A 72,089-nucleotide genomic window follows, 5' to 3' on the forward strand; every position below is an offset into this window, starting at 1 on the left:
GCCCGCACTATCTACAACGCTCTCTTCCTAAATACTCTCCCTCTAGAGTCCTCCGCTCATCCGCCTCCAACTCTCTGCGGGTGAGCCGCTTTCACAAACAGAGATTTGGGGGTAGAGCTCTATCCTCTGCAGGTTCCTCCCTCTGGAACAGCCTCCCTGCCTCTCTCTGTCTTGAGCTGGAGCAACTTAAGTTTGGAAACTCCTCAAGACCTTCCGCTTCTCTTCCTCCTTCTCTCTCCCTCTCCCCTGCTAACCTACGTTCTTTTTCTCTCCACCCTCCTTCTTCTCCCTAACTCTGTTCAGTTTTTGCTGATTGGTTGCCTGGTTCACCTCCAGAGCCTTACAGGTCCTTGGCTCCCCGCCAGTCTTTTGCACTTGCCTCCAGGCCACTGCACTATGTTCACCGTTACTGCACTTTCAGCTTACGCTCCATGAGTGGGGCAACCACTCTGCACTTAACCCAGGGCCCTCCTGGACTAGACTTGTTTGTTCCCCCCAGACCCCTTTCCTCCCAACTTCATCTGTACGCATGATTGACCTAAATGTGCTAGGACTAATTAGTTCGTCTGTCCTGTCCCCCTCCCTTATTTTTGTCTGCCCTACCTAGCTTAGTCGCTCCTGTAACACGTCATGCCCTTGCACTGGGAGAAATGCTGTCAGGCCTAGTATGTTAGTTTTCTGTCAGATCATTTGGAAACTTCAAGGCCTTAGAATGTTTACTGCAGTCCCTTGCTCCCTTCCGGCCGTTAAGCGCTTTGAAGCACTCCACCTGTGTATAAGCACTGTATTAATAAACAATAAATAAAATAAATACATGAAATATAAACAACATGGGGCTTCGACCACCATGTCCAGCCCCAGTATATGTTTTATGAAAAAAATAATACAAGATTCATCACCAAACAGAGGTCATGATAAGCATTTTAAATGTTTTCCATAAATGCACTGGTTTCACAGCCACACTCTAGCCTCACACATAGCACCCCACAAACAGCATGGTAACTGAAGAAAGGGGACTGCGTTTTCCTTTAAATCTCAGCCTAAATGAGCTTAGGGTGCCAAGCATCTGCTGTTTCTACTTTTTTTTATTTACTTCGGCCAGGACAGAAAAGTGATATGATTTGATAGGTTATTTATAACCTGATTAATACCTAGAGGTTTTTTAAGCGCAGACCTGGGGATCGAACTTGTGGTGCTCAGTGACGACTTGCTTCCAATGCGAGCATGTTGCCCCTGAGCTATGCTCCCTAGATGCTAAAAAGCGGATATCAGAAGAAAGCAAAGTTACCATGTCAGCAGGATTATTAGGCTATCCAATCCGCGTGTATAGCCCACAATGCCAGGTTTCAATAATGTCCTTTCTAATCCTGCAATGTTCCATCAGGCAAGGCTATTAACATGCCCAGACATCTCAGGGCTGGCTAAACCTGGCCCTGGTGTTGCAACTGAATACCCTTTTCATCACATTGTTGGAGCGGTTGACATTTTTTAAATTTTTTTTTTATTTTTTATTCTTGGCTTAACCAAAAAATGTTTTTTACAAGATGAGTCGAACAGTTTTGCTTAGGTCTGTGTTTCATTTTGGTTTTCTTTGTCGGTCATCATAGTTGTTAAAATCAGGTCCATGATTCTGGCCGTGGCCGTCACCCATGGTGTTTTTTCAACCCCAATCAGTCTTGTCCACCAAGTGTCTTCTTTGTAGATGTGGGCTGAGGCTAGGATGTTTCCTATGTAGGGTTTACATGTTTTCGACCCCTAGGCATGATAGTAAGAGATGTCTCGTTGTTTCGACCTCTTTCTGGTTTTTGCAGAATCTGCATTTATTAGATGGAGACAGGCCTCTGATTGCTAGGATTTCATTTGTGTGGAGTAGATTCAGACAGGCTCTCAAAAATGTGTTTCTGAGCTTTCTATTTCGATATTTTCCCACAAAAGGTTATGGTTCATGGAGTTTTCGTGCTTGTGGCGGCAGATGGGAGACCAGTTTGTATGTTGCGGCCGAGTTGCACGTTGAGATCCAGTCCAATTCATTCATTTTCTTTTGGATCTTTGTTGGATTCTCGAACAATTCTTTTTTCGAACTTTTGATCTCACAAAGTTTTGACTCCTGTTCTTTTTCCCACTGGTTTAGAAGGTTGCAGCATCTGCACGTTAGCTCCGCGTGTATAGCCTCAAGTAACTTTGGGTGGTTTTCCAGCAGAATTTTCCTATATAACATCATGGCATTTCAGTCCACCACTGCCTCCAGCGACAGCTGGCTAGTTTGCGTCTTATCAAAACCATTGGTGTTGAATTTGGCAGGTTGAGAACCTTTCTCCAGAAGTAGCTTTCGAATGATTTCCAGATCCTTTTGGGCAAGGGTGGCATGGCTTCCGCGCCGTATCAGATCGATGGGATGACTTTGGCTTTATAGAAGTTTATGACAGGCAATAGTGAGAACCGCCATACTTTTTGTTAACTGCTTGTGCCTGAGAAATTAAGCTTCTCATTTGTTCTTATAAGGTGTTTTGCATAGCCATTTCTTGCTGTGAGCTGTCCAGCATGACTCCAAGGTATTTCAATTCTGGTACCTTTTCAATTGTTAAGCCGTGAAGCTGTCAATTGAATTTTTCTGGTCTTACTTTCCCCTTTCCTAGAGACAAGATTTTAATCTTGCTCTTGTTGATTTCCAGGTGGTTAGTGGCAATATATTGTGCAAAGTTGGTCAGCTCTCTCTGGAGACCAATAGCCATCTGGTCAAGAAGTATGACATTGTCCGCGTATAGTAGTCTAGATATTTTTTCTTGCCCAAGTTGAGGAGGGAACGTTCTGACTCTTGCTTCTACATCCTTGTAGTCTCCCATGTAAGACAGGAAAAGTGCTGGGGTCAGCGGGCAGCCCTGGTTTACTCCTCGGTTTGTTGGTATTTCTTCCGATAACATGCCTTGATGATTTAGATGGACCTGCATTCTAGTTTTGTTGTCTAGGGCTAAAATCGGTTGGAGGAGTTCCGCTGTGCATTTCCACGCTTGTAGTTTCTCCCACAGTCTTGGTCTATCGACTTGGTCAAACTCTTGGCCTAAGTCAATGAAAGCCAGGAATATTCGGGCTCCTCCTGCCAGTGATTTGCTTTTGAGGATGCTCAGGGTCAAGATGTTAATGATGGTGCCGACGTTCTTCTTGAAACCCGACTGGAAGGGATTGGCACATTCTGCTCCTCTTGACCAGGTTTGGAAGCGGCATAGTAGGAGCGACCCGTAGACTTTTCCGATCACGTACAGTAAGGCAATAGGACAAAAGTTTCTTGGGTGGTCTCTGCTGCCTTTATTGAAAATTGGGACTACTACCGAAGAGGTTTAAGATTCTGGTAGTTCCTTAGCTTTAGTCCACCTTTCAAACAATAGGCTGATGAAGGCCGCCCATTTCTCCGGATTTTTTTTCGGATCAATGTTTGTTAGGCCTGGCGCTCTTGAATTTTTGAGATTTCGAAGGACTCCTAAAATGTCAGCTCTGTCATGCAACTCCATCGAGAGTGTTTCATCTGTTTCATTAATGGCATGTTTTGCCGAAGATGGTGCGTAGAACAGGTTTTTGTAATGTGTCACCCAAACGTCCTCGCCTGTGCCAGTTGTTAGTGCATCACTCATCTAGCGCTCTGTAGATCTGATCAAGGACCAACATTTGGGTGAAATTTTCCCACAAACCTGCCTCAGCATTTCCTCAGAGTCATTTTGGTATAGCCTGAGACGACAGTTCTTCATCCATGCCTTGTAGTCCTTGGATGCCACCAGTAGAGCTTTTCTGTTTGACTATGTGTTGTTTCGGTTGCCACTCTTTTTAATCTCCTTAGCGATCTTCTTTTTAGGACAAGGGTTTTGTTGAACTTATGGTTGTTTTTTTTCTGTTCCCACTCCGAGGTTTGATTTAGGTTTCTTGTAGGGAATGAGTAGGGGGCGGTAGTCCAGTTGTATCTGTGTCGAGCCGCAGTCTTCAAACTGGATATAGTTGTTGGTTAGCTTGGTGATGTTTCTTGTACTTAGCTTAAGGCGGTACCCTTTGGTGTTAGCTTCCAGTTCTGTTTTAGGCATCTGCTTTTACATGTATGACGATATCCACATAGTGCTCAAGAGATTGTGGTCACTTGCAGTTTTCTTTATGATGTCAAATGAAGTCATGATGGCGAGTAGCGAGCGTGAGACAAAAATATGGTAAATTGTTGCCAAAGATTTCTCACCTTCCCCCGAAGGCGTGCGATTGTTGGCAACGTATGTGCTGTCAAGGCTGACTGGTTCTCTTGAAGTCATCAGGTTTAGCCAGTTTCATCCTCGCTCTTCCTGCCATTGTACGGAGCAAGGACGGGTGCTTCTTAGTGTAGATTGCGTTTAAGTCTCTGCAGATAAAAAGATGTGAGGCCTGGTGTTTTGTGTATACGCAATCAATTTCTGTTTCGAGCATTCTAAGGAAGCTGCTGTTGGACATGGCGTTGACATTTGCCACACTACTCAGCACCCTGTGCAATGCAGATGGGTTTAACTGTATTATATGAGAAGATACAGCAGAGATTATGTTACTCATGTTACTATGAGTACTCAGGTTAGGGTCAGCCTAAGAATATGCCACCATGCGGTTTTCAGCAATCATGCACATTTCTGGCATGTACCAGCCATTGTGTAAGTGACAATGTTTCACACATATGTCCAAGAAAACGTCTACTCTCACATCGGGTGACAACTCTCGTTCATTCCAGTCCTGGTCACGAATTGTATAGTCCACGATGGAGAATCTAAGGTGCACCCCCGCAGTGTAGACCGTCCGATAAAATCCGCAGTCGTTCTCAGAGGAGTTTTGATAGAAATCTCTGATATGCACTTCTGTTGCTATGGAAAGAAACGTCGAAGATCGTGATCAAGTTTTTTTTTTCTTAAGACTTCTATTGCCTTTACACTCGAGATCATCCTGAGTAACAGGTTACTCCAGTGATGTCCTAGGCGGCAGCTCAGCTGGTTGCTGATAGTTGCACACTAGGTGTGAACAGTGCAGAAGAATCTGCAGACTGTGCTGAGCCAGCGCAGAGAAGCAACTGATCACTTGAAAGCTGAAATCAGTCATCAGGTTGGGGTGATGTCTACCTCACCAAACGCTTTGGAAGAACTGAGGGTATGACGTGGATGGATCCTGAGCAATGTTTACTCTTCAGAATCAAATTATTATGAGAATAGATCTGAAATACGAGACCACGGATAATTGAAGATGCTTGTGAATCTTCTTACTTATGGAAGGTAGGTGACCATACGAGTAAGTCCCTTTAATGAGATCTCTACACTCACACATTGCCGGTGTAACACACCTCTCAAATCAGTACTTTCAAGATGCTTCATCTCTTTCACAGAGGATCTCTCCTTATTAGTCCATTCTAGGGATCATTGTCCCCACACTCAGCAGTCCCCAGGCCCCCAATGAGGGAAGAAGCAGAAGACAGGAAGGATGTCATAGATTGGGAGGCAGTAAGCACTGCCCCGAGAAGCAATCCGCACCAGTTCAGCAGTGCCTCCACACTGCACATACGCTCTAGCCTCTTCCGCATCCTCTTCACTACAGCTAACTCTACACTCTTCTGCATCCTCTTCGCTACGGCTAACTCTACGCTCTTCTGCATCCTCTTTGCTAAGGCTGACTCTAGCCTCTTCCGCATCTTCTCTGCCACAGCTGACTCTAGCCTCTTCCACATCCTCGTCACTACGGTGGACTCTAGCCTCTTCTGCATCCTCTTCAATAAGGCTGACTCTAGCCTCTTCCACATTCTCATTGCTACGGCTGACTCTAGCCTCTTCCACATCCTCGTCACTATGGCTTCTTCTGCATCCTCTTTGCTAAAGCCTCCTGCACATCCTCATCGCTATGGCTGGCTCTAGCCTCTTTTGCATCCTCTCTGTTACGGCTGACTCTAGCCTCTTCCGCATCCTCTTCGCTACGGCTAACTCTATTCTCTTCTGCATCCTATTTGCTAAAGCCTCTTGCACATCCTCATCGCTATGGCTGGCTCTAGCCTCTTTTGCATCCTCTCTGTTACGGCTGACTCTATCCTCTTCCGCATCCTCTTCGCTACGGCTAACTCTATGCTCTTCTGCATCCTATTTGCTACAGTTGACTCTAGCCTCTTCCACATCCTCGTTGCCATGGCTGACTCTAGCCTCTTCCACATCCTCTTAGCTATGGCTGACTCTAGCCTCTTCCGCATCCTCTTCACTACAGCTAACTCTACACTCTTCTGCATCCTCTTCGCTACGGCTAACTCTATGCTCTTCCACATCCTCGTCACTACGGCTGACTCTAGCCTCTTCTGCATCCTCTCTGTTATGGCTGACTCTAGCCTCTTCCACATCCTCTTAGCTATGGCTGACTCTAGCCTCTTCCACATCCTCGTCACTACGGCTGACTCTAGCCTCTTCTGCATCCTCTTCACTACAGATGACTCCAGCCTCTTCCACATCCTCTTCACTACGGGTGTCTCAGCAGAGTATGCCATTTCCTAGTTGAGCGTCTGTGTTTGTGTACAAGAGTAAACGGGCGTAATACCTATTATACCTATTAACTCCAAGTGCTATGCAGTGAGTGAAGGTCGCTTGCAGAGTGAATTGTTTTTCTGTTTTCTGTGTATGTTCACGAGTGTAAAGCAGTGTGCCTTATGTATTTTTATCCATGCACCTGTCTGTTTGTGGGTTCATGCAAACATTCTTGTGAATGTGTATTTGCTAATGAATGTGTGAGAATTTGAAAATGTATATGCATGTGTGTGTGTCTGTGTGTTTCTTTTTTTCAGTACTTGGATACAAAATAGACCTGGGCACAAAACAAGAGTATGGCTCTGTGATGAAATGACTATTTCTCTGCAGGAGCAGAGTGACGCCTCGTGGATAAAGGGCCTACTGAGCACCACACTACAACTACGCCAGTAGGGATTCCAATTGTAAAGATGACACAGGCACAGCCTGACCAATCTACCTCCTTCACCTCCTTTGGCAACAGAGGACCGAGGGCAGGCTATATTCTTCAGGAGGGATGTGAGCTGGAACAGACAATAGTTTAGTGGTAGCAAAATAAAGGCATGCCCAACCAATGCTCCATAAAACATGCATCTGTAATCAAACTAACTAAAGTGCACAACTGATATAAACATGACTGGGCCATCCCAGTAAGGGAAAACACAGGGAAAGCAGACTTGAAAATCAAGGGGCACTCTAGGCGTGAAGATGGGTGCTCATTCAGGGATTTCAGCAGCAAACGATATTGAATATGTCTTTCAAAAGGTAGAGAAGTGAGTTTAAAAGTTACATAGGGTCATTTAGGGCGAACCTGGTGGGCAAGGCAACATCACACACCTTTGAATACTTTTCTTTCAAGTTTTTTGTCATCGAAGAAGGCGTCTCTGCACTTCCAATGCCAAGCCGGGGTCGATTCAGGGAGTGCCTTAACAGGATTGAACGATGTGGTGCGGTTCAGATGCAGCAATGGCTTGAGGGTGAGAAATAATGGGAAATGTTACTTTGCAGTAATTTACATTGTTACACTTACTTATAATTACTTTGAATTGTATATTTATATATTTAAGGGATACAGGGTAAAAGGGAGAAGTTTGGGGGTTGAGGTAGGAGTGTTAGTGATGGGGGATGGGAGGGCAATGGGGGAACACCCCATAAACAAATGAAACTAAATAAGTCGAAGTAATCGCAACAAAGCCAATTACCACAGAGTAATTTACTTAGTTGTAAGAACGTAGAAGAAACGTTCTGTTTCACTATGTTTTGAAATGATGTGTGCCTAGAGACAGAAGGCCTCATTACAAGTCTGGTGGTAACCGTGCCAGTGCAAGTGGCGGGTTGCCGCCAGACTTGCAAGATTTACCGGCGCCTGGCTTGCCGGTAACACTGGAGTATTACAACCCCAGCTTTCCAGGAAGTCAGGCTCTGGTAAAGTGTAAATCCGGTACCAGTGCTTCCGTGTAACTCTGCGAGCGGGTGTCATTCTGTCCACCACGTCTGACCTTGGCGGGTGGGATGGCACCCGCCCATAGGCTCGTAGTGTGCTGGTCCGGTAACAACGGTGCTGGTCCGGTAACAACGGTGCTGGTAGGCTTACCAGACTGCCACGCTTGTAATGAGGCACCAAGACTGTTCCTATGTATGATAAAGACACCTCTGTGTGTGTGTGAAGGAATCAAAACATATGTGGACTGTGGCTTGTGAGCAATGGAATGGAGAGCGTCAGTTCTCTGATCTCTGGGAACAAAGAACAGATGGAACGAGAAAAGCAAATGCTCTTTCCACAGCCCAGTTCCATCCACTGGCACGTGCAAAGAGCTCCTTCCCTGCTGCAGAGTTTTAGGCTTTCTTCCAGCAGGTATTTTCTTATGAATATAATGACTGCACTCTGTTCAGAAGCCTAAGTGCTGCTCCCCTCGGCAGCAATATACTGGGCTATGAGGGGCCTGCTCGCAAGCCGCGTGGTAGCAATGCCTGACGCTCACGAGTATGTAATCAGGGCTCATTATTGCCTGCTGCTGGGGGCCAGTGGCGGCAAATACATCCACACACCTGGGAGGGGGCTCGCGCGCTTGCCTCAGCCAGCTGCACTCAAGCACAATGCATGCTTTGTGTTCCTGTTTAAATGGCAACTTAATGGAAAGTGCTTGGCGTATAAATAGTGCGGCATGGCCGTGGAAGGCATGAAAAAGAGACAGCCAGGTTATGATAGAATACTGTTTGAAGACTCTGTTTCTAGCTGTCAAAAGCTATCACCACAGAGAGTTCAGAAAATATTCCGCTCCTCAGTTGCCGTGGCAAGGAGGGAGACGGGGTTTTCAAAGCACCCTGCTTCTCCTTGGCAGCTGAGGTTATTATGACACTGTGACACCTGCCCCACTCCACTTCAGTTTTTGAAGCTGTTCTGTTACTCGACAATTAACACAAGCAGCAGAGTGATGTCTATGGCATGCATTTACAGGGGCATGGGTTTTGTTGAGGAGTATTGGTAGGATACTTAGCGTGGTACTGAAACCAATGATCCCAAAATCCCCAGTACTGTACCCAGGGGTGTTGCTAGGTCTGGAAAAGATCTGGGGCTATACTAATGTCAGGACTGTCGGAACTCACTCGGGTCTAGCTAGCCTTTTGGTTGTAGCCCCTGAGCTTTTATCCACGGCTACAACAAAAAAAACCCTGGCTAAAGCCCCCTCGGCCCCCCTTAGCTACGGACCTGACTGTACTTACCCCCCTCCTTAACCATCAATCTCACTCCCTACATTGCCTTTCTGGAGGCCCGTTGGGTCAATCTCACTTTTCCTTTTTGTATTCCTCCATAGCATTTTTGGGGGTCCACCCAATCCGAATCCTGTTTCCTGTCCACTGCCCAATTCCTTCCCAAACCCGTCTTCTCCTTACCCTTGCTTTTTGCCCCATCAGCCATGCCGGGACACCATTTCGCCAAAATTCCAGGGGTAGCAGAAGTGACATCACATGACCCTTGGGCTCTAATGACATCACATGAAGTGATGTCATTTGACCCCACCCCACAGTGACATCATGGGAAGCAATCAAACATGAACTTCCACCCCTTTAATGAGTCTAGCAATTATTGTATAGAATTTCTTTCTTATTTAGGGTCACTGCTCAAAGTCTCACACTTGTGGAAACCCCTGTTTTTTTAAAGAGTTCTCAACATAAATTCCAGCGAATCCAGAAACACAGAGACACATTGCACTGGCCACAGCCCGGGAGCGTCAAATAAAAAAAAACACATGGGGTCCTGCGAGCAGACCAGGATTAGTCATGGTCTATTCAACTGACTTAACACCACTCCATCAGTCAATCTGCACACTCCTAATGTGCGTTTAAACTCATTGGGCCTCATTACGAGGAAGGAGGTAGAGGGTTAACGGCGCCGGTAGAGCTGCCGGTGCCGTTAACCCTCTACCGCCTCAATACGAGGTCTGCTCGCGGGTCCCGCTAAGGACGTCACTGTCACACGTTCCGGTCCTTGGAGTTTGTGGAACAGATGGTGCCTTATCCACCATTGAAGCACCTGTCACACTTTTCCCGCAACATCCCTCAGCGATCTACTCTTTTCCATTATGGTTGCCGCCAGCGTTACTTAGTAGAGCCTTTCCAGTCGCTCTGCGCGTTTCAACCTTCGTGAGTTTTCTCTTTTGGTTCCAACGCTCCCATGTATTTTCCTCTTGGCTCTGATGAGCCCCCCCTTTCTTCCTGCCTTCTGCTTTCCCTCAGAACTTTCTCTCTGTTTATTTCCCTGCTCGCCCCTTCGCCTCCAGCCCCTGTCTCCTCCTGGTGCTCTCTCTGCTCCGAGCCTTCTGCTCCACTCGATCCGCTGTCGGCGGTTCCTCTTCTCACTTACCTGGTTTCTCCTTCCGTGCTTTCCTACGCTGTTGGACCTTACCTGCATTAGAGTCCTTGGATTGCTTTGGAAATTCCCGTCCGCCGCAACATACCAAGGGTTTTTTTCTGCCGGAACGGCTTTTGCCCCTTGTTGGTGTTCCCGGGAGTCCTTTCACTGGACTACTTGTTACGTGAGTGATCACAGTGGCGGCCTCCCGTGATCGACCGTATTTGCATCACAAGAAGGATCACAGAAGGAAGAAGACCCCGTTTTTCAGTTCACCGAAATCAGGTGAGGAGTGGGAGGATCTATTGTCAGGAGAAGAGCTAGACTGTGATGAGATATCATAAGGGAATCCTGACAGTCTGGTAAAGCCAGGCGTCCTTAGCGGGACCCGCTAGCAGACAAGGATGCTAACAACGGGCCCGTCATTAACAGGTCCGTTGTTAGCATCCTCCCCATTCCTATTGAGCCCTATGAGGGCTCAAATGGGAAGGAAGATGTACCGGGTCAGGGTCCCAGGAAAGGGAATTACTGGGCTCTCCAAGGTCGGAATAGCCCGGTAGGTCCTCATTCCTGGAACCCGGACCCAGTACGAGGTATGGGGGTAGCCATGCCGCTAAAAGCGGCATGGTGACCTCCATACTCGTAATGAGGCCCATTATCTCCTCACTCATTTGAAGTGAGCTGAGGGCAGGACATTTCATGTCTGCCATTTCCTCTCCTTTCACGTTATCATGCCCTTACATCCCCATTGTTCCTACCCCCACCCACCAATCAGACAAACCATTTCCACCCTCCACCCCCTTCGAACTGCTAGCCCACTTATCTTCATCGTGCGCTGCTCACCTGCATCGCACTGACTCCAACAACATGGCTGCCATTCATTGACGACAGTACCTCCGACATCCCTGATGACAGCCACCCTTGCCTCCTGCTGCTCCTCAACTTCTCAGCCATGTTCAACATAGTAGGCCACTAAACACTCACTGATATTGTACATCACTGTTCAGTGTAAGGACAGAATGATATCAAATAGTAAGCCAGACATAGGTGATCACAGTTCAAGCGTGTTTATTGAACTTCAATCGGGTTTGACAAGCACCTATCTAATCCTAAATCTAAAGATGGGAGCAAGCTACGCCCATCAAATAATAATAACACAGCCCTAGTCAGGTCTGTCAAAATAAAAGGGCCTATGCTAATAAACCTATTTCCAATCCTTACTTCTAAATACAACCAGTGTGGGAAATAGTGTTATGCAAAAGAAAAGTGTTCAAGAAATGATATGTCAAGATATTCAACCCGTTGGTTTCCCTTCCCCACATTTTCATCACAGGACAAGGCGGCATATTCGAACTTAGCACACTCGCTGGCTTCTCTAGCATGAGGGTGCAGTTCCAAACTTCCACATCAATGTCTTCTGTGTCAAAGTATCTTTACAATTCAAAGTCTCTTATTTTAGAGGGCCTGATGTAACACGACAACACGTTAAAGTTCCTTTCTTCTCAGGATTTTCACTTATACAACTTCTTGGATGATTTACTGTTCACCCCAGGTCCCCCTCTTCTGGGCTCATACCCACTTTAACACAAAATCTTCAATTGGTCTCCTTCTACCGGTGCTCTGACCAAACTCATGTACTTTACCAAACTTTCTCTACTTCATCAAAATTGAAGACTTTCGACTGTGAGTGGGATTTCTCTTGACCCGTCACAGGACCACTTCAAATCACATGTATTTGTTCTCTTTCAAATGATCACCGTCCACCGGGCTTGGACCAAATGTATTTAATGTTGTCACTTCTCAGCTGGGTACCTTACAGAGACCTTCGATTGAGCACCCACACGGTGCCGGACTACTCTGCCAAAGGTGTGGTGGCTTGTTTTAAAGTTCAATCACTCATCAGCAGTTCAACTTCACTTGTGCATCTTATCACACACGTTTTATCAATGTTCGTTCCAGCACTTGCCATACAATGTTGCTGCTTGCCACCTTGTCTTCAATACAGACCGGTCTTGTATCGGTCTCCACAACTCACTGACTGTGTTAATTTCACTGACGCTGCTTTGTTCTTGGAGCCAAGGTCGGAACCATGGCAACTGGTGATTCTCCCCACCTTGTTTATTGATGCGAGAGGGCCCCGGGTATCTCCAACACACAATGCATGATTCTTCAGCCTGGTTTCCTGGTCTTACGCTTTCTATTATCGAGGTCCCTGGACAGTAATGGTTCCTTGTCAAAAAGGTGAAGGGAATTTCCCTCCTTGCGATTCTCTTCGGTTTTGTCATCTTTCCTCTCTTGCTCAGCTGCTGTCTCGAAGCTGCTGTTTCCTCATGTGCTTTGCCTCACTCAGAGTGTGCTCTCGTGCTCCGCCTTTTATCCATGTGGGTAAGTGTAATGGAAGTCAGGTGTATGTGATAGTCAGTAATTGCCTGACCTCACCTGACCATTGTATTGGGACACGTCAGGTATACTGTTCGGGTCTTAGTCTTTTTTCTCTCATAACTGACTGTCTGTGAGAAAGTGTTTGTTTTGTAAAAGGGGGGGGTAGAGTTCCTTAATATCCTACCTGGTAGGAGGGGGTAAAGGTGGTACCACGTCTCACCATCCGGTGTCCCACTCCCACTTCCCGAAGACCCCTCACCCAGGTGATACTCCGGCACTGGTCCACCACAAGGAACTGGATCCAAAAGCGATAACCTTGTCTTGGCCACCTGGATGACAGATCCCCAGGCACTAGTGAGTGAGACATCTTCCAGACACACACAACATCCACATTCGCCAATATGCAGATGACATGCAGCTCTACCTCAATATCTCCTCCATTAAAGACACCCAGGAGCTCAAGGCCTGCCTCACATTGATCCAGTCTTTAATGCCCAGTGCTTACCTGAAACTAAACTCCTCGAAGACCGAATTCCTACTGCTGACAGGCAGCACCGAAACACCCTATCATCTAGCACTCGCTCTTCACTATGAATCTCAATGGCTTCCACCCCTCTCGCCCAGGGTGGTGCCAATGCCTTCCTGGAAGCCCTTCTGGCAAACCCTGCACCCCTTAGATGTGCACTACATGCTGGAGAATGGCTCATTAAAGGGCTCTCCAAAGTCGACCACACCACCCAGATCATCATCAACCTGAACTGGCTTCTGCTGCAAGCATGTAGCATCTAAAAATCCTGAGGCCTCATCTAAAAGGCTGTCAGCCTCACATCACCCAGCTACCCGACTGAAAAGTTTCACATTTGCAGAGGCCTAGGGTCCACCACAATCCAGGTCTTGTGCAGCCTTGAACTCCGCTGGTGGAAGAAATAAAGAACCAGAAGAGAGGCATTATCTGTATTTGCCCCTCACAATCACATTTCAGGTAGAGCTCAAGATCCTCCTCTTTAAGGAATGACTCCTCCTAAAAACCTAGATCCACACCTCTTTCACTCATGACTTAACCTGAGAATGGGTGATCTGCTGCCCCAGTTTCCTCCCAAGGTTGATTGCTGAACCGTGGCGGCCAAATTCCCTGCCCTCCCCTCCCCAGATGTACCTCCTTTCTCTGCATTGAACCCTACTAATCTACTTTCGCAACCGTGTTCTTCCCCCTATGATTTGTAAAGTGCTGTGCATTGCCCTGATCTTCTCCACTCTGGCTTATGTTGCTGTTGCTTCTCTATCTGACCTGTCTCCCCAGGCCTACTCTCTAAGAGCCCTCTACAGCACAGCTGGGATTCTTCATTTCTCCCCTTACTCTGGCATAAGAGTGTAAATCATACCCTCATAGAGGTTACACCTAAAAATGTCTTCTCCCCCTCTTTTCCTCAGCCAGAATGGAAATTCGAGGTGCATGGTCGATCATGTCAAAGGAAGATGTCCTCCACCATCCTGCATTCGCCAACACTCAACAAAGGATGGGTCTAAACATTTTCTGTCTGGAGTGGGTGGCTTTATTCCCATAGTGCCAGTATATTAAACACATCTTGGACATCTTAGATATCCTCAGAACACACATATTTGGTGGTAGATTGATTTTAAAGGCCAAATAATCAATTGTGTTATTCCCTAGATAGTTCAGCGAGTTAAGAGTTCACTGCAAACATCTGTGTCCAGCTTGAGGGATACAGGTTTGAATGCCAGCAACGCCCTCTCAGCCCTTTGTCATTTCGAGATCAATACTTTGAGTTACATTAAAATGGGTAGTGATAACGCCTAGTTTTAAAGTGCTTAAAATGTTGAGTCATCTGGCATGAAGTGCTTTTTAAAACACGGCATGATTTGATATTTTTAATAATTCTCTTTTGTAGATTGAAGCAAAAATAATTTCCTGGCCAGCTTAACTTTAATTGCATTGCAAGGTTATGCAGAGAAATGTATCTGGATGACATTCATTCCCCTCCATTCTCCAGCTTCAGTAGAAGGGATCCACCTTTCTGAAGCAATGACCATTTATGGGATCTTTGCTTGCCCTGGCCACCTGACCATTGTTCTTCCCCAATGTTCACTTCCAACGCTTGTAGTCTTCTACAGCAGTCACCTGGTCCAGCCACCTTAAAGGTGGCCAAGCAGGCCTGGCACACAGGATATTGATTTTCCACCTGTTCCTGTCCTCCATATATCTTCTACTGTCAACTGCATTCAACATTTGCACAGTCAATCCGTGAATCCGCCCTCGCTGGCAGCTGGGTTTGGAAACTTCAAGATTCAACACCTGGCCTTTGTCTTAGGAGGGAAATCTTGGCAAGCAATCCTTCCTGCATCCAGGGAACGCTGGAGCTTTCTGCAGCCCTTCATGCAGACACACACTAACTCCAAGTATTATCCTGATTCTCTACAATCTTCCACTCTACAGGGGCCCATCGGTTACAGCAAACAGCTGGACAGATCCACATCCCCTCCTACACTGATTACACTTGATGGTTCGATGTTTCTTACCAAAGCTCCTCTTACCCAGTCAAGTCCTGATCCTGTCATCTGTGGTTGTTAGGATTGGCAGCAGTCCCACAGTTATTATTGAGGGGTTGTATTGAGACAGAAAACCATTACCCTGTTAAAACAGCCCTCCACATTTCAAGAGCACTATTGGGCACATCTCAATACTATCACACAGTCACGCACTATTAGTAGTACTATAGTTTGAGTACTATCAAACTGCTCAAACGGAATACTGCCTCCATAACAGAAGCCATAGAATCGTCCGTAAAATCTGCATTCCTTTGATCTAGTGACATGAGGTGCCAGACATCCAAACTATCAGAAAACACCACCCTCTGCCTTGTCCTGTCTTCCCTCTCTCCCACCACCCCATATTTGTCTAAACCCGAACCTGCTTTTTTCTTTGATCTCCTTCCTTTGGATGTCATTCATAATTTATTTCAGCATTTATGTCATAAAAATACGGACACCATGGGTCATAAACATAACCATATTATTTTCAGAAAACAAAAGAGGATTTGACGACAAATTAAAATACTATTATAAGGCCTAAAACAAAAATAGATAAAGCCATGTGAAAAAACCTATAATCTGCACTAAATACATTTAAGCAAATAAAGTACACAATCAGATATAAAAATATAAAATTAAATTCAAAGTAGTAAAAACACGATAAAAAATACACAAATTTTATTCTCAGTGAATAATTATAGATTAGCATTAACATAATCAGGTCTGAAAAACGCCTTCTTAAGGACCAAGTGCTAACTATTAATTTCACTGGCACAAATGCTGAAGGCATGGTACAGACACCTGCCTGATTCCCTGCCTATTCCTTCCTTGTTCACACTCCTCCTCAGACCACAGTCAGGATACCCAGGGCTGGGGGCACAACAGGCTTTGACAGACATGCCGCAGCACTCTCAGACCACCACAGTGACGTTCTGATGCTCTTTTCGTCTAGTGCATGATTGTGCAAAAGATGGTGTTTTGTCGTGTGTGCAAACCCCACTCTGCATTCACAAAAGGTATGCATTCTGAAGTATGAAAAAGCACTGCCATTCCCTTACAACTGTTTAAAAAGGTACAACTGAATGTACAATGCACTTAAGAGACATGTCTAACCCTTCTATGCATTTCCTGAGCTCGGGATAGTGGCTGCATAAACGGCTCATATCCCAAATACATTTACCTGATTCATGGAACATTTTCCTATGGGATTGCACCTTTATAAAACACTTCCATGAATCATGCACACAATAGAAAAGAACCCTGTGTATGTGTGCAATTCATTGGAAGGGAGCCATACCCACTGGTTTGGTTAATAACATATGCTGGGAAAATATCTGTGACTTTAAGCTGGGAAGAAGCTGAGCAACTCAGGTGAAGGGAAGCCCCCCTCCTGAGGATTGTGTAATGTTGTGGAACTTTGATAAATGTTTTGTTTGTACATTGTTTTTGGAACTTTGTGGTGGAACATTGGAAAACCTACAAGACTTTATTCCTTTGCACATTATTTGAGTTTAGCTTGTAAGGATCAGGATATCATTTTGGACACTGGACTGAAAACTCTTTATTTTTGGACATTCTGACACTGGCATCCTTTTGTTTCTTTCAGGCAGGAAAAGCACTCATAGTGATAGGGTGAGATAGGTCATCAACCTTTCTTTTACTTTAATAAAAGTCTATAGCTATCATCGCAATGCCTCTGTGTCCTAGTCATGATTCATTGCAGTATCTCGGGCTGCTACCCCTGGCAAGCTCCTTGGTATCCCTGGCACAGCCGCTATGATCCATGCCCTAATGGTCCATCCACTTATCAGTCAATGAGTCATGTATTGCTGAGTGGAAAAACAAGGTTTGCCTGAAATACATCACTTTGCTGTTGGCACTCTGTGTTTTTTCCCACTCACCTGGTCAAACCTGAGGCTGCTTGAAGGGTGCAAGCCACTGCCATGAGCAATTCCTGAAAGAGAGCATGCTTTGTCCATTAGCATAATGAAACATATATAACAATAGCATTTGCCAGAATTATTATTGCCTAGGGTGCTGTATTCGTTTGTATACATGGTGTGTGTGTGTGGGGGTGTTTGTCTGTGTTTTGTAACCTCTGTTTCTGCAGTTTGCCTAAGTGTGACATTTGTATCTCTTAAGTGTGATAGTTCATTGAAATCTGTGGAAAGCACTTATCTCTGTTTACGTTTGTCCATTAAGGAAATTATCTATTTTATTCAGTATTGTAGAAATGTATGGAGATAATACTGTGAATAAAGTGCTTGTCGCTAGTATCTGTTTGTATCCTGCATCACATCACAAAAAATCATACTTCATTTACCCAACATGCCACAATAAAGATTTATTTTATAATTTCAGAATGATTTAGAATGTGGTTTGGTGCTTATCATATCCGCTGTATTTAACACAAAACATTGTTTCATCACAGAAAAGAAGACAATGCAGAGATCCTATTATGTTGCTGTTGGTATGTTGGTGTATAAGTAGAGATGGCATGGTACGAGATGTGCTCTGCTGAGTAAATCGGGAATATAGTAAAATAGGTCACCTTGGCACAAATCCAGGATTCTCCACTTGAACAACATGTGTGATCTTTTGAAAATGACTTTATCTTTCGGGCCTTTTTTTTCTTTGACTTTTCAAATTGAGATCCCCTAGAAGTGGTACTTATCAGTTTGCACCTTGAAAGTGCAAACAAGCTGAACCATGTATCTAGTCATAAGATGACATAAAATGAAAGCACTTGGGAGATTGTGGCCGCACTTGACATATGAGCAGAGCTGTTAGGAATACGAGGCTGCAGCTCACGTTTACCATGCGAGTCTTATGAGGCTAAATTTTGCATCCGATGGCACTAGTTGGGTAGTGTGAGACAGGCATGGTGTCAAGAGAGATGACACAGACAACATATATATTTCTAAACAAAGCTTTATTAATGATCAGAATGGTTCAATGCCTAACTAACCCTGTACTTTGCTGAGATTTTTCCTGCCTTAGGAAATCTAAGGAAATTCTGCATCCACAAGTCCAAACCAAAAGTCTGTCTGTGTCAAAACCTATGCTTGACCTCACAAGTACAACAAAATCTAATGGAGAAATATTCTCCACCAAATATAAGCGTGCAAGATAAATACAGTTCCAATGTAACTTTGTTTCAAAGAGGTTTGATCATGCTCTGAAGTTACCTTCTCTGGGTTCACTGCAATCACAGTTTGCATCAAAAAAAGCTCTTGGCTTTCCAATACCAGAGTTCAAATGAAATCAAGGTCATACAACACTGTGATCTTGGGACTCCCTTACCCAAGATAAACAGTCTGCAGTTCCTTAGTTCTCAGGGTTCCCTTCCCCAAGATGTATACTGAACCGTTGACTTGCTTCCTCTGTTCACCAGTTCACAAGAGAATATATGGTCTGTTTGACCCGTTGTTACTCACCACTCTGAAATAGGCCAAAGATGCAGAGGAAATGACCTTAGAGATGTTGGTGGTATAAGATTCAAAATTCAGTCTTCCATCCCAGCTCCCCTGAGTACAAGACTCAGGCTTCCTCAAAGAGGGGCTCTTTTCCACAATGTACCTCTCTACTGTTTGAGTTGGGACAGACCGAAGTGTCAATTGAATAAAAGAGCGGGGAGAACACACACCGCCAATATCAATGCTGCAAAGGAATACAAAGATACTAGACAGTGTTGAGATTATGCAAGTGATTAGAACAGTTGAAAATAATTGGGCAACTACCTAGATAGATATCGGAGTGGAGTTTCCCCGGGATGATCTACAAAGAATAACACAAATGAGTGGAAATGATCTAAATCAGTATCGGTTCCAACTATAGCTATAGGATTGATAACAACTGACCTGAATAAAGATAAATGGAGGAAGAAGAGTCCAGGATTCTGAAGACAATGACAGGAGAAAATAACAAACAGGTAAGTTAGTATAGGGAAGTAACCCCGAACGGCACGAGGGACGCACTAGTGCCGGGTTGGTGCAGTTCAGGAAAGCTTTTATATGCACGTAAGAGCAATCTCACAGGAAAGTCACTCAATGTCCCAGAATCCAACAGAGGACAAATATCCAAACTAGTCGTGGAGGTAATAATTAGCAAAGATGAGGAATGTCAATCAAGTATGTACCTGAGTACACGAGTATAGTTGAGTAGCCGTTGAGATGATCCGGATAGTAGACAGCAATGTGGTGTGCAGAGCGGCAACCAGGAATAAGAACCGCAAGGCACAGAAGAGAACCGGATCCAGTAGTGTTCCGAGTCCAACAACCAGACGAGCACGACATAAACAAAGGAGGAGATGAGGCAATCCAAAAGTCAGGCAAAGGTCAAAACCAGGAGTTCAGATGAGGAATCGTGTAGAGACACGAAGAGGAAACGGACGAAACCGCGTGTAGCTGGTAACGCTAATTAGCAGCAACGAGCCCCTTGGAAGACGGTGGTTTTATAGTCGTAAGAGGGGCGTGGCTTGCTGTATGTCTTCCACATACAAGATGTGTCAGGTGACCCGGAGTGCATCGACGTTTGTACAGACGCCATGGTAGCTTGTACCTGGACCACAGAGGAGCCTGCAAAGAAGTCGTATTCTGCAAGGAGGCCCACGGGGAAGCCTGAAGTGTAACACCGTCCTTTGGTTAGCTTCACCAAGGGCACACACTCCTTTTCTGCTTTTCCAATATGTAGCTGTGTCTGGTATAGACGCAGTTGTCAAACCACACAGTCCACCCATCACAGCTCACTTAACCGTACGTTTCCCCAAAGCCTTTGTTCAATAATATTCAAGACAACTTTTCAATTTCACATTATTCTGAAGGTGCTTTTCTGGTACTGGGTTACTTGCTATATTTGATTGTCCCAGAATGTTCATGCAGTCTTTAGCACTTCATAGTCTGATTAAGTAACAGCTTTCTTTCTATTCAGTATTCCATAGATGTAAAATTTACTTGGTTTCACTCAAACCATGACTTTCCTGCTGCTCAGATTCGTTAAATGTACTATTGTGTCGAATTCATCAGGATAGCACCTTTTATTCAGTCTGGCTTTCAATAAACGTAACTTTAAGTTGTCCCAACTTGAATAGCACGTTTTATGAAGTTCAGTATTCAATAAATTCAGTTTTCACTTATGTGGGTTTAAGCAATACCTTTCATGCAGTTCGGTATTTCATAAATGCAGTTTTCACTACTTGTGTGGACTGTCACCAATTCCAAGGTCCCTTGGCATTCAAAGTGTCTCACAACACTTATCAGGTCTCTGTAGCTACGTTAAGCGGTTCTCCCCAAGCAGGAAAACAAACTTGCTAGTTTGCAGGGTGCTCCATTCTGCACACACTGGGCTCTGTGCTTGGCTCTGCCTCTGCTACCTGGCAGCACCTGCTATACATACAACTTTGAGAGACTAGAGGGAATATTTTTCTGGACCTCTTTAAGACAACCCTCAACACATAGAAAGACTAGAATATACCACACTAATGCTTAAAGGGTCCCATGCTTCTCTGGTACCTTTTTCTGACTCAGTAGTGCATGTTGTTTAGTTCATTATATCACAACATACTTTTTCCAAACAGTTTTTTTTATCAAAATATCAATTTATTTACTCTCAATAAAAAACATCACTAAAAAAACATTCATACATTTCTCTAATACAAAATAGTGCACTTTTGTCTAAGATCAGTTATTGCACATTTATCTCCATTTTTGGCATCATTGACCACGAAAAAAGACCTACATAGCAATCTGTTATCTAATACCTGTTTTTGCTGTCAAATCATTCATCAGTAGAGGACAAACATTTCAGTTCTTAATTTGTTTTTTATGTCCTCTCATATCTTCACTCGGTGCTCAAAAATCCCCAAATTTGATGTTCTATTCATTCACACTCATGTCATCCATACATCCTCTCATTCTACAATCCACACTACCCAACATGTTTCTTTCCTATATTGATTTACACAATTCAAGGAAATTCTTCAGGGGTTAATTTTTGTATAGCAACAGTCTATTATGTAGCGACCATTTGATCTTCTTATGTTCTTTAGACTTCTTGGTCAGGACTCATGTGTTCGACTGACATCTGTTTCATGTCTGAGCCAGGATTCCACAAGAAGGTATCTGTACTCCAAGAACACGTTCAGCTCTGGACCCCACAGCTCATATCTGTATAGGAGATTGGTTTTTGTTCAACCCAACAGCTGTGCAGATCTTGATTTATTTTAATCCGTTGCCAGTATTGCAGAAATCTAGGTGAGAAGATGAGGACACTCACAGGGCTGCTGGCATGACACAGGCTCCTTACACTGCTCGGCCTCCTCAGAAGACGTTCCCTGGGCTGGAGACACTTACATCCTGTGGGTCAGATCCACAGGCAGCTGTACACCTTCCCTCAGAGGGGCTCCCAGTCCTGCACAGTCACCTCGGCAAGACTCTCAAGATCTTTGGTGGCATGTCGGCGTCTTGGCTTTTCACTTCTCAGCACAGCAATTCCTCAGTTCTCTTTTCTTTCTGCAACTGCACCTCTCCTGTGCTTCTGGATTCCACCTTTTATAGTCTCCTTTATTATTTAAAGGCTACAGGTGAAATGAGGTGTATGCAATTGCCTGACTTTCCTTGAGTCTATTAGTGTGACTTGCCTGATCTTCATGGCCATGTGCCTTCAGACCACTCTTCTTTGTCCCAGTACCAGAGTGGTGTTTATAATAGGAAATCTGCATTACTCCTAATTGCATCTTCTTCTTCTCAGTACTTAAGGGAAAACTATAGGGGAAGATGGGATGAAATTGGCATTAGTCCATAAAAGCTGAGGGAGGAGAGGGTAAGTCAATATCAGAAAAGGGAGGTACCATGTCTCACCTTCAGGCACCCTCTCTCCTATCCCCAAGGATCCGCCACACAGGTGATCCTCCCTCGCTTTTCCACTCCCAGTGTTCGGCTCTAAAAGACATGGCCATTACGTGGCCACCTGAACAAAAGATCCCTGGGGAGTAGTTGTGAGAGTACCTTCAGGTTTCTGACAGTATATATTAAACCTTCTTCCATTTCTCCCTTTGTCTCGGACCTACAATTCTAGACCTCCACCTTCACACCTAATGCATCTTCCACTAACACTGCCTTCTCCGGATTTCAATCCCTACTATATGACTCCTCCTCTCATTCCCCACTGCTAACTTTCACCCCTAAGTCTCAGCATCCTCAACCACAGGTCACCCCATTCATACGCTCTCTCCGCACAGACATGCATTGGCTGCTGCACAAATGGAGGTGTGCCCACTGGTAATAGGACCTGAAACTCTACCTTTCTACCTTTCTACTGCACCCTCATTGACTCTCACTCCTGCCATCCTCGCCAGTTACAGGGCACCCTAAACTCACAAATCACTCCCCTCACACCTATGACTATCAATTACACTCTCACAGCTAATGACCCAGTAGAATACATCGATGTCAACATTTCCAAACTGAGAGACTCTCTCCTGACTTCTTCATACTCCCTCTTCCAACATTAAACACTCTGACTACTCTAACATCATCCTCTGCCTCTATCTCCCACTTTAGTCACACTAATACTGAATAAGTCCTTTGTCTTCTGATGAACAGGGCTAACCCCTCTCTTGCCCTATCATCCTTCTGCTCCTCAGCTAGTCAAGCATATTGCCCTTTTAGTGGCCGCTAATCTTCCTGAACTCTTCAACTTGTCCTTAGACTCTTCTTGCTTTCCTTCTATTTTCGAAAACAGCCACAGTGGTCCTTCTCCTAAAAAACCAAGCAACTGAACTGAATCTACAGGCAAACTCTCACCCTATGGCCCTCATTACAACACCAGCGCTAAACCATGGCGCAATTAGCACCATGGTTGGTGCCGGTGTTGTAACAGGTCTGCCATGGTTCAATGGGGAATTACCACCCCATTCCAAGGTTGGCGGGGCGGAAATTCCCCATTGAACCATGGCACTTCCCCATTCCCATTTTCGCCCCATAGGGCTCTATGGGAATGGGGAAGGCGCTAAGTACGGTACCGCAAATTGCGGTACCGTACTTAGCACCAAGGTCCCTTTGCGGGTCCCTACTTTAACGGCTGGTGTAGACCAGCCGTTAAGGTCGGGTCCGGCAAAGAGACCTCGTAATCAGGCACTAATGGGTTAACGGCGCCACAGCCTTTTACCGCGCCGTTAACCCATTAGTGCCAGGGTCGTAATGAGGCCCTATATCTCTCCTTCCACACTACTTTAAAGTGCTTGAATGGGTTGTGTTCAACCGTCTTAAACATTCACAACAATAGAGGCCCCCTACAAGCAGGGTTCAGCTCCTGTCACTCCACAGAAATTGCTCTCATGAATGTCTCCAATTTCATCTCCTCTCCTAAGCACTCCAACGCATCCTCTATCGTAATTCTCCTTCAACTGTCAACTGCCTTTGTCAACGCTTATCATTCTGCTCTCCTAAAAACTGTCTTTCATCTTGAGATTCATGATCGAGCCCTTGCCTATATTGAATCCCACCTGGTACCTCACCAAGTCTCTGTCACCTGGAGCACCAACACCTCTCAACTCACTCCTCTAACTGTTGGTGTTCCACATGGCTCTGTATTGGGTCCTCTCCCCTTTACACTCTACACCTCTGCCCTTGGGGCACTAATCTCCTCCTTTGGATTCTCATACAAACTCTTTGGGATGACACCCAAATCTTATTCTCGTTTCCGGAACTCTCCTCTCATTTCTCTATCAAAATTTCAAACTGTCTCTCTGCCATTAAATATTGGATGGCTTTGCACTCTCTGATGTTAAGCTCAACCAAAACAGAGGTGCTCTTCTTCTCTGCCAAATACTCTCTCTCATCTCTTCCCCTGATTATCCAGTTTCCACCGGACACTCTCCACTACTCTTCTTCAGCTAGAAACTTCGGTGTCATCTATGACCCTTCTCACACCTTCTACGTTCATCTCCAAAAATGCAACAGTGGCTCACCTCAACCTCCTATATTTTAGGAAAATTTGGCACCTCATTCCTTTCAACATCGCCAAGCATCTCTTAATCACTGTTGTATGCTCTAAACTGAACTACTGGGACCGCATCCTCTTTGGTCTCCCCAGCTATGCTTTCTGTCCTCTCGAGAAAATCATTAGCTCTGCTACCAGGAGTCTCTTTGAACTCCCTCACTTCACATCTACTACATCATACCGTCACCAGGCTGGATGGCTGACAATGGTAAATTTCTTCTCCTGGTTTACAAATATATTCACGGAAAGGTACCACGATATTTATCCACATCTATCCAACTCTACAAGCCTTCTCGTAATCTCCACTCTGCCTCCTTGACTACTCTTGTGGCACTTCGTCCTCCCTGCGCTTCCTCTTTCTTCTCATTCTCTCTTCTTTCTCCACTTGCATGGAATTCTCTTCCCCCTGGACATCCGAGAAACAGTCCACACCGATTTGTTCAAGACCAAATTAAAAGCCTACCTCCTTACCTCAGAGTTATCCTCTTAACCTACATCACATCTGCCTTCTAGCTAATGTTTCCCCCACCTCTACCCTGCCTCTGTCCCACGCTTTCTATACCTCCACTCTAGCATTTCATCAATCATGGTCATGTTCCAAGCACAGCTGGCCGTACCACCTACCTGCAGTTAAAAATGTCCAATGTTGGTTGTAATCTATGTATGTCCACCCATCTATTGTCGCCAGTGACTGTTCTATTTACTCCCCTCTGCAACCTGGTCAGAATGTCCCACAAACTCAACCCATTGTAAGAAGCTCACTATTTCCCGTCAAATCTCATTTCTCATCTCTTTTACAATCTTTTACGATCAAAAGAGCATTGTCCATCCCTGCATAAATACATCAATAAATAAATAAATAAATAAGAGGCTGCAGTTAGTATAATATAGCAAGTCCTAGATATGATATGATATGATATGGCATTAATAACACACCTATACACAAGTGTTTCAAAGCGTGACAAGGCAAGGGCGGGAGCACAGAGGGAAGACAGAGACAGCAATCTTACCAGGCAATGGGCATTGAGATGGTGCAAGTGCAGCGGAGGGGGGGAAGAGAAAGTGCAGGTAGGGGCAGAGGGCAGTGAAATACATAGTATCAACAGTAAAATATAAATAGAATAAATAAAAACAGTAGGTAAAAGTGCGGCAGCTAGTGGCATGTGCAGGGGTAATTGCAACCATCAAGTGTCAAGAGCTGGTGAGGACTGTAGGGATCCGGAAAAAGACCCAAGTGCAGGGGTTGCCAGGGAGGCAATGCAGGTGTGAACCTGGCAGGGGAGGGACCTGGGCCGAGATAAGATGGTAGCCAGGTGACCAGTGTAGTTTCAGTCAGGAGTTCAGCAGGGGAGAGGAGGAGAGAACGCAGAAGCAAAGTGGAAGATCTTGAGGTGCTTCCGGAACCGGAGAGGTTTCTACTCAAGTTTCAGGGAGGCAGGGAGGCGGTTCCAGAGGGAGGCCCCAGCCAAGGAAAAAGATCTACCACTAACTTGTTGCTTGGAGAAGCGACTGACCCTGAGGGAATTGGAGACGGATGAGCAAACAGCTCAATAAGGAAGATATTTAGGAAGAAAGAGTTGGAGGTATTGAGGCCCCAGAAGGCCTTGTGGACAATGCAGAGTATTTTGAACTTAATTCTCACAGCCACTGGGAGCCAGTGAAGAGATTTCAGTCCTGGAGAGATACGATCCCTGGGCTTGACGCCAACGCCAAGTCTTGCAGTGCTGTTCTGGATGAGTTGCAGAGGGCGGAGAGTAGAAGCAGGCACATTTAAAAAGAGGCTGTTGCAGTAGTCCAGCCTAGAGAGAACCAGAGCTCTGGGGGAAGGAGAGGAAAGGAAGAATACCTCTGAGGAGGTGCAGCTGGTAGTGTGACTTCTTAGAGACATCAGAGTTGTGAGTAGAGAAGGAAAGAGTGGAGTCGAAGATGACCCCAAGGTTTTTAGCCTCACAGGTGGGAGAAGGAAGATGGCCAAGAGAGGTCGGCCAGAGAGCGACAGGAAAGGAAGGATCAGATGTGCCAATGAGAACAATCTCAGTCTTACTGGCATTAAGGCAGAGATCATTGGCAGCACACCACTCCTGGATAGCGGACACACCGTCAGAGATGAGAGAAGGAGAAGAGGTAGCGGGAGGGAGCCTGAAAATGAGCTGAGTGTCGTCCACTTAACACTGAAAGTTGGGGCAGAGAGCAGCAATGCGGTGGGCAGGAAGTGCTATGGATTGGTTGAACAGCCACGGAGAGAGGTTAGACCCATGGGGAACACCACAACTACAGATAGAGATAGAGATAGAGAAGAGGAAGGACCCAAATCTGTCCTGGGAAGGTTGATCGGAGAGGAAAGAGTTCAGCCAATCCAGGGCCTGATCGGTGATACCCAGGTTATCACGGAGACAGTTGAGCAGGATGGCATGGTTGACTGTGTCAAAGGCAGAAAAGAGATCAAGTAAGATGAGGACACAGGGGGTATTGGAGTCAAGGTTGGAGAGCAGGTCTTCACGTAGGTTCAAAAGAGAAGTTTCCATGCTTCTGGCAGCTCTGAAGCCAGACTGATGGTCATGGAGACAACAACCAATTCAGTGTGAAGATTAAGTTGGGAGATGGACAGCTTTTCCAGGAGCTTGCCCAGGAAAGCGGTGATGGAGATTGGGCGGTAGTTACCAGGGAAGGAGGGGTCAGCTGAGGGTTTCTTAAGACCAGGGTGCACAAGGGAGTGATTCAGGGGGGAAGGGAAGACTCCAGTGGCAAAGGAGTGGTTGCAGAAGTCAGCCAAAGCAGGAGCCTGGGTGTCAATGTGGTCCTTGATGGTTTTAGAGGAACAGTGGAGAACCTATTTCGATGAGACTTTAGATCGGACTAACAACCTTGTCTGAGGAGAACAGAGGTAAGGGAGAGAAGGAGGGAGGAGAGGTGGCCACAGAAGGGCCAGATGAAGAGAGGGGAGTAGAGGTAGGAGGAGAGGAAGAGAGAGAGGACAGGATATCCTGAGTTTTAGAAATTAAATGAGAACCCAATTCCATGCAGAGGGCCTGGTAGGGGACAGGTGAGGTAGACGCAGGCTTGGATGAGGGCTCTCTTATTGTTGCAGACAGAGAGCCGGTATTGCCTTTGGAGCAGGCGGCAGGCCAGTTTTTCAGAGTATGTACCGGAAGCACGTCATTTCCTCTCAGCCACCCTGAACTTGCGTTTAAGGGTGATGAGGTCTGAGTTGTACCAGGAAATGCACCTGGCTTTGGGCTAAAAGCAGATCCTCATGACATGGGCAAGAACATCCAAAGTATTATATGCAGCAAAGTGGAGCATAGATAGAGCTCTGTCAGCGTCTGAGTCAGCTGAAGGGCGATGGGGGGTGAGAAAGTGGCGGCAAAAGCCTCAACTGACACACGCTTCTTGGGACAGATAAACAAGAAGGTTGGTGGCAGTGCTGGAGTTGGTTTAGCCTGAGGGATGGAGGGAGTGAGCTTAGAGGAAAGGAGAAAATGATCACTCCAGGAGAGAGGAGTGGTCATAGAGATAGAAAGGGGAAGGTCTGTAGAGATCAGAATATCCAGAGTGTGCCCTGTAGAGTGAGTCGCCAGAGGGGAGGATAGAGAGTTAGAGAGAGTTGCAGAGGTCGCGAAAGAGTCCATAAGAAGGACATGAACCATCCAGGTGGCTGTTAAAATCTCCAAGAAGGAGGAGTTCAGTGGTCGAGACCAGGAGTGAAGAGGAGAGGTCCGCCCACTCAGAGAGGAAGGAGGAGATTTGACCAGGTGGCCGATAGATGGAAGGCACAGTAAGGGAATGGCTAGGAGAGAGAGAGAGCCTGCAGACGAAGCTTTCAAAAGAGGAGTAGGCCTGCATAGGAACGACAGAGGCAGGAATCCACTCAGGGTAGATCAGGGCTACAACCCCTCAGGAACGATTGGACCTGGGCACAGAGAGGATCATATAGCTGTCTGGGGGGAGAGTATCAAAGCGTGTGACAGAGCTGGCTGTTAACCATGTCTCAGTGAGACTGAGGACATCGAGGTCAAGTTCTTTGAGGAGGCGGCAGATGTCAGAGGAGTGTTTGACAGCAGAGCGAGAGTTTAGAGAAGCAATATGGAGAATGTTGCCGTCCTTGAAAGACTTCCGGGGAGGGGCACAAATTAGAGGTACGCCCTGTGGAGGTGTAGAAGAAGCCCGAGTGTGGGGGGGGGGCAGAAGAGGAAGAGGGCAAGGTAGCCAAGGAAGAGACAGCATGGGAGGCACTATTTAGTATATTTAAAAAAAATTCCCATCACTGCCCGTATAAACCTGCAGTGGCATAAGAGCATAAGAGGTGTGCCTCCCTTATGATGGTTCTGCTGGGTGTGTACCTAGCCTATCATATATGTACCCTTAACATGTCAAGGGAGCATCATAATTATCATCTGGTTGACAACTAAAATAGCCTTTTGTCCACTTCAGTAGTATTTGTTCTGTTATTATTCATGCACATCGTGATTTAAAAAGATATTTGGTGACATCACTTCCCGTGTTGTCATCAGGGTCAAAGTTGATGTGATGTCACTTTCTGTAATGTCATCGGGTACATGGCATCACTTTCACTTCCCCTGGCATTTTGGTGATTGACTTCCCTGGCATGCGGTTGGTTGATGACTAGCCTAATGTCTGGAGAGGGTCCTTACGCTTTGCTATAAATGGGCCGGGCTGCGCCTCCACAAAGCAGTTAATCAGCGCAATTGTCCATATTGTGTTTTCAATGAAGTGCATCATTTGTGACTTATAGGGATGTCCAGTATTTTATGAATATCGTCATGTGTATCCTGCAGATAAATGGCCCCGACCACTAAATGACAATATGGGGAGAATGCACTGGTATCTGTTTTTTTTTTTTTAGGTCATTTTTCAAAGCATGGAGACGAACATTTGCTCTGGGCTTTTTGCCACCTTAAAAATAACTGCGTTTGAAATGTTTGCTCACTGCTAAACTCTGCAGACTACCTGATTCACCATTATTTTAATTTCGATAATAGACAAGACTATAAATGCCTGCCTCTTGCGAATTTTTCAAATTGAACCATTAGGGCCTGCTTTGCCTCATCTCCTGAAATTTCGATTTGAATTCTCGCAGAAAGTGGGCCACACATTTGCTAACATTCATCATTTATATTTGTTTTTGCAATGCATATGATTACACAGGCCCTCGTATGCTTGCAGTAAACTGGCTGGTGGCAACATTGCCCCTCTTTCCTTTACAGCAGATACCCCATCAGAGCACCCTTCGCGAATGACGGCGTTGTCCATTTCACTGTTGGATATAATATGCTTGCATATTCATCTAATGCTGTTATTTTTGGTTGAGTAACGTTTTTAGCTCAACCTTATCCTACATTCTGTAATTTACATAAGACTTTACATAGGGTGAACGTGTGCCTCGTCTGATATTATTTTCCAATATATTTTTTATGTATGTATAAGAATGTCATTTTTCGTAATACACATACTCCTGGCTGACAGTATTTGAAGGGGTGGTTGTTGGATTACATGTTGACTTGTGGCATTTGATTGAGAGTCAGGGGCCGATTCATGGAACAAACCTGTGGCGAAAATCTCTGCGCAAGCTGGCGCAAGGTGGCGCGAGCGTGAAAAAGCAAGCGCACGCGCACGTGTGCGGTTCACAGAAGGGCCTGCGCGTGATTTCCACTGGTTGTGCGCCAAATCCGTGAGTGGCGCACATGTCATTGCAACAAACCGAATGCTGTGCGCGATGCGCACAGGGAAAGCGTACAACGTCGGCGAACACACCAAAAAGGGGGCGGGACACGGGGTGTAACACGCGGCATGGGGAACAACGTGTGAAAAAGAAGGCGTAACTGGGGAAGTACTGTAGGGAAATACACGGAACGGACACACGCACGCAAACAACTCGTATTCATGGATTCGAATACGGGAAACAAGCGCACACTAAAAGACGTGCACAGGCGTCAACATGGCCGCCACAGGAAGGCAAGCGTAAGCGTACCTGCGCACAGTATAAAAGTGCACGCAAACAACAAACACGTATATACAGCTATGATGAATGCCCCATTTGTCGCAGCACTGATTGTGGGACACCGCAGGAGGAGGAGAATAGCCAGGGCCCGCATTTTTCCCCCCAGACTAGCTTTTTTGGGATGCCTGATGACCAGGTCTACGGCAGGTATAGGTTTCCACCTCATATCATCCTAGACCTGGTCAGCGAGTGGGAAGATGACCTTACATCCTCCACCCTCTGCTCCCAAGCATTGAGCCCCTTGGAGAAGGTGCTCAATGTCCTGCATTTTTTGGCCACTGGGTCATTTCAGCGGACTACTGCCATAGTGGGGGGGGGTCTCACAGGCCACGCAGTCACACTGCCTACACCAGGTGTTGGCAATCATGACTGCGCGCCCCTCAGTCCGCAGGCACATATTTATGCCCAGAACACCCGCAGAAAGGCAGGACGTAGTCCAGGACTTTTACAGGGTGGCACACTTCCCCAAAATGCTTGGTGTCATAGATTGCACCCATATGGCCCTACGTCCACCTAGGGCCACTGAGCACATCTATCGAAACCGCAAGCACTGGCATTCCATCAACATGCAGGTGGTATGTGATGCAAAAGGAATCATCACCTCTGTCTATGCAAACTACCCAGGCCCCACACATGACAGTTTCATATACAGAATGTCCGCCCTGAGCTGGGCCCTGGAAGCTGGGCAGCATGGCGATACATGGCTCCTAGGTGAGTACAAATGCCTGTGCACATGCATGTATGTCACACACAGACAAATACACAAACCCCAATAATCACAACCATTATCACCTCTCCAGGGGACAGTGCCTACCCTCTGAGCAACCACATGATGATGCCAATCCGGAACCCCACCACACCACCCCAGGTAAGATACAATGCTGCCCATATTGCAACCAGGGGCATAGTGGAGCGCACATTCGGAGCGCTAAAGTCACGCTTCTGCTCCCTTGACTGTTCTGGTGGGCAGCTACTCTATGCACCCCCAGTAGTGTGTAGGATAATTGTGGCAGCATGTGTCCTGCACAATGTTGCAACACGGCAAGGTGTACCGGTGGACATGGTGGTGCCCTCACATCCCCAACCACAGGCACAGGCGCTGCCCATGGGAGGGGATAGGGCACGTGGCGAGGCAGCCCAGACCCAGCTTGTGGCTACATTTTTCACCTAAACTCCCACCCCTGCGGAGTGCACACAGGCCTGGCACATACCAGGTGACAATCCATGATGACAAAGAGACAGTCAATTGTCACAACCTTACCACCCTGTGAATGTGGCCATGGAAGTGCTACATTGTGTGCATCCCTAGCTACTAAAACATGAACAATCGTGTGTGACTAAAAGGAACACATGCAAGGTGTGCATCACACACCCCTGCAAAACAGGCCATCACAATCCCTGGTATGTCATTCAAACCCTCCTAAACCACATCACCCTTGTTTGACACACCATGACATGGCATGCAATAGCAAAAGGCCAACACATTACCAATAATATACTAAGTGACATGAGATAAATGTAAATTGGCTTCACACAATGACGCCTGTCATGGAATCTGATGAAATGACTGACCAACAACCTCCCATACAAAACAAGTCGTACACAAATGCATTCCAACAGTTGTAGCATGAACATATCAATCAATGCCTGTTCACATGCACATTGGCCAAGGCAAAATCCCTACTCCTGAATACGTGTGCATGGACATGGAAGGGCGAATGTACATGTGGTGGAGCATAGTGCGACTGTGAGTGTCAGTAGGGACATGCACTCAATACATGCATGTCCAATGAAGTGACCATCAGTGTCCTCTACACATCACATGTGAACATTGTCCATGTGCACACCCCAGCATGTCAAACCACACCAATCCCCTCACACCAGAAAGGTAAACACAACACAGGAACAGGCATTGACCAGCAGAACACATCATGTACAGAGGACACTACAATAACAATGTCAGGGTGCCCATCACACTATAGGACAAGACAACTGTCCAACAACCAAACACCCTCCCTCATTCACATATCACCATGACCTACTGAACAACTGTGTCTGGGGAATGTAGCCTTCTTCCTTGAAGTCTACCTGGCCACAGGATCACCGTAGCCCTTTGTCTCCAACTACCACCTTGCGTGTAAATAGTGTCCAGCAGCCTCAGAAGCCACCTTGACTGGCAAAAATACCAAATCGAAGAGAACTCAAAGAAGCCAAACACACAAGCCAGGCAAAAAGCCTGTAGGCAGCAAAAACACATGAAGAGTCTCCAGTAGATGACTTGAAGTAGCAGTAAATTTCAAAGCACATGTACAAGCACAATGATGGAAACCAATTTAGCACACTTAAACAATGCTACAACGGGATGTGTACCATGTTTGCTACATAATATACAATGATGCAGCACCAACTGATGGGTAGTGTCACTGCTCTGGTGTCCACGCGCAGGTGTGGCACGAACCAACCACCCCCTCCGTGGTCTGGGCGCCTGCAAGGTCAAACTTACACAGGCCTCTGAGACCACGGTGGCGAGGAGGGTCAGGGATATGTTGACTGGACAGGCATTGGTATTCTGGATAGCCGGAAAGAGGGGCAGGAGAGGGGAGTTGGATTGTCAAGGGAAAGTAGGGAAAAGACAAAAATCTACTATTCACAATAACACATACTCAGTCAGATAAACCATGTACATCATGCACATTGTACCAAATGACTCAAATGGAAGTCAAAGAGAGAACTATCTCTGGGGTGAGTGCTGGCCCCCTGCCTGCACACTCTCAGGTCCGGTAACAGGAGCAGTTCAATGCTGCAAAGATAGTAAGAGTTACTGATCTGTGTGTGTCCATAACACACACACACACACACCACCATACAAGCCCCAAAGCAAGTAAATCCTCCACAAACACTCTCGTCTGCTGCTTTGTACCCATACGTAAGACTCCCACCGTGATGGTTCATACACTGTCAATGCAATAAGTCAGGCGCACGTGGCAAATGGAAGACCAATGTGTCAAGATTCACACATCATGCAATGGTCCCTGGGTAAGCAGCTACACGCATATAGCGAGGTACGACTTCGGTACAGGTAGTGTTCTGGCATCCCCCAAATAAAAGAGGTAGTGCATGGGTCAATATGAACATGCAAATGATATGCACTGAACATCAGTCTGTCCCTCACTGGGTGTCCCTGTGCGCAGCTCTATTTTTTCAGGCTTTGAATGCTAATGGGCTAAACATCTGCTTCAATGGAGCATGGTGGACTGGAGGATATGTGCGACAGCCCCTGCATGTGCCCCTGACAACATGGAAAGCAACTTGCCATGTGTCCACCAACTCATTTTAGCTGTACTGTGCGCTTCAACACCAATAACTGTCCAAGCTCACCGTCAGTGGCCCTACTTAGCATGCATGTGCAACAGGCCTAGTGGAAGGTTGGCTGTGGTGTGTGCCCCTTGTGCTGCTCACCTTGCATGGAGTTCCTGAAAACACGTCTGCTTCTGTTGGATGTATGAGCACAAGCCCTGTGGTACTGCTAGCGCACACATGCGCATGTCTGCACCACCGAACGTGGCCAGCTACCAGACGTACACTGGCCCATGTCTGCTGGCAAAGGTGGTATGGAGGCTCATTCTCCTGCAGAAAGGACACAAAACACAAAATGAATGCAGGAAAGTCACCTGTGTGTGTCTCTTCATGCTGGTTGTGACTGGACCATGTCAGAGACGTACATCAGATTCCATCCCACCATTAGTGTGACTTTGACAGGCAAAGGGTGGCGGACACTCTCTACAGCATGAAGTGCATCAAGCACATGTACATTAAAGAAAATAAACATACAACACAATGTATAGCAATTATACATTGTGTTGTATGTTTATTTTCAATTAATGGACACCTGATTCCTGAAACCACCCATTTCTAATGCTGAAATGCTGCCCTACAATCCCCACTAGGGGTGTTAACACAAGTAGTACAGTAGCAGACAGGCCACAGATATGACAGTCCAAAGCCCTTGTGAAATAGACTGTAACACCGAACCATCCTTGTGAGCCCATGGATAAGGGAAGCAGGAGTGGCTTATGTGAGTCAGGACCCCAAGCTGCAAACACATACACGAGACAAGCTTGAAGGGCCCAGCTGGAACAGACAGTGGATGCTTTCAAAAGCCACAAAGCACTACACCATCACATGAAAGCACAATAGACAAGCAATTTTAAACTATATTAACTAATTGCACTAACTATAAAAAACCTACATTACCTAATTAAATTAACTATCAAATTGAATGTTAACTAACTAAACGAAAGAGAAAAATCAAAAATGGCCACATACGACCCAGGGGGGGAGGACCCCAGCAGAGGGAAGGTACAGGGTGCAGCTCAACACCCACATGCGATGATGTTGAGGAAAAAAAAAACCTCCATGGGCTCAATGCCTGCACAGCCCGACCTGTGTGGGAGATACCTCGTCATCCGAGTCTGGCTCATCTTGAAAAGGAGGACGTGGCACAGGAGCCTGACCACGCCTAGCCGCAGCTTACCCCTCATTGGCAGCAAGTCTGCCAGACGGGTGAGCCTGGTTCTGTGCGGCAATGACACGTAGGTCTGCATGCAGAACCTCCCGTGATACGCGTGCTTCTTCTTGCAAGGTAACATGTGTAACACGAAGTTCTTCCTGAAAGGCCTGGCTGGACAAATGATGCACCTCCCGGCAAGCATGTAGCTCAGCTGAGATGGTACGCTCAAGCTGCTCAAACCTCTCCTCGGACCACGCCCTCTGGGACATCAAGAGGGCACCCAGAGTGGATCTGAGGGACTCATACTTAGCGCTCAGGGCCTCCATGTGTGTCTCTGCGTGAGCAGCAATTGCTTGATGCAAAGAGAACATTTCAGCCTGGCGTGCCCTGTCTGAGGCCGCCATGCCCAGCCTGAGCGAGCGGCCGTGGACTGTGCCGCCCCCTGCTGGAGAAGCACCTGCCTAGCAGGTAGGAGCACGGATTGGGCCACACGCTCCATGCTCACAGCGATGTTTTCCATTGCTGCCCCTGGCGTTCTGAATTGGCAGTCATGTCTTGCTCCCACTCAGTATACCTCGGCGGCGCGCGGCCACTGCGTTGCTGGGCTTGACACCTGCAGGACCCAAGGACCGGCCGTCCTCGTTGGGTTGGCACTGCCCGCGGCTGCACGACTACATGTCCCTGTCGACGTGATGGCCCAGGCCCATCAGCGACTGGTGTGGAGGGTGACCCTGCGTCCCGATCCACCACAGGCAGAGGTCCCACCTTTGTCTGACCCCTCAGTGCAGATGTCGCAGACAGAGGAGTGTCCACATCAGAATCACTCACCCCTGATGTATGGACCTGATGCACATCCAACTCGACATGGAGTGGTTATCTGGGCTGGACTCATTGCCAGCCAAAGACAAGATGGTCTATAGCACATGTGGGTTCTCGTGGTCTACCACCCCACGACCCCCACTTGTGCCGGGTTGCTGTAGTGATAACAACCCTGTGCCTGGCATGACAACACCATCCTCTGGCTCCATTGCATAATCATCGGAAAAGTAGAGACAAAAAAGATCACTACACATGTTAGAAGCACACAACACACACACACATAGACATCACACAGACCGCCAACACATGAAGCAGACATGTCACACACAAAAGAGAACCTGCCATGCATGCCGGGTCAACTTGACATTACTTCTGTGATTAGGCATGTAGAAAGGTGTTATACCGCTCAGAAGTGGCTCGATGCAGTGCAGAACATTTGTACATTACTCACTATCTACATGTAAAAATACTTCATGATGTGTATCAGAAAATGTGAAGGCAGTGCAAGGTCAAGTTCAGGCATCACGTGCAATGTGGATGCAATGGGTTGCATGGCTACAAGCAAACCACCCCTCCCCCTAAGTGGAAATGCAGGGATGCCTTGTATGGTATCAAAAGGATGACCAGAGACCTCTGTATTGGCAGACAGTGTTGACTAGCATCAATTGCATCATCTGAGTCAACTGACAACACAGCAGATGATGATGGGACAGTAAGCAGGACACATGGTGAACCGTCAGTAGTACACCCACGTGTGCAGAAGACACTACACCAGCTGGACAGAGTCAGTGCGCCTGAAACAGGCTGAGGCCTGTGACCCACACAGACTGTTACACCCTAAACATGTGTGGGACGCAAGACTGAGCCACAGTGGCCATGGGAAGGATGATGAAATGTCATGAAATGTAGGTCACCCTGGACGAGTACTACAATGATCATCCAGTCAAGGACACATAGGGGCATGCATGGAATGCACATGGAGCATGAATGGGCACTCATGTCCCTGCGGAGCATCTGACATCTGCACAGTCCAAGTGAGACACACTGCATCAAGTACAAAGGATGGACCCACTGCATGTGTCTGGCAGGTTGGCTGGTGAAAGTAAGCATGTACACAGGACGCAGGAACAGGCCATTGCATTTCGGCAACATGATGCAGACCAGTGCAAAGGTGATATTGGGGTGCAGGGGGGGTGGAGGGGCAAGGGAGCATGCCTACGTGGAGTACCCGCATGCAGGCAGAGGACACATGCACGTCAGTCATGCTATGACATAGTTCCAGTGCTGAGAGGAAGGACACCCCAGGCTACATGCAGAAGGGCCAGTGAGCTGGAACATGGACCGGAGGGGCATCCAGGTGACCAGCATGTGAGTTGGGTGCAAGTGTGGTGATGAGGACAGTCCCCGTCTGCTCCATATGTCCACCATCCTGCAGAGCAGCGATGCATCAGTGAAGCATTGCATTACTTGCACATCTGAACCATGTACACATGACATGTAGTGGCAGTCATGCACAGCACATCACACAAGTAAAACACACATGGCCTCGACAAACACGCAGCAACACTAACTGGACTGGGCATCAAAGTCTGGCATCTCTCCCACTCCTTCGACCGATTCAGGTGGTATGAACTCCGCAACGAGTGATTCGTGCGGAGTAAGGTCTTCCTCCTCAGGTGCCGGCCCACTACCAGTCACCAGAGTCATGTTGTAATTTGAGGCACGCTTTGCCTTAGCGCTGCGTTTGAGGTCATTCCAATGCTTTTTGCACTCTTGCGCCGTGTGCACCGCATGGCCGAATGCACTCACATGTTCCGCAACTTGCTTCCAGTGGTTATCACGATGGGCAGCCGTAGTTTGACAATTCGGCCCCACTAGCATGTCAAGGTTGTGGTCCCGCACGTAGTCCACGAGAAAGTCCAGTTCCTGCGCACAGAAAGGCTTCTTCCTCGACGTACAGGAGGTTGTGGCTGTGTGTGGGGTCCCAGCCTGTGCTGCAGGTGCAACCTTCCTCCTCTTGGATAGTGGCGCGGACCCTGGCTGGCAAATGCCGCCCTGATCAGTATGGCCAGTGGCCCCGGTGGATTGAGCCAAGGGAGTGGCAGGTGGAAGGACGACCAGAGGCCTGACTTGCGTCAGTGGCTGCTGGGTGCCCTCGAATGGACCCTGCGCAGCAACATCCACTGTGGCAGGGTCATTGACCGTGACTGTCCTGGTTGGTAGACTCACAACCCGGCTGCTGTAGGCTGCATCTGCCCCTGCACTTGCCAACACCCGGCTGTTTGGGGCAGCAGATGACATTGCTGCCCCAGGGACACGTGTCTCGGTCAGGGCAGCCCTGCGTGCACCTACGGTGTTCCTCCTGCCCTGTTGGAAATCTTCCATGGACTCTTCAAGTGCCAACACAGCCTGCGGTGGCAGACCCTGAGCCTGGGTGGTGGTGTCCACAGCTGCACCTGCAGCTACCAGTACCCTTGGGCCCATGGCAGTCGATGAAACAGACTGCTGGATCACATGGGCGCCAGTGCCAGATGCAGAAGCTGCATCTCTCGGAACCACAGGGGGTGGTGGCATGACTGCACCAACACATGGCACAACATTGTGCCGAAGTGGCGCATTGTGCCTCTCCTCCTTTGCGGCCACCCTGGACACCCTGGAGTCCCCCTACTCCCTGGTCACCCCGGCCACGTCCCTGACCACACCCACCACAAGGAGTACGTCCAGCTGAGGCTCCCCTCACCTTTGGTGGCCTCCCAGCCATGGCACATATGGAGTAGTGCCGGCACAGATGGAGACGTGCCAATGGGAGGTGTACACGACAATTGTCCTGGGCAATTGAAGTGAAGGGGGTGGGATGCAAGATGTTAACAGCACCCCTGCACCTGCAAGGCTGTATATGACCCCGGTGATTAAGTGATGGGTCACGCAATGCTCAGACACCCCAAAACTGCAGTAAAACCGTGCACACAAGCCCTGCAGCCTACGTGCATGGAATTAACCTCCCGCAGTACGCGGTGGCACCCAGGAACATGAAAAACACGTATGCGTGGGACACGCAGGCTACTATGACCTCACGTGTAGCCAATACCCCCGCCAAAAGAAGAGATACGTCCTTGATCCGCTGTGCAGTTGTGATGGCCCGTGAAACAACACGAAGTAGCAACACACACGTCGGTCTCCACGAAAGGCACATACAGCAAACTTCTGGCCACGCTCACCTTTTACCCGTGCTGAGGGTGACGCCTGCGCGCATCACGTCACTTACGCGATTAGGCCCTTTCCTCGGATCGCACGCATTCACACACAGACGTGTGGTTTTTTCACGTGCTGATCCACTATGCACCCGTGTTTAGGGAAACACCCATGGGTGTTACATCACAGATGCGCTTACGCACGAGGGGCCTTTCCTCGAATTACACTCTGACGTGCACTTTTTTCATGTTCCAAATCACTCTGTATCAAGCTTGCCACGCGACAACACACGGAAGACCACGCTCCTGCCCAAAAGGCCATTTTCCTGCCTCCCACCTGCCATCTGCTCCTGCCTGCCTGCGTGCTACCCACGTGCCCTGCTATTTGGGGCCTGCACGTCAGCCATCTGCAGGAGTCCAGTTGCTGTGTCCACGCCTGATGGAACAGAAGACTCCCGACTGGGATACCATCGCTTCAAAGCCCAGCCCCAGGACCCAATTACCAATCCACACCTGCCTCGGGGGTCACCATGTCGGGGCAAACACCATCAGAGACCACTGGCGACCCCCAGCCAGAGAGGCAGAGGGCTACAAGCTGCAGTTACAAGGAAGTTGGTATCCTGGTGGAGCAGGTTCTGGGGCATTATGATGCCCTCTTCACACCATCGCGCGCCGACAAGGAATTACGGAGTGGTTGCCATCAACACGGAGGGGGTGGCAACCGGCGACATCAAGCACGTCCGGAAGCGCTGGGAGGACACCAGGTCCAGGACCCTCAACAAGACCCAGCGCCTCTTGAAGGCAGAGGATGCAGAGGGGTGCCGGGTCAGCCTGACCAACATCCAGATGAGGTTCCTAGAACGCATAAACCTAGCGCTCCACGTCCAGATCCTTCGAAGGAAGACCCGTCTGGAGTCGAGCGGTAAGTGGCCATGCATTGCTGTGTGAAACAGGGCATGTTGCAGTGTGCTGGCAGTCAGCTACTTGCCTGTATGTGTTACATAGGCCATGTATGGATGTGTGTGTGCAGGGACATCATGGTAATGCATGTGAGACCAGTAAAACGTGAGCCACATGGATGGTGCATGTGCTGCAATGCAACATGGGGAGCTGCATGCGGAATGCACACATGAATGCATGCCTGTCTCTGTTCTTGGACATGGATGGGGGGTGGGAGATGGGTGCTGCTCTCATGTACATGTATGGTGTACATGTCTGTGTGTCTGAGAAGCGTGTGTGTGACTTTGAAACGCAATGGATGCATGACACATGTCCGTGACAATGTGTTGATTCACTTATGCAGTCTAGTCACACTTGTATCCACTGTGTCTGTATTGTACGAGCCCTGATGCATGACCCTCCAGTGATGTGTGTGCATGGGATTAGTATGAGCCATGATGCATGTGAGATTGAAGCCAAACCTTTATGTCAATAGAGGCCCTTGTACATGGATGCTGATGTTGATTGCATGCGCCGTGCCTGTTTCTGCATGTGTGTTGCCTGCATTGACCCATGTGCTGTGGAGGGACAGGATGGAAGTGACGTTTGACAGTGCCACTCATGTGTTATTGCTTCCTGTCTAGGGGACTATTGTACAGTACCCTGATGCTTGTGTTCTATGTCTCCCTCTACGCAGCGTCGAGTGAAGAAGAGGGCGGAGACAGCGCTGTGGAGCAAAGCAGCGGGGATGCCTCCACCAGGTGGCGACGCAAGGCCCAGCCACCCTCCCAGGAATTGCCATCATCCGGGAGCGAGGGGACTGGTGCCGTGTCAGCCACTACGGCTGTAGCGGAAGGGCCGGGTGAGCCCCCACAGGGACTTGCAATGGCGTAAGATGGTGCAGAGACATCCAGGTTGGTGGTCTCTATAAAGTAGCAGGAGGAGCCCGCTACTGAGCCGCACATGGGGCCTGGTGGGGGTAGTACCAATGGTGCAAGTGGTGCAGTCCAGGACCAGGGGCAGGAGGCAGCAAAGGTCGCCGCAGAGGGGCCTGTGCATGTCGCTGTCCCTGACCCTGGGACTGCACCACCATGCACCAGCAGTGATGCCCTGTCCCAGGCCAGTCCGCAGGTAGGGGGGAGGCCAACGTCATCTGGCACTCCACTACCTGCGGACGAGGAGTCCCATGACCGTATGGGCTCCGTCCTGATTGGTGTCGCGTTGCGCACGCGTGACATTCGTGATGATGTGCGTGCTTCCTGGGGGGACCACGCACACCATAACGAAGAGCTGCGTGGCAACGTGCCACAGTTGGGGGGGGCCATGGTCGGAGGGTTCCTACATGTGTCGCGCACTCTGGCAGACCTCTCCTCCTCTGTGGAGACTATGCACCAGTCGTTCTCCCTGCCGTTTTCAGGCCCAGATTCCACCAGGGCCCCCTGTGGACCTGGCCTGACCAACACAGCCAGCTTGGTGGAGATCCTATCCCTGCCACAGTCGGGAGTCGGTGGTCCAGCAGGGGTGGACACCCCACCAACTGGAGACCAGTAGATGGAGGATCTGCAGGCATCATCGGACAGGGCACATGGACAGCAGCAGCAGCAGGCTCAAGGTGGGAGCGATGATGGCTCAGGGCCATCAACATCAGAGGGGCAGGCATCGGCCAGAGGGCAGGAGGACCCTGCAATGGGAGTGTCTTCCGTGTGGCTGCAGTTGGGCCAGCGGATAGATGCGGAGCAGTGGCGGGCGGAAGAGGCGCGGCTCACCATAGTCAGGGCGGAGTTCCCCATGCGCCGGGCATTGAGGCGGGCTGAGTGCCTTAAGGCAACTCGCAGGGAGTTGGAACAGGCCATGACTGCATCCCTGCGAGATATCGGGCCCAGGGCAGTGGCCCGCATCCGGGACATTGACATGGAGTTCGAAGATGCCCTGGCCCACGACATCACAGAGTGAGCCGTAGGACTTGCCCGCCGCCATTGTATATAGTTAGCTAGTGTTAGGTTTCCTTTCTGTTTTTATTTCTTTTGGGATGCTTGGACAATGCCCCACGTTTTTGTATATAGTTCTTCATTAGGTAGATTTTTTTTATAGGTTTCATTTCATTCGCTGGACTCATGGACCCTGGATTGAATCGTTGTACATAGTTGAACTGTGGATTTCTGAAAAAGAATTTATTTTAAATCACCATGGATCAATGGATTTTACAATTTACCTTTCCTTTGGATTTGGTTTGGTGGACGGAGAGTTTGGACAAACTTTCTTTTGGATTACTTTGGATTGAGACTTCATTTCTTTTTTTCATTTCTGGACATGCATTTCTTTTCTTGTTTAAAATTATTTCCATGTTTTAATTCCATTACCTTCATTTTGTGCAAAATACATTTTGATTTATTATTTCCATGTGTGGTATTCGCTCATTGGTTTACTGCATGTCACAATGTGAGTTTACACATTCACTGGCACCTATTGTGTTTCTGTGTGACGGACGTGTGTTGATGTACATATTTGACTTTTGGTTTGTGTCATGAAATGGGCTTTTCAGTGTGGGTGGATGGGAAACTTGATTGGGTCTCAAGACTGGGGTGGCATGCATTGGGATTTTGGTGGACATGAGGCCCATGAATGTGCATCTTTATGACATGTTGGGGGGGACATGAGTCAGGGCTGCTGGCAGGTGCCCGTCAATGCTGGATGGGTGGGGGAGCAGGGGGACATGAGTCGGGGCCGGCTGGCAGGTGACCGTCAATGCTGGATGGGTGGGGGTGCAGGGGGACATGAGTCGGGGCCTGCTGGCAGGTGCCCGTCAATGCTGGTTGGGTGGGGGTGCAGGGGGACATGAGTCGGGGCCTGCTGGCAGGGGCATGTCAATGCTGGATGGCTGGGGGTGCAGGGGGACATGAGTCGGTGCTCACTAGTGCATGGTGACATGTGGGCTGGCTGGGGGGCATGCCCAGGGTGGATGGGCTGCCTACAGGACATGACCAGGGGTGCAGGGTAGTCTCCTGTGGTGTGGGCTGCCTGCAGGGGCTGGGGAGGGGGTAGAGGGCACACCTGGGAGGACCCACACTGCCAATTCACGTGTCAAACTCCCCACACACCCCTCAGAATACACATACCCCGCTCTGCAAGCGGAATTGCGTGTGAAACTCCCTGCGCACCCCACAGAATACACATACCCCGCTCGCACAAAGCCTATCACGTGTGATTCTCCATGCGCACCCCCGAAATACACGTACCCCTCTCGCACAAGGCCTTTCGCATGTGATTCTCCCCGCGCACCCAACAAATCCAAAGCTGTGTATTGCTACCCAGCAAGCCCAGATACACTCAACAGGGACAATAATTACCCTCTATTTTAAATCAAAATTCATTTAAACATTTGGCGCCAACAGGGCGTAAATTCTACGGTGTACAAACACCGCCTAAGTTTCTCTAGTTTCCAAAAGAAAATGTCATTGCACAATTTAACAGTGTTAATAAGGATAAATTGTAAACACAGGTGTAAAATGAATGGAACAATCAGAACCAAGACATTAGAGTTAACTTTTGGATTTTAATCCTCTTAATCCAATAAGTCGTACATGAATAAACAAAAAGTAGTACGATCAGTGTACTCTATTTACATATGGAAAGAGCACTTGTGGGTGTTCCATACAACACAAGTAGGAACAAACGGCGTAGATAGAAAACAGCTCGTATAGAGCAGCACAATTGCAAATCTGTATAGCAGTTTACAGTTTACAAAGCTCTAAATGCATAGGTTCAACCATTCAACAATTTACAAATGAAGTCTCATATTTAGATATAACAAATGAGGCCGACGCATTTCGGTTCAAAGAACCATCTTCTGGGGATAGACTTCATTTTTCATATTCATTACCATTAAGTCATAGCACAGTCTCTGTGGAGTAGTAAAAGAAAGAAGATTTTTCAGTAGAACTCTTCAGTTTATAAGAAATCCATTATCAAAGTGAAGAGAGTCAAAGTCACTAACCTTGCTGATACAAGAGCCGAGACACAGAAAAGAGATCCAGTCAAAAAGCAACGGGTAGCCGAATGCCACAGATTGCTGGGATATCTGTAGGGGTAAGATCAAAAGACCATCCATTTAGAAAAGCCAGATGGCTAACAGTCCATAGTAGAACAATCAAGTAGAAAAGTAAACGGGCGGCAAAAGTACCAAATTAGGGGTGATATAAGTGCAGTAACAAATGAAGGCCCATACATGCAAACCGTAACGAGAAACGGAGGTAGAGACATCAAATAAGCCACATATGTGGAGAAATGCGTGAAGTTTAGGGGTAGCTGCACACCAACTCGAAAAGTGTACATCAGAAACGAGCACACTAACACAGTCAGCAACTCTCTTCAGAGCAAGTAACGTGAACCGGGATATTCCGAGTGTGACAAGTAACGGAGGGAAACAGATAGCTTACCTTCGGATGCGTGAGAAAACAGATCATCTCGCCGCAGCCGTGCGCGCGAAGTGACTCTGTTCACACAATCCAAACAAAAGCGTTGCCTTTGTAACCTCGCGCATGCGCGTGAGTGCACCAAGGCGACGTCCATCTTGGTATGGGAAAAAACGAGTGTGGCGAAACCATGGAGATAATGAAACAAACTACAGTGACAATGTCACCGAGACGGTCAGTGGGCCGGGCAGTATCGCATTGGAGGAAAACAAAGGGACGCAAAATAAGTCATCAGGAAGGTATGGAAAGAGTGTAAAGGGAACGCGCGCGTGGGGGCAGCAACCATAGCTCAGAGGAACTACGGGGTGCCCCCACCGCGCGGAGGTAAACACAGTTCAAAGATCTATCAGCAGCCGTCAGCCAGCAAGTGTAAAAGGCAACACATAGATCTAAGGTCCAACTAGGAACGGAAACAGCAGGAGATACAACTAGTGGGGTCTAAACCCAATAAACAAATCAAGTGGAGCAAAGTAATCACACAATGTATAAAAAGCGTGAAGGGATCCTTAGAAAGGATGGGCGCAGGCAAAGGTACAGCATCCTGACCCGGGAAAAAAAATTAATAAAGAGGATTCTGAGAAGGGACTGGGCTAACAAGACAACTAAAGCGAAGGTTAAAAAGATGACTAGACAGGTAACATCAGTCAGGGAGGAACCATGGTCATCGGGCGAGTAAAAAGATAAAATCAACCACAAGAAGGGGCAAAGAGAGTCACCTTGAAGCGATGGAGTAAGTACAACAGTCCGCCATGTGAAAAGTCCATGTTCAGATGGTGCATGTGGTCACATTTGAGACATAACAATAGTCATGAACAGAAAGGGTAGGCTGTGCTATTAAGATGACATGTTATTGACATGTTATTACAAGCCAAGCATAACAATAAACAGTTTTCCAAACACATAAATTTACACAAAACACATAAGGTCGAATTCGGTATTCATGCCACGTGGGCTCAACGAGTCCAACAGTTCAATCCACAAAATCTCCCGTTGCAACAGTTTACGCTGCACATCACCTCCCCTGCTTCCTGCTGTGATTTGCTCCAAGATAACACATTTCAATTGTGCAATGGTGTGCCATGCTTCAGTAAATTGTAGTGATACTGGTGACTTGAGACTCTTAGTACGAATATTCGATTTGTGTTCAGACCATCTAACTTTAACTTTTCTGGTGGTCATGCCTACGTAGTATAACCCACATGGACATTTTAATGCACACCCCTCAGAATACACATGCCCAACTCCCCAAGGCCTATCGCGTGTGATTCTCCACGCGCACCCCCCAAATACACGTACCCCGCTCGCACAGGGCCTATCGCATGTGAAACTTCCTGCGCACCCCCCAAATACATGCAGGCACCCCATCCACCCTGGGCATGCCCCACAGGGAGCCCACGCCACAGGGGGGTGCTTTTTGGATGCAATTTACCTAGCCCGAGCGGGGTACATGTATTCGAAGTGGTGCACGGGGAGTTTTACACGCAATGTTGCTACCGCGAAAGGGTATGTGTATTCTGAGGGGTGGTTGGGGGGATGTATGCTGGTCCACTGGCCTGTGCGCCATGTACGGGATTTGTGCGCTGTTCATGGCGCCCGGGGCGGGGTTGGAGGCGTAACTGGTGCTGCTGCAGGGTCGCTGCGCCACTCTAGCCGCTTCTGGTTATGGATGTTAAAATCCATGAATACGCTGTGCGCAGAAATGGAATTTGGCGTACGCGACTGGCGCAGACTGCCACACGCGCACACTGTGCGCCAGCCGCGTGCGCCACTTGTGCGCCAAATTCTATGAATTACCCTCTCAGAGTGGTGGAGTGCGTCTCTTTTCCTGGCTGTCAGTAGGCGAACTGCCAATATGTAGTATTCGCTAACTGAAATAAGGGATGATTGTTGTGGGTGTATAGGTACATTTTTGGTATGTGTTGGGTATGTGTGTGTGTGTGTTTGTGTGTGGATAATTTTATATTCATCAGTAAGTATTGGTGTTTGGACATGTGCTGATTTTTGGTGTTTGGTTAAGTCCTATGGGACTCCACTGGAATGGGCACTTACCAAATCTGCCGATTGACTTCCTGCTGCGCCGGGACTTGTAATGTCCCAGTGGCACCTGGAAGTCAGATGGTGGATTCGGTGTTAGAAGGATGGCGGCAAACCACCACTAGCACCGGCGGGTTACTGCCATCCTTGTAATGAGTCCCTATAGTCCCCACAAGGTAGCAAAAGCTTGTATGTATGTGTGTGTGTTTGTGTTGATCCTTTTATATTTATCAGTAAGTGATGGTGTTTGGGGATGTGCTGATTTTGGTGTTTGTTTAAGGAACTGCCACTTGCATTGTAGGGGGATTTTTAGTATTAAAAAATGGGTTTGAGTGGTAAAACAAAGATTGGTTTTCAGTGTTTTCAAGGGAAACTGGGTCAGAGCATAAGGAAAATGATTTCTTCTTTCTATTTACTATTTTCAATATTTGAAGGAGGAGATATGTGTTAAGTTGTTTTTTTGCATTTGGTGTAGTGTCTGGGTTTTGGTGTCTTGTTTTTTTTTTCGATATTTATAGGGGATTCTGAGTGTTTCAGACCTGTGTTATTATTTCAGTGGATCTTCATTGTTAACTAATCTGCCTTGAAAAAGACCTCTGGTTGAAACACGTGTTGGCTGTTTTGTGTAAATTTGCTGATTTATCATTTGCAGGCTCGACACCACCTGTGCACCACACATTCTCCCGCACATTGTTGCCTAGGGTAATTGTTTGCATTTTCAGATTATACTTCACATGTTGACCTCACATTGACCTCAAAACATCTTTTGGTTGTATTCCAAGAGCAGAGTTATTTATGAACTATGAAGAGAAGGAACACCCTCATAATTAAATGATGAAATGAAACTGTAAACAAACAAGGTAGCTTCTGTTACGTGGGGCAGCGGGGGGGCAGGGGGGCGGGGGAAGGATGACTCAATTATTTCCCTGTCAAGAAAGGTGTGAGACAAGGGTGTATTTTAGTGCCCACCATCTTTTCCATTAATTTTCATGATATGATAGATAGTCTGGCAGTGGAGTATGCTGATTTACCAAAGCTGGTAGGGGCAGAGTTTAATATCTTCATGTTTGCAGATTATGCCGTCCTCATTTCTTAAACACCAAGTGGTTTAATCAGTGGGTTAATCAGATTGATTGAGTAGTTGACTATATTTTGCAGTGTAATGCCAAAGGTATGACTATCAACTCATAAAAAACAAAAGTTATGCAATGTGGAAAAAAGGTGAAATCACATACAAATCATTTTGTTCAGATAGGGGCAGAGTTCATTGAGGAAGTTGACTCTTTCTAGTATCTGTGGATGTGGATAGCTAGGAATGGGAACTGGGACGAGCACATGGAAAAAGCAAACCTAAATCTTAAAAAAAGAAGTGATTACTCTTAGAGAGGTTGGGTAAACTGCTAAACTGCTCTGATTCTACCACTACCTACAGTCGCCAGGGGCAGCTTCCAGGCTCTTTCAGAGTCTCTTTCATGTGGAGTCCCTCAGGGCGCCTGCCTTTCACCCTCTTTTTTTAATGAATATAAGCATCCCTTGCACGACTTGATGAATACGGAATGAATGAGATATACCAACTTCACTGACGATACCCAGCTGATCTCCGAGCTTTCTGGTGATTACGACTCTCAATCCTTAACGATAAAACATACAACTTGATACACGGATGGATGACTGCCAACTCCCTTGCGTTGAATAAAGAAAAAACAAAGTTGATGATTGTCGGCTCCAGTCAACGGGCTAAAAAAGCTGAATCCTAAATACGGTTTCTTCACAAACTCTAGCTGTACTATTCTGGTAAACTACAATGTAAAAACGCTGGGAGTTGTTTTAGACTGCAGGCTATCAATGAAACAACACGTTGTACAGGCAAAAGCCTCCTGCGACTATGTGAATAAACTCCTCAGACAGATCAAGCCTTACATATCCTCCAAGCACCTTTCATCCCTGGCCACTGCGCTACTGAATTCACTGCTTGGGTATTCTAGCAGCCTTTTGGCGGACACATCCAAAAGCAATTTTAAAATAATTCAAACGTCCCAGAATGGGGCGGTTAGAACTATCTGTGATCTAGGCCCACGGGACCATGTCACCGAGTTCAGAAGGTCTTTACACTAGCTTCCATGGCATCATACAATTCAGCATGGCATTCTTACCCTCACCCACAAGTGCCTTGCTGACAGGGCACCACGGTATGTAGCTTGCAGATTATAAAAGGCCACTGTTCGGAGAACCCTCCGCTCCAATCGGACAATAAAATTGTCCATAACCAGACATGAGTTAAAGAACTTTGGTGGCACTTGTTTTCAAGTCATGCCCCCGCACTGTGGAATTCCCTTCCAAAGTGACATTCCCAGTCTTATTAGCTTGAAGCAAGCACTGAAAATACACATTTTAAACTCTAAAGACTAGATTTCTTCCTCCCTTCCTGTTGGATTTCCGGTCTGACCTCTTTGCTTCCCCTGCTGTTTTTGCTCCCTCCATTTGTGCGCACTAAGGCCTACGGGTGTGTTGAGCCCTACATATGGTAAATAATAATAATAATAATAATAGTGATGCGGTTTTCGGCTTTGCTGAATCTTTTTGGAACAGTATAGTTATGCAAGCGTTGGAATTGTACAGAACCCAAGCGGTGGCTGCGGCTGTGTATGGTGCTGAGCTTTGGGGCCATAAAACTATTCACAAATTAAGTACTACTGAAAATTCTCTTTTGAAAAAATGATTGATCCTCCCATTGAGTGCACCAAGTATACCAATGCATCTCGAGCTGGGCCTCACTGTGCTGGAAGAAAATGCTGCATTGATGCCGCTGCTTTATTGGTCCAGAATTTGGACCAATGATGAATTGGGAGCTACAGGGAAGCCTTAGTTGATTTGGTGGAGTTAACAGATTACCACGGTTCGGCTATATAAGATCATCACTTCCCTCAACTTTGATTAGTTCTGGCGCAACCCAAGTATATATAGGGTTGCGTTTAAATACACAACGAACCAATGCTGATTGCGATCGTTTTTATTTCATGTTGGTTGTGTAATACTATGTGATTGTCTTATGCTTTATGTATGTAATTACACGCTTTACGTAATTACGGTTTTGTGTTTCATACCTGGTTTCAGGTTTGTTTTAAAGAATATACCCTTTTCGGGAATCTTTCTCTTTTTTAAGAAAAACAACATTTGATGTGTATTGCCAATGACATTTGTATATTTTTTTGTACTTTTTGTACTTTTTGAGACGTGTGTGTTTTGAGGGGATAACTGTGTTTTTTTCATGTATATGGTTCCATATTAGCCTCTTTTCTCTTTGTATATTATAAAAAAATGTGTTCCCAATAACCCTAGGTGGTAGAGAAAAGTTTAGGGTTCCGCAATAGATCCTTTATAGGTTTTTTTTCCTGTTTGAGAAACACACCACTTTAATGCTTGGTACAATCCAAGTATGATGCCATCAAATATTAAATCTTTAATAAAGGGGGCCTTTTATGAACAGTCGCGTGCTGGGATGATCAATAAATGTCTGTCCCGGGTGAACTCATTTGACTCTACAAACAGATTTTAATTGCGCAAATTATCTGGTCAACATTAAGCCACCATATACCCACTCGCTATACATGAAAATTAGGTTAAATACACTCAGACTGGCACCAATAACAAAGCGATGGTACAAACAGAGACTGACCTTTGCCCTTTTTGCAATTATTCAATGGAAACCCTGCAGCATGTTTTCTCATCTGTCCGCAGTTTAGTTTGATTCGTTGACAAAATCTTAGACATTGTTTATTCAGCTATCGTGTTTGGTCCCTGATTGTCGCAGAGGATCTGTGTAGAACTTCTTCTTACCCTACTGTACTATATGCTGTTTCAGATTACATTATAGAATCATGGAGGAAAAGGAACCCTACATCTGTACTAATTAAGTTACTCCAAAAAGCAAATCAAGTTAAAAAGATATGAAACTAGCAAAAAGGGCCTGTACTTTGCAGGGGTTCTGTAGAGAGACATGATAACGCTCTTATCAATGGTTGACAATCACAGAGCTGAGGTGGAGGGGAGGTGAGAATTGGTGTGCTGCAGCATAATGGGACCTTCTGTGCTCTCTCCCCTCCTGTCACCTCGCCCTGGTGTGGTGCAGTATGTTGCAGTGCATTGTAGTGCAAATATCTCTAAACAGTGTGTTCTAGGGACTACAAATGTGGTACCTTCAAATTATGTCCCTGGTGTTCAGCTGGTTACAATTAGCTTTGTCTGGTCCTTCTATGACCTCATTGATGTATCTCGAAAAGGATGCATCCTGTGGGCTTGACACGTGTATTTCAAGGTCCTTCAAGGACCTTGAAATTCTATTCCTCGCATCCAGATTCTTGAAATTAGCTCTGCCTGGTCCTTTTACGACCGCCTTGGTGTTTCACCACTACCAGGCAACATTTTCATGTGTGCAGGGGCTGAAATCTAGGGAGCTAGTTGGGGTGTCCACATGTAATGTAGCCAGTGACATTCGGAGGTTCCTAATAGGTAAATGGGCAAATTTGGTGCATACTGGCTGAACAGTGTGGAATTGCATGAGGAACAAAATAACAGATTTTACATTATATATATATATATATATATATAACAGAGATAGATAGATGTTCTATAATGATGAATTGATAGTCATTTGCTTGTTCATTGAGACTGTCCTTGGGGAGTAATTGTATATGATTTTATTTGAATTTTAACGTGTTTGTGTATTCATATATTACTGCTTTTTTGGGCATATTGCTGAAATAAAGCATTATTTTAATTTTAATAAACTTCATTCCCTCCCCTCACTCAGCAAACACACAGATGCATGCACACACACACACCCTCCACACACACACACGCACACACAAACACACACACCTCAGTGTTTTACATTCCACTCTCATTCAGAATAATACAATGTCCTTTCTCTGCTGTGTGGCTAACCACTTTATGCCCCTGTCCAGGGGCGGATCATCCATAATGAGTGAGAGGGCTTCAACCCACCAGGTCTTGGTCCTCCCTCACTCATTATGGAAAAGCCATCCCAGTGAAATATGAGCACTCCCTTGGCTGTTTTTTTTTCAGCACTGTTTCCCTTTAACAGTTAAAGTTCCCTAGCCGTGCAAGCTCAATGAGCCATACAAGGCTTGGGCATTTGTATCCCCAGCCTTGCATGGCTCATTGGAAATGCCGGCTGGGGAACTGCATGTCTGTATGTGCAAGGGGGTGCTCCTGCACCTCTTTGCACATACAGACAGAGCAGGCTGGAGTGGGGCGTCTCATCACCCACCCTCTACACATGAGCAGAAACCAGGAAGCTTCCTGATTCCTGTGCATGCTAGCAGGTGCCCGAGCGGTGGTGAGGAAAGACCCACGGCAGAAGGTAAGTTTGTTTATGATCTGCTTTTTTAATTTAAACTATGTGTATGGATGTGTGCATGCTTGTGTTGTTAAGTAAAAGAATGGATGATAATGCATGCAGGTGTGAATGAGAGCGTAATTGCTTTGTGCATGTTATTTATTTATTTTTATGTATTTTATTTATTTATTTGTAGGACGCCGAAGCCCGGAGGCATCAGGGCGCACACACACAAACACAGGAAACAGCAACAAAAAAGACAGGACAGGTGACCAACGTGGGCAAGAGAGTCAGAAGCAGGGTGGGTTCTATTCAGAGAGGTATGGCTGTAGAAAGCGTTAGTTGCAAAGGACAGTTTTCAATCTCCGGCAAAAGGAATTGTATTCCTTTACCAGCCTGAGCTCCAAAGGCAAGGCATTCCAGATTTTCACGGCCTTGGAGGGGCAGGATCTGCCTAGACAACTGGAAAGAGCGAATTTAGGAATGTTGACCAGTACCAAGCTAGAGGAGCGCAACTTCCTTGGTGGCTCATAAAAGGATACCTGTTCTTTAATATAGACTGGGGCAGAACCATATAAAGTTCTATGGGCTAGAGCGGAAGCCTTAAATTCCAGCCGGGAGGCCACAAGGAGCCAATGGTGATCTTGCTGACTATGAAAAATATGATCTCTTCTAGCTCTCTTCATGATAATGCGAACTGACTCATTTTGAAGAGTCTGGAGCGAATGGATGTTTTTCTTGTTGGTCCCAATTAGTAATGCATTGCCATAGTCCAATCTGGACATCACAACCGCACGGGCCACTGAGGAGCAACTGGATGCCGACAGAAAGGGATGCAGGTTTCTCAGCACACACACACATTCACACATACACACACACTTCAGTATTTCACAATCCACTCTCATGCACAATAATACAATGTACTTTCTCTGATGTGTGGCTAACCACTGTATGCCCCTATGTTGTGTAAATGTGTGTGTTTTGTAAGCTAATTTATGTATTATTTAAATATGTGTATGGAGGCTTGTGTTATGAGTGACTGCATGATGGGTGCTCGTGTGAATGAGACAGAGTGCTTGCAGTGTGTATGTTGTCTAAATGTGTGCGTTTGTATATTCATTTATTTATTTATGTAAATATGTGTATGGATGTGTGTATGTTTCTGTTATGAGTGAGGGCATGATGGATGCTTTTATGAATGAGGCAGAGAGTGCTTGCTGTGTGTATGTTGTGTAAATGTGTGTGTTTGTTTGTTCATTTATTTATTATTTAAATATGTCCTGAGGGCATGATGGATGCTTGTATGAATGAGGCAGAGAGTGCTTGCTGTGTGTATGTTGTGTAAATGTGTGTGTTTGTTTGTTCATTTATTTATTATTTAAATATGTCCATGGAGACATGTATGCTTGTTTTATGAGTGAGTGCATGATGGGGTCTCGTAACTGTGAATGAGCCAGCGAGTGTTTGCTGTGTGTATGTTGTATATGTGTGTGTGTGTGTTTGTGCTGATCCAAGATGATATTGGTGAGTGGGGTAGGAGGTTTGTACAACAAAGGCATTCGCACAACCCTCTCCCAACCAGTCAAAATCAGATCTCCGTCTAGGGTGCTGTGGGGCCAAGGGTACAGGGATGCAATTTTTCTACTGGACATCTATTACAGATGTCTAGAAAAAATGCCATGCCTTTCCCCTGGCCTGCCAGAACCTTGCATACACACATAACCAGATTGATTTTGTGTGTGTTTGATGAGCTCGGGTCCCTGGGGACAGCTGTGTCATTGTTTTTACTAGGCATCTATGACAGATGTCCAGTAAAAAAGCATGCCTTACCCAAGTGCTCCCCAGAGCCTTGCATACACACAATCACATTAATTGTGTGCGTGTGAGGCACTGGGGCTCTGGGGCAGGCATGGCATTTTTTGATGGGTATGCCCAGTAAAGAATGCCAGCCCAGTCCACTGGGATGCCTAGCGCGTCACATGCAATGTCAAGCCTGACCCTTAAACCCCCTGCGCCTCGCATGTACACACAATTGATTATCTGTGCATGTGAGGGGCTGGAGGGCAATGAAGGAATGCCATTTATTAATGGCCATTTGATAGAAGCTCAATAAAAAATACCATGACTAGGCAGCTTGCATGCACACAATTAATCCGTGCCTGTGAGCCACTTGGGGCCTCAGGGGACTGGCAGAGCAGTTTTTCCTTGGCATCTATGCCCAATAAAAAATGCTATGACTGTACTCTGGTTCCCCAGCTCCTGACACGTATCTGCCCCTGGGCCCCCCAGCGCCTCGCAATCACACATAATCACATTCATCATTAATGCGAGTATGTCTGACTGCAAGGCGCTTGCACACCATGGAGCAGGCATGGCATGTTTTACTGTGCATGGTCAAATAAAGCAAGCATGATAATTGTTATTATGTAGCTAGACTTCCATTTTAATGCAGCCAGTCTAGCCATTTCTTATTGTGGTATGACATTTTATATTTGGCAGCTTTGATAATGCAAGCATGATCAGTGGTGTTATTCTTTCTGTGCCATAATATTTTGTATTGAGCATCTTTAATAAAGCAAGCATGATAAGTGTAAATATGTAGTTAGACTGGCATTCCAATGCAGCCAGTCTAGGCATTTCTTATCGTGGTATGACATGTTGTATTGGGCATCTTTGATAAAGCAAGCAGGATCCGTGGTATTATTCTTACTTTTTTGTTTGTTTGTTTGTTTCTTTATTTTTAACGCGCACCAGACCCAAGGGTATCAGGGCGCGAGGACAAAGAGGTTTTCAGTTTACATAGTTACAAGGTACGATACAAAATGTAGAATAACTTACAGGTTTACAGAGATAGTACACAGGCATACAAGGATAGGATACAGTGAGGGTAGGATACCAAGTACAGGGACAGGTGTGAGGTGGTAGAACGGAAATGGCAAGTCTAGGATTAAAGACCATTTATTTTTAGCCAGTTGATGATATTTCGTCTGAAATGTGGATAAGTTTGGTCTGCCCTAAGGGTAGGGAGAAGGGAGTTCCAGAGTTGGGCAGCTTTGACAGGGAAGCTAGTACCTCCAATTGTCATCCGTTTGTAGGAGGGGATTGTCAGACAGTTTGTGTAGGACGCTCGGGTAGGTCGGTTCGTAAGTCTTCTATTGAACCTCTCTGTCAACTAATGAGGTGCTGCGTTATTAAGGCACTTATATGTTAGTGAGGCCGTTTTAAGTGTGATTTTGTCAATGGTGGAGAGCCAATTAGATTGTCTCCTTACTATTGATATAATCTCTTTTGGTCATTCCTAGCGCTGCTCTCAGGGAGTTATTTTGGAGTATTTGAATTTTCTTGGTGATGTGTTTGTTGGATCCATTATATAAGGCATTGCAGTAGTCCAGTTCAGACAATACAAGTGCTCTTGCCAGTGTGATACAGCTACTTGTTGAAAGGAAAGGTTTAGCGGATCTAATCTGTTTACATATGTAAGCCGTAGATGATGCCATTGCATTCACTTGTAAGGTTTTTACCTACTTAGCAACCTTAATCGTATTGCCATCTATATAAAAGGAGGTGTAGTTATGGCCAAGTTTGTTAATGTTGGGTGTGTTCCCCAGGATGATGAGTTCCGTTTTGTCATCATCCAGGCATAGGACATGGAGTGCCACCCATGCCTGGATGATGAGGTATATCCTATTCACCAAGGCCAAATCCCGATTGTAATCCCCCGTAAGTGGGATGAGAACCTGGGTGTCATCTGCATAGTTAGTGTAGGTGACACCGAGATAGTCCAGATCATCAAAGAGGGGCTTGGTGAATATGTCATACATCGTAGGGTAGACACAGGACCCCTGGGGAATACCACACGTGATAGAAATGGGATCGGCTGCTTCTGATGTGGAGAAGACTCTCATAGTTCTTTCACTTAAGAAAGATTGAATCCAAGTTATAGGTTGTTGTGAGAAATGCGCTGCGGACTCTAGTTGGTTACAGAGAACATTATGGTCCACCAAGTCTAACGCTGCTGATAGATCCAGAAGAAGTAGTAGTGCACATTTTCCCTGATCTCTCATCTCATCAACTTGGGCCTTAAGGTCAATGAGTGCTGTTTCGGTCCCATGCTGTGGTCTGAAACCTGATTGCCGGGAGCCGAGGAGATGGTTCTGCTCCAAGAAGTTTTGAATCTGTAGGCATGCCACCCTATCTAATATCTTTAGGAGGAATGGCCCTGTTGTGATTGGTCTGTAGTTCGTAGGTATAGCAGGGTCCAGTGTTTGTTTCTTCAGTAGGGGGCGGACCAAAGATTCCTTGAGGTTGCTTGGGATGGTGCCTGAGGTGAATGACGCATTAATGAGCTTAGTGATGAAAGGTGATAGGTCTCCTGCAGCATACTTTATGATTTGGGTAGGGCATTTATCTTCGCGGCAGCTGGTAGGTTTGAGTGAGAGTATTATTTTTTCTACCTCTAGTATGAAGACTTTAGTGAAGTTAAAGCGTAGTGCTGGTTTAGGTGACGTGGGTAGATTACCGGTTTGGGGGGGGGGGTTGATGTTGATACGTTTAATCTTTTCTTGGCAATTTTGATTTGGAGAGTTGCAATTTTGTCTGTGAGTGCTTTCTGCATGTCAGAGCACCAGGTTTTGTCTTTAACACAGTTGGTGGGTACAGGGATAGAGTTCTCTAATTCCTTTAGTATTGCAAAAAGTTCCTTAGTACCTGATTTGCCTTGCAATATCCTGTTATCAAAACTTTCTTTTTTTGCTCGCCGTATTTCAGTTTTGTATTTTGTGGCAATGCTAATAAGATTAGCTTTATTCACCTCAGATGGTGTTAGCCTCCAGATAGATTCACTTTTACATTTTTCTATTCTTAGTGATTTTAGATATGGCATGAACCAAGCATTTAAGTGGGCTCTTGGTTTGCTGTCCCTCATCTTTAAGGGGATGATGGTATCAAGTGCTTCTGTCATAACTTTGTTAAATTAATTCACTAAGGTAGATGGATCTAGTATGTCTGGTAGTGAGTTTAAGGTGGGGTGTATCAGCGGTAAGAGTTTGTCGGAAGTTATATTTTTATATTCCTGGTTAGCATAGTCGGTGCTATAGGGTTATTTTGAGTCAGGTTGGTTTTGGCATCTAGAGTGAAGGCTATGAGCGAGTGGTCAGTCCATATCTTTGGGCTGATAGTGGTAATGGTAGTATTACAATTATAGTCAGTCACCCAGTCAAGCGTTCTACCCTTGTCATGGTTTGGCTGTGATACTGTTGGGAGAAGTCAAGCTCCGCTAGGACGCTGGCAATGGACATTGCATGCGCATCTTTGGGATCATTGTAGCCCAAATTCATATCTCCTAGTAGGAGTACCTGTGACGCATTTTTTAGGTTCTCCGAAAGGATCATGGAGAGGTCCTCCTCAAAGGGGGCAATGGGGCCAGGAGGTCTGTATACGAGATATAAAGTGATAGTTTGAGTGTTTGAGATGGGCAACTTGACTGTGAGGGATTCACAGGAGTAGACGCGCAGCAGTGCTGCTAATCTCATTGCTAGGCTGGATTTAGCTATAATTGCTAAACCTCCTCCACGGGTGTCAGCTCTATCTTCTACAAGGATAGTATAGTTAGCTGGCACTGCAAACATCAAGGCGGGGCCTGCTGCCTGGTGTTGCCAGGATTCGGTGATGCCTAAGAAGTCATAGTTTTCTGTTTCTATCAATTCAGCAATTTCTGTAGAGTGCGCTACTAGTGACCTTGCATTAATGAGTGCTCCCTTAAGCGGGGGAGCAGGGGGAGCTGTTAATATCGTAGGCGGGGCCTTGCTATGGTGGTGAGCCGCTGTGGTTGGATGTTTTGTAGGTTTGGATATTCTAGGAGTCAGATTGTTGGTGGCACGGGAGTAGGTGCAAATCATCTTTTTGAGGGTAATATTATATTTATTGTTATGGTAGGTGTGTGTGTTAGAGTGGCTGGCAGGCAATTCAAATAGTTTAGATAGTCTCGAGCGTAGTTTAGTGTTCCTGTGCGTAAGGTCACATGGGATGTTAGTTCTAGGAGGGTTAGGGTGTAGCTAGAGTTGATAGGTTTAGCTGAGATACAGGTTTTGCTAGTCATGGTGTTTGATGACATATCTTGGAGTAGTTAGCTAGCAGTGGAAGACAGTACGATCAGAAGAACAGTTAGGTGAGGGGTGGTGGCATACATTGTGTACTGTGGCACTCGGATACAATGATGACTAGGGATGGGCTCACTCTATGTACCAATCAAAACAGGCCAGTTTGATATAATGAGAGCACGTACAAATCAAGGTGGGCTGATTTGATTTTGGGCAAATACAAAGCAAGATAGACTAGTCTGTCATAGGCGAGTGCAATGAGATTGGGCTAGTCTACAGTTCAGAATTGGCTAGTCTGTCATAGGCAGGGCAGGTAAAAATTGCAGTAGGCTAGTCCATAGATCACGTACACTGCACAGTAGGCTAGTCCACGAATCAGAATGGGCTAGTCAGAATGGGCTAGTCTGGAATAGGCCGGGAAGGTAAACAGCATAGTAGCCAAGTAATCATCACAGTCGGCTAGTCCACAAATCAGAATGGGCTAGGCTGGCATAGGCCGGGCAGGTCCACAACACAATAGGCTAGTCTATAAATCGGAACAGGCTAGTCTGACATAGACAGGGCAAGTAAACAGCACAGCACAGTAGGCTAGTCTATAAATCAGAATAAGCTAGTCTGACAGAGGCAGGGCCAGTATCCAAGCAGTACTTATACTGTACACATACACTAAACACAGTGCAGGTAATAGGCTAGTGCCGTTATATGCAGGTAGTCTGAGCAAGTAAGGTCAGTGTGAAATGCAGGCGCATTATATTCTGCAAATTAGGTTACTCCAACATTACAATCAGTGCTACCATCATGTGCAATCAATGTGTACAATCAGCGTAGTATGCTGTCATGTGCAAGAAGTCAGAACAAGTACAAGCAATTTTAGTCAATGTACGTAATAGGTTTTGGCAAAGTAAATGAGTCCAACAACGCTAACAAAGGTGCAACCATGTATGGAGATATTGATAGTGACAATTTCAATTTAAATAATGTCAACCGGATAGCGGTACTGCCATTTTCTAGTGAAGCAGTGTTGACAAAGTGTTAGGTTTCAAAGTTATACGGCAGAGGCATCGTCAGTTTCCAATGAAGGGCTGCCACTGCACTGGTAGTGCTGGTTGACATGAGAAAAGGAGACAGAACATGCTTGTTTGTAGTGCCGATGATGGAGGTTATCTGTGGGTTCTGACAGAAATCTTGGATGATGACAGGGCCGAACAGGGGCAAACAGGGCCTTACCTCTCATGGGCCTTCCCACAAGAGGGCCGGCTTCCGCCTGCCGGCAGATGTCTTTGCTTCAAAAGTGCTCTGGTTGCTTATCAACCAAGCTCAGCCTCACTTTGAGGCTGCGTCGCTGCCGCCATTGTAAGAGCAGGCAGAAGATATGGACGAAAGGGTGCAATGTGAGCTCAGCAATGTTCAGTAATGATCGTATGGGTGTCTGGAGTGGATTTAGAAATTTTTGAGCAATAATAGTGCAGCGTTTTTGATGCTCCTCACTGTCTTTCAGTGTAGATCAGTTGTTGATTAGCAGGCATGGCAGGTCTGTGTGCTAGTTGCTGATTCAAGCCACTGCACGGCTCAGCTCTGCAGTATGGGGGAAAGGGCTCCTGCCATCTTCCCTTGGTGGAATCCTGAAGATCTGCGGCATGATATTTTGTATTAGGCATCTTAGGTAAAAGAAGCAGAAGTCTTATTCTGTAGCCAGACTGGCATTTCAATGCAGCCAGTCTAGTCATTTCATATTGTGGTATGACATTTTGTATTGGGCATCTTTGATAAAGCAAGCATTATTATGTAGCTCGACTGCCATTTTAGTACAGCCAGTTTCTACATGATTTCATACATTGGCGTGCATTTTTAATGGTAAAGCCAACTGGAGTATTTTCTTACTTGGGGATACTGCCATATATTGGCAGAACAAACATAGAGTTTGATTCTTATAGTATCATTACTGGCCTTATGCATACATCAAACATGAATATTTTCTTATATGGGAATAATAGGGTATGATGGTGCAGTCAGCGTGACAATACATGGGCACAGTCAGTGTGAACATGTTTTATACTGGCACATATTATGGGAAAAGGCATCCTGAAAATGTGTTGGAGAAATGCTCTTGTGCGCTGTTGGTGACTTGCATCTATTGGATTTTGTTCATGAGTTACCCTACAAACCCAATTGCAAACTGCTTGGCTTTTTACGCAATTTTTCAGAAAAAGTGTACTCTAAAATGCACCATTTAGTGAGTGGTGCGGGCTCCCTCGCTACGTTCCGTCGCTCAGGCATATTAGGGACAAATATGTATGCCCCTACAGTTGAAAAATGCACCAGCAGCCTCTGCCTCTATCCCTCAGTTCCACTCTCTCTGCCCGAGACTGCTCACCAATGTGTGAAACACAACGAGAGATATTTAAATAAGTTGAGGTTTAAATTACCCTTCCCGTAGACACATACAGGGGTCCAGGCCTTCAGCAAAGATGGATTGTCCTCTGGCCAAAGATGTGAGAGGATCCGGATCATTTGGCATTGAAACTGTTTTTCAACTGGAGGCTGCCATCTTCCCCCACCGGTGAATGAGGTAAGTGGTGTCCCACTTCCCCTCTCCCCTCCCCCATCCATAGAATGTGCTCCCCATCCCCACCTACCTTCGTTGAATCCATTTCAGGAGCGGACACGCTGGTAACACTTCTGTCCGCAGCGCGTCCGCTCACGATCTGCGACAGGCCGTCATGGAAAAGAAGAAAGGACTACACGTAGTCCTTTCTCTCCTTTCCAAGGTGGCCCTTTTTAGAAAAACATTTTTAATGGGTGCCATGGAAAGAGAGGATGGACTACATGTAGTCCCTTTTCCTGTTTCCATGGTGGCCATATTTTTTGTTTACTTTTTTTTCTATGTTTCAATGTCTGCCATGGATACGGAAAACTGACTTTGTTGTCGGTTCCCCGGTGGTCACTTAAAAAAAAAATGTTGGGTTCAGAAACACGGAGCATTTCGGAGCAGAAAAAAAATACTTTAAATACCCCGGTCTTATGGGCCTGGGTACTAATGCCAATAAGCCCCTGCCCGTGGGAGCATTACCACGTCAGTTAATGCCCCGGGCTTTCGTTAAAGCCTGACCGACGCGAGAGCCTGTAACTATGGTTAATGCCCCGCAGCTTGGGGCTTATTGCTTAATTTTCATGTTTGACATAATACATTCATGTTTGCAAGGTTTCTGCTGTGAACAATTTCAATGTCACGCATTTAAGTATAATACTATTCTTCTGTGCTGTTTCTTAGCAACCCCAGTGTTTCCATCATCCCAGAGAGGACAGTCTGATATGAGACCAACGACTTTTCCTGGGCCATATTGGCAGATTCTTACCATTGAGTTGTGCAATGGTTGCATTCACTGAAGGGCCAGTGGAAGAATGTAGAACATTTGAAGTATAGAGCGGGCGTATGGAGACGAGGCCGGGAATGAGTGAAGCAGTGAACTGAAGACAGGAAGGAGTGGTAGCAAGACAGTTCTGGCATGTGTAGGTGGGGTAGGGGGGATTCTCACCACTGCTGCAATTATTAATGACTAGTGAAATACCACTGTTACATGGGGACCTTTCCCAAATCATCCACCCCCTGTCTATCTCACAATCCCAGCTATCAGTCACTCAGAAACTCTTGCAAGCACTTCATAAACCTGCCTGTCTTGTGTGGCATAGATGCATTCAGCAGCATGGTCGCTTTTATCATCAGTGCCCCCAAATGCCTTGTCTCGTGTGGCATCACTGACCACGCTCTGCTGGCGTCTTGTGTCAACACTGTCTGGTGTCAATGCCCTATCCGGTTTGTTTTTTTGTGTCCTCAGTGCCTGCACTCTAATTGTCTCTTGCAATTTCAGTGTATTTACTATTACTGTGTCTTGCACCATCTGTGGCCCTCCTCGGCCTTTGCTTTAGTGACACTTCTGCCCTCAATCTGCTTGCTTATTGTGGCATCGTGCCCGCGCCGTCATTATCTCTTCTGGCATCCTTACCCAGGCTCTCCTTTTCTATTGAGACATCAATGCCCACTCTTTTTCTGGTGACATCATTGCCCACTGTTTACATGCTTTAGCCTTGCCAACGCATCCCTTTTCTCTTCTGACTGCGGGGCAAATACTCGGCCCCCCTTGTAGCCACAATTATTTTCCTTATGGCATCAATGAACAAACCCTGTTCGAGGTGAGAGCATTGCCTTACTCTAACTTCACTGCATTTGGTATGTTTTCACCAGCAAGCAAATTGTCACACCTTTAAGGACACCGATACCCATTTCCTGTGTGTCTCTAGCAGCGCCAGTGTCCTCACGCCGTGTTTCTTTTGGGACTAGCTTCAGGCAAACCTCTTCAAGAAAACTCTAACAATTCCTGATATTTAATAGAGTCAAGCTTCCAGCGTGTTTAACCTCACCGGATATGGAATGTGCATGCAGAGGGAGTTAACAGTCACTGTTGCAAGCAGAGGCAAGAGGTGGCCAGTTGCATGTTTAGTCTAGATACACAAGGAAGGACTTTTACTCTGAGTTACATTAGGGTACTTGAAGGAGAGCTCGAACAGTATAGATTATCATTTAGTTGAAGGCAGGGGTTTTATTCAGTGACTCTGAGTGTGTCATCCTTTTAATACGATTAGGAATGAGAGAGTATTAGGGAGGAGAGAATACTAAGGAAGAGAGAGTACAAGAGAGGCGATAATATTAGGGGGGAGAGCGTGAAGGGAGGAGATAGTTCTAGAGAGGAGAAGATCCCAGTGAAAACCTTTAATGCCATAAAGGCACACAGCATTTGGTATCAGTGACTCTTGGCGGTGTGTAGTGGGGGAATCCCAGAGCTGGCTGGAGCGTTTGCAGTCAGCGACTACTGGCAGTGTGGGGTTGGGGAATCCCAGAGTTGGCTGGAGGAGTTTTCTGTCAGTGACTCGTGGCCATGTGGGGGAATCCCAGAGTTGGTTGGAGACGTTTGTTGTCAGCGACTACTGGCAGTGTGGAGTGGGGGAATCCCAGATCTGGCTGAAGCGTTTGCAGCAGCGACTACTGGCAGTGTGGAGTTGGGGAATCCCAGAGTTGGCTGGAGGAGTTTGCTGTCAGTGACTCCTGGCAGTGCAGGGGAATCCCAGTGTTGACTGGAGACGTTTGCTGTCAGCGACTCCTGGCGGTGTGGGGTGGGGGAAACACAGAGATGGCTGGAGAAGTTTGCTGTCAGTGACTCCTGGCAGTGCGGGGGAATCCCAGAGTTGGCTGGAGGCCATTTGCTGTCAGTGACTTCATTCTTTTCTCCAAATTACGACTTCAAGCAGCCGTTCAACCTCTCCAAGATCAGGTCAGGAGATCAGTGTGCCCCTTGGACCATTCGCACCTCCATTTTCAAGAACCTCCCCGCCAACTCTTCAACCTCCTCCTAATAAATTCCTTCCTCGCTACTGGCATCATCCCACCTGATTTAGAATGTGCAAGCCCGGGGGCGCTGTTGCAAAGCTGAATGGAGTAACCTCGAACTCGTGTTGCTCCACTCCTTGTACAGGGCCCTGCAACGTTTTGCACCAGTAGCTGTGATAGCATACCCTCAAAAACCACATTAAAGGCTGACTGAACCCCGAGGGCATAAACCGTCAAAAGATTGACAGCAGGGATCACTGGAAGGAGAAGTCACGGCACAATGACGGCAGGCCGGTGAAATGAGATTGGAGCCCGAACATGGCAGCGGCGAAGATGATAGAGACAACCAGCCTACAGTGTACAAGCACACTGGAATAACCCTGGGGGGCTAACTAACGAACGTGAATTATCACGGGTGGCACAAGCAGATTAGTGCCAGGGCACAACGAGGGCTATCTGGTCTGCAGATTGTGGACCTTGAAAAGAGTGCCCCCTCTCCCAACCGACCACAGAGGCCCCCACGCCCAGCAAGTGGCACTGGTGCAACATGGCAGGGGTTCCACCCGATTGAACAAGTGGCGAGAGCACTGACCCACGGTGCAAGGTGTAAAGCCGGGCCACCACAGAGGAGCAGTAAGCAGTATGGGAGGTTGGGCCAGGTAGCGGGCCAGGTCATAAAGATGGGGTGGTAGAGGTGGTGAGAAGATGCCCGACACTCCAGGCCACTGGAGAACACCCGCAGGATGAACGGGCTGGAGAGATTCCTTCGCAAAGCAGTGGGTGGCTGCTGCAAGCTCCAGGACGCCCCTCTGCCCCCCACAACTATCATGGCATGGAGCAGTTGAAGTTTAGCACCCCCAATGGTGACCAAAGGAAATACACACCCAAGAGTGGAGACACAGGCTGCTCCTTGTACATATAGCCCTGGGGAGGAATTGAGAGGGTCAGGGAGAAGAGCAAAGTCTCAGTACAATATGTCACAGGTCAAGAATAAAGGCAGAAAGCTAGGCAATCAAACAAAAATGGATAATTTCACAACAGGAACCTCCCAAAATGGTGCAGATAACAGAAACCAGACAAGCAGAGACACCAGTGGACAGGGTGCACTGAGGCAATCAGAGACACCAGTGGACAGGGTGCACTGAGGCAATCAGAGACACCAGTGGACAGGGTGTACAGAGGCAAGCAGAGACACCAGTGGACAGGGTGTACTGAGGCAAGCAGAGACACCAGTGGACAGGGTGTACTGAGACATGCAGGCCAGGCAAGAAATACTCTGTACAATCCAAGAGGCCAAGATCCAGCTGGAAATCAGACTCAATGCAGTGTGGCTGGATGTGGGGCTTTTACGGCAAGACCTTCATAAAGTGTCCACAAGAGTGAAAGAGAAAGAAGACTGCATATTGGAGGTGGAAGACGCGGTGGCCCCTATGAAAAAGGATATACAGTTGTTATTGAAAAAGACCCAGCTGATAGAGGCCAGAATCGATGATGCAGAAGGCAGATCAAGGCGTAACAATCTTCTCCTGAGCGGGTTGCCGGAGAAGTCTGAGGTATGGGAGTAGTTACAGAAATGGATGGGACCAAACTGCTTTTCTGGATTCTTCTCCATAGACAGGGCGCACAGAATACCTGGTGAGGAACCATCCCTTACTTGATACTACAGGCTGCATGCAGTAAAGGGCCTCCATAATATAATGGGGAAAGGATCACAATATACGCGGACTTCACCAAATAAGTCCAAAAAGCAAGGTGGTATGCAGGAAGCAGAGGGACAAGGGAGTCAAATATGTTGCAATCTGTCCAGCAAAGCTCAGAGTCTGTGGACCGCAGGGAGTTTGTTTCTTGACTTGCCCCACAGAGGCATGGGACTGGACTGAGACACTTAAAACATCACCAAACAAACAACCCAAGGGACCGGCAACAAATGCGGAGCCAGGCTTGGCCCCAGGGGGAGGGGAACTAAGGACAGGGGCGCTGAACCTTGCAGAAGAAGGACTGCAACACGGAAAGCCGTTGGGAAATGAGGAATGAAGGTACAAGATAAGAATGCGAGAACTCCGGAAGTCAAGTGTAAGAAACAGAGTGATATTAATTGGGTACCATAGGCGCTTTACACAGAGCGGCGCATTCAGTCCCCACCCTGAACTGATCCCGTAGCCTGAGCCTCGGTCCAGGAAGAAAGTTGGTAACTGTTGGGGTCGACAGATGCTTCCTGTTGGGAAGTATGGGGAGGGAATGGGAATACAAGGGAAGTTGGGGATTTGGTGGGCTAGGGAGCCCATGTGGCAATTGGAAGGTTGTTGGTTCAATTGACAGAACTGGCATTCAAGTAAATCCCTGCAGATCAAAGGGGCCTGTGACCCTGGACATATCAACATAGTAAACGATAGGGAAGGGGGGACCAAAGAAGAGAATGAAAATGCCTAAACTGGAACATTAATGGCCTGAATGACAAAATTAAGAGGGGGCTGTTCTCTAAATAAGTAACCAGACATAGTGCTGACATAGTGGTGTTTCAAGAGATGCAGCTAACGTATGTTTTCTGCCGGTTCCTTGGCTGAGCTAGGGGTAATTCCCTGTAGTTGAGCATGAGGGGGTACTACGGTGGAGCACAGGGGGCTGCTATAATGGTTGGGAAGATGGTCCCCATAAAAGTGAATGAGGTGAAGAGAGATTCCCATAGTCGATACGTGTTGATTAAATTAGGGTAAACAGCTACATAAACAGATAGTTTCACATTCCAAAAAGGCAAAAGACAGCAATACCCACTGTCCCCCATGCTGTTCTTCATTGGGATTGACAACTGCAAGAAAGGATCACATCAGATCCATACTAAATGGGCTTTGTCTGTTAGATGGAAAATCATATTGTGTCTCCCTTATTGTATATATTGGCCTAAGCCCAGTCGCTCTACGAAGAAATCTGTGCTTCAAGGTTCTGACCTTAGATCGATCAAACCACCATTTTAGGTTCATCCGCCATTTTGATTCTCACTCCAAAGTCACCCTGTGTTCTAAGATGGTGGACAGTGTTCTTCTGTTAAGTAACATGGCCGTCTTGACCTCTGCATGCATGTTAATGGTTAAACTGCCCGCAGGCCAAATGTTAGGGTCATGTAATGAGACCTTGTCCTTCGTTGACCTGTGGATAAAGGATTACCTGAACCAACGATATTAATCCATGAACATATATTATGCACAATACTGTTCGAGCATTTGATGTGAACACTTGTTTGACTAAATTGTATGAGAATATGTACAAAGACTTAATATAGAATCCAAAGACACACTGTTGCTATTGTAACATATTGGAGAATGTATTAAGGATAAACCATAAATGTATAGATGCATAAATTAGGAACAAAATCGGCATGAACCCCTAGCCCAAAGAAATGGTTAACCTGCAAGTGGACTGGGCATCAGATTACATATTGTATAAAAGACATGAGCATTCTGATGTACAGTCCCACTCAATGCACACACCGAACAGGACTGGTATTCGCTGTGTTGTACTAAAGGCCTGATAGCTATATGCTGTTTTGTCCTTAGAAACTGTTCAGTTGTAGAATAAAGATCTGTGTATCTTTTGAACCCGCGTTTGGTGCATTTCCTTTTGGGGTACTCAGCCTCGATATTTTCTTTTTGCTTTCACAGATGGTGCCGAATAGGGACCCTTAAGATTGATGCCAGCTCGTTGAAGGTTGATGCGTCTATCAGACCGGGATCGGACAGTGTAAACGGGGCCCCTTTCCTGAATGAGAAGCGACACATCAGCAGCGCTGCACGGCCCGATCCCTGGATGGTGAGCATGCGGTCCGAGTCGGCACCTTGACGAGGGTCCACATATCGAGGCGTGCAGATTTGCCGAAATCAACTAACACTAGGTAAACTTTGTTAGAAAACTTTGAAATCCAATCGTGCCTCCTTAGGATTTCATCAGGTGAGTTGTGACCCGATTCTTAAGTATCCTGATAATTTCTTTTGGTTTATTGCACTCACGAGTTCAATTACTGACCAGGTAACACCAGTATTCTGATATGCCTGAGAAATTGTCTGCCTGCTTCAGGGTGTTAGTCCGCAGTGACAGACAATCTTTGGAATTTGGCCGACCGGCACCAATGGAGGGGTCGCCGGCATGTACTTTGTACTGTAAGCACGGCATTGGTAGTATAGTATTTAATGATATTTGGCACAGACAAACTAGACATGCTTCCAAACTTCAGTGGCCAATCAATGGTAGTTTTGAAATCCCTCGTATTGAGTATTTAGAATCTATATTATTAAAGGAAAAGGCTAGACCTGCAGCATTTGACGCATTACAGATTTGGAAAAAAGAAGTTTTGCAGCAGCTTGAAAGTAGAAAAAAGCATGTGTGCCGTCATAAGACGAACGTTGAAAAAGCGTTGTTATATGACCAAGATAAACAGTCTGAGTCAGCTAGGAATATGGATAGGGCTTTCTCACTTGGTATCCAGAAGATCTATCCCTCTAAAGACTTTCATGTTTCTGATGAACTTATCGATAAATTGTTGAATCAACAAAGGCCTGGTGCCACTGCGCCACCTCTGTATGTTCCTCTTCCTGCTGCTTTGCCTCCTCCTGCTCCTCCTGCTCCTGTTGCTACTCCTACTGTTCCTCTTCCCCCAGTTGTTGGTCCTCCTTTTGTCGCTGCTCCCCTACCTGCTCCTCCGTTTTTACCTGCTGTACCTGATGTTCAAAATGTGCCTACTCTCCCTCTTTCGAGTGGTTCTACACCGCTTGTAGTAGACCGGGGAGCGAGATCGAGGGTCGTCACTCACAATACTTTGTCACCAGAGAAAAAGCATGAGTCAACTGCGTGGTCTGAGCATTGTATGGAGAAGGGTGATCAGGCTTATGTCTTTGCCCCACTCTGTAACATATACAATTTTCCCGAGAAAAACGTTTTTATTGAGGGATTAGGGATTCATTTATGTGTATTGTGGGACAGACTAAATGATACAGATCTTCCACAAGGATTGAGGGATCTAAATATTTTGGCGTTTTCTAGAGACACTGTGGAGAAAGTGCAAAAGCATGTTGAGAGGGTACTTGAGTATAGAAGGGAGCTGGAAAGTTTACAGAATGAAGATGAAGATGGAGATAGTTTGGGTACTATGTTCGTACAAAAACGGTTTCTTCCTTGTCGTAAATTGATAACTGAGGAAACACGTATTTGCACGAAAGACGAGATTAGATGGATTTCAGATGCATCGATAACTCCCGTTGAAGTATATGACATGTATGGTCAGTATACACCAGATATGCAGAGGAAAGTGATACAGGTAATGGTAGAATACCTACAAGATGAGTTTGTAAAAAGAAAGATTTGCTGTCCCGCAGAGTTATTGAGTATTTACAAGAGAGATTTTTCATTTGACACTTCTTCGGCTGCTTTAGTGCTCGATTTGGCTCTGTTGCTTAGTAAGCGTTCGGAGTTGCCTACTTATCAGTTGCCTATGAGCGAGGTTCCTCCGACATTTGCCCCGAAAGTGGAGATTCCTGCTGATGTTGTAGCATGTACAGTTGCTCGAGACATTCCTGCACACTATGTGTCACAGTTTGTTCACGTTCCGTTCTCGAGACAGGAAGTGAACACCATCAAACAGTCCATTCCCGACATTAGGAAGAATCCGACAGGGTTCTACAAAGAAACAGAGTCTGTTTTGCAATCATCGGTATTCACCTTAAGTGATATCAATTTGTTATTTTCTGTGCTTCTGCTTGTTGACTTGTGGAAACAGATTAGAACTATAGACGATGTAGCAGGGCTAGGAGACACATGGACTAACATAATTAGACTCGATGGAGAAAGGCCAGCTGCCGAAAGACCGCCTCAGGTGATACTAACTTTACTTGATAGAATAGTTGCGAAATTGAAAACTATAATTCCCGAAAAGAGAATTATTTGGGACAAGCTTACTGCCTGTGTCCAAGGGAAGTCTGAGGGTGCTACCAAGTTCTTTAATCGGGTCAAACAGGTATTTTCAGATTTCAGCTGACAAGACCTAGGCACAGAGTCTGGGAAAAGATTATTTGTAGACAAATTTGTGCGTGGATTGCTGCCTGACATCCAGTCGCAAATGATGTCTTCTGAGAGCGCTTGGCAAGCAAAGTCTCAATCAGAAGTACTGCATATGGCTCATTATTATGAGAATCGTGTCAAAAATGAAAAAGAAAAGGAGATTTAAAGACAAAAGTATTATTGCAGCAAATTGTTAGAGGCCCTAGAGGGGGTAGTTCACAATGTAGAGGTCAGTATGTTCCACAAGGTAATGCGCCCTTGGGTCCTGTAAACCTTAACCAGTGTGCCTATTGTAGGCAAGAGGGTCACTGGCGTGCACAATGCCCGATCCTCCGACAGAGGTCAAATAACACATTTGGGAATATGGGCAGACGATCCAAAGGTCACTGGGTGTAGGGGGCTCTGGTAGAGGTCAGTTTTCGAAAGCCTCACAGCAACCTTTTTCACAGGACAATCAGGCACAAAGTGTGGATAGTAGAAACATTTTTTATCATCCTTCTGCCGCTTACCTCTCTGAAGAACTTTCTTTTGATGACATTCTGTTTCGCTAGGATTGTCCGAAGCAGGGTTTGGAACCAACGCCTATTCCCGTTAATCAGAAAGGTCCCTACGTTGAAATGATAGTGGGAAATAGGAAACATCTATTCTTGATATATGCAGGGGCACAGAAGTGTTCCATTAATCATTCTCAGGTTCCAAACTATCCACTGTCGGGGCAAACCAATGTTTCTGTAGGGTTTTCCGGCACACCAATTGTTTGTCCGGTTTCTTCGCCGGTACCTATTTCTTTGGGTCCCTTTACGGACCATTGTCCATTCCTTTTGACTCCGAATTGTGGAGAGAATTTGCTGGGGTTGAATCTGTTGAAGTAATTAAATGCGGTAATTCATTGTTCTTCTGATGGAGTGCGCACTTCACCACTTTCACCACAGCAATTTTCTGTCCCTCAATTCTCAACTAGACCTTTGCCGCCGGACTTTAGTGATGTTCCGGAGTGTTTGTGGGCAATTGACGACAATGATGACAGTGTTTTGCAAATTGAGCCTGCTAAAATTGTCTTGAAACATGGAGTAAAGCTGCCACGTATTCCACAGTATAAGATTTCAGTTGATGGTGAGCAAGCTTTGAAATGCATCGTCTCCGATTTTGTGCATCGAGGGGTGATTGAGGAAATTGCAGGTAGTTTGTGGAATAGTCTGATTTTACCCATGTACAAAAAAGGTGATAATGCAATTCCTTTTCGTTTCATAATTGATCTGCGTGCCATCAATAAGATCGTCGCTCCACAATTTCCAATTGTGCCTGATGTGACAATGATATTGACTATGATCCCGGCTTCAGCTACTTACTTTAGTGTTGTGGATCTAAAGAACGCTTTCTTTAGTATTCCTATACATAAGGACAGTAGATACCTGTTCACGTTCAATTTAGGGGGACACTCGTTTACATTCACCCGTGCACCACAAGGTTACACAGAAAGTCCAAGCATCTACAGTAGGGCTTTGAAAGAACAGCTTGATACCCTTGAGTTGCCCTCTACTTGTACACTGCTTCAGTATGTTGATGACTTGCTTTTAGCTGCTGAATCAGAGAGCGCTTGTAAGGAGGGCACTGTGTTGTTGCTTATTCACCTGGCTAAACATGGACATAAAGCTTCGCTTAAAAAATTTCAATATTGTTGTCAGGAGGTCGCCTATCTAGGCTATCTCCTGTCAAAGGAGGGAAGAAGGTTGACGCCTGAACGGATAAAACTCATTTCTAGCATGTCTGTCCCAAATACACAAAAAGAAGTTAGAGCCTTGATAGGAATGGCTTCTTACTGTAGGCAGTGGATCCCCAACTTTTCACTAGTGATTAAGCCAATGTTGGCTCTGACGAAGAAGGGCATTTGTTCGCCATTGCCGTGGAACATGGAGCACCAGGGTGCATTTGATCAGCTCAAGACTGCATTGTGCTCGGCACCGGTTTTGGGCACACCAAATATGAAAAGGCCTTTGTGTTGTTTGTGCATGAATGTGATGGATGTGCTTTGGCTGTATTAACGCAGGAACATGGAGGGAAGAATAGGCCGTACGGCTACTTTTCTTCCGCCCTTGATCCTGTAGCATGCACTTTGCCAAGATGTCTGTGAGCTGTCGCTGCTGCGTCTGTAAAACATGCTATAATCCTGATGGTACCTCACTCTGTAGATGTTCTACTGAACAGAAATCAAATGCAACACCTCACTTCCACACGGTTGACGAGATATGAATTCATCTTGTTTGCACCACACATACAAATTAAGAGGTGTTGTGTTCTTAATCCGGCTGAACTCTTACCTTTCCCGCAAGGTACTGCTTGCAGTGACGAAGAGTCACATGATTGCCTTTACACTACCGAACAAGAGACAAAGGGTAGAATTGATCTGAAAGATAGTCCTCTGAACAATCCACAAGGGGAGCTGTTTTGCGATAGCTCCTGCTTCAAACTTCCGGATGGTACATCCACAGCTGCTTATGCAATCACTACATTGAGCACAGTCATGGAAACCAAGAGAATCACGCATAACTCTGCGCAGGCCGCAGAGATTATAGCATTGACCCGAGCTTGTGAACTTTCCAAAGGGCTCACTGTGAATATAATATTATTTTTTGATTTGTAAAGAGAGGGAAAGGGGGGTATCTCTTTTTGTTTTATAGAGGGGCCTGAATCTGGAGGAGGAGTATATACTGTAGAAAGGGGTGGATTCAGGCTGCCTCTTCCTCTGAGACACTTACAGGTGTCGCACAACCATGCATGTGAACAGATCCTAGTGCATGAGATCTGTGTTTTCGTTATAGTAGAACACAAAAAGGTATATACAATTGTTTATTTACACACATGAAAAGAGGTTTCTTATTTAACATATAGGCATAGGGACTACAAGTCCATGTAT

This window comes from Ambystoma mexicanum, chromosome 9 (genome assembly GCF_040938575.1).
Source record: "Ambystoma mexicanum isolate Mex_15411 chromosome 9, UKY_AmexF1_1, whole genome shotgun sequence".
Taxonomy (NCBI): domain Eukaryota; kingdom Metazoa; phylum Chordata; class Amphibia; order Caudata; family Ambystomatidae; genus Ambystoma; species Ambystoma mexicanum.